The sequence below is a fragment of the Prosopis cineraria genome, unplaced genomic scaffold (genome assembly GCF_029017545.1).
Source record: "Prosopis cineraria cultivar Desert tree isolate PC_DT_omini unplaced genomic scaffold, ASM2901754v1 PC10, whole genome shotgun sequence".
In the NCBI taxonomy this organism is placed as follows: Eukaryota; Viridiplantae; Streptophyta; class Magnoliopsida; order Fabales; family Fabaceae; genus Prosopis; species Prosopis cineraria.
The window spans coordinates 18,590,178-18,662,266 of record NW_026555341.1 but is presented as its reverse complement, the minus strand read 5'-3'; the positions used below and the strand labels follow the sequence as shown (position 1 = coordinate 18,662,266).

At 32.9% G+C, this 72,089-nt stretch overlaps 1 protein-coding gene, 2 long non-coding RNA genes and 1 pseudogene across 5 annotated transcripts; all 4 read right to left on the bottom strand.

The window, feature by feature from the left end:
* The window catches only part of LOC129322679 (phytochrome-associated serine/threonine-protein phosphatase-like), a 3,256-nt pseudogene extending 3,141 nt beyond the window's left edge, over positions 1 to 115 (bottom strand).
* A 9,747-nt stretch (positions 116 to 9,862) lies between these two features.
* On the bottom strand, positions 9,863 to 10,516 carry LOC129284415 (uncharacterized). The gene is made up of 2 exons (XR_008586863.1): positions 10,230 to 10,516; positions 9,863 to 10,072 (listed from the first exon to the last, which is right to left on the bottom strand). It is a non-coding gene; the product is annotated as an uncharacterized LOC129284415 (long non-coding RNA).
* A 19,328-nt stretch (positions 10,517 to 29,844) lies between these two features.
* Positions 29,845 to 31,203, bottom strand: LOC129321440 (uncharacterized). Its single transcript, XR_008596004.1, has 2 exons — positions 31,136 to 31,203; positions 29,845 to 30,312 (listed from the first exon to the last, which is right to left on the bottom strand). It is a non-coding gene; the product is annotated as an uncharacterized LOC129321440 (long non-coding RNA).
* A 9,891-nt stretch (positions 31,204 to 41,094) lies between these two features.
* On the bottom strand, positions 41,095 to 53,466 carry LOC129322172 (phytochrome-associated serine/threonine-protein phosphatase). 3 transcript variants are annotated; one of them, XR_008596207.1, is made up of 11 exons: positions 53,268 to 53,466; positions 52,432 to 52,578; positions 52,286 to 52,353; positions 51,120 to 51,177; positions 45,525 to 45,635; positions 45,348 to 45,398; positions 44,894 to 45,037; positions 44,472 to 44,567; positions 44,266 to 44,337; positions 43,184 to 43,396; positions 41,095 to 41,567 (listed from the first exon to the last, which is right to left on the bottom strand). XR_008596207.1 is itself a non-coding variant. In XM_054968284.1 (10 exons), the coding sequence occupies exons 1-10, from the start codon at positions 53,346 to 53,348 to the stop codon at positions 41,484 to 41,486; spliced, it is 912 nt and encodes a 303-aa protein (XP_054824259.1). In that variant the 5' UTR covers positions 53,349 to 53,466; the 3' UTR covers positions 41,095 to 41,483. The 3 variants fall into 3 exon arrangements, 2 of the variants coding, with proteins under 2 accessions (XP_054824259.1, XP_054824258.1); XM_054968284.1 differs by lacking the exon at positions 43,184 to 43,396; XM_054968283.1 differs by lacking the exon at positions 43,184 to 43,396 and having other exon boundaries at positions 52,286 to 52,578.
* Between the last annotated feature and the right edge of the window lie 18,623 nt (positions 53,467 to 72,089).

The following is a 72,089-nucleotide window of genomic DNA, read 5'->3' as shown; positions in this document are numbered from 1 at the left end:
ACACATAAATGAAAATAAATGAAATGAAATGTTAATGCACTGAATTTTTAACTTCTTGATGGGAGTTTACTGTATCTTTTCACCATGACGCTCTAGATAAGGCAAATAGCATGCAGAAACGTGGCATGATCACACAGGCCTAAAGAACTGCTGCACAAGAGTCAACTGATGTCTAAGCTATTCTCTTTTGAAAACATCTGGATCTTCAGTTTACTCCAACCAAGATAGCGATGGCTGCTAAGACTCACACACAGTAATTGGACTCAAATAATATCAACACTTAATTCTCATTGATTAATATTTAAGAGACAACTCTAATCATCATAACAGTTCAAGGTGTGCGACGGTGGGCACAAAGAGGGCAAAATGAGCCCCATATCAGTATCAGGACCCGATCTGCCTGAGAGTTTACCAAGTTAGAAAAAAAAAATAAAAGGAAAAAGAGGGGGGTTGGGGGGGATAATGAGCTTGTGAGTGCAGTCCAAGCAAGCTATAACATGGGACAAATTCCAGGCTACGTAGAACTGATTGACATCCTTGCAAACCAATCACTCTGAAGACTCAACAATACCACACTAGAACAACAATTCATTTAAGGGATACCTCGTTTTGATTAACATTACCATCAGAATCCCCACTCTTTCTAACCCAAATTTTTTGATCAAACCTCCGCCTCTGATCTTCTCGGGCGCGAATTCTGCCACCATAAGGTCCAAAATCAGAAATGCGATCACCATAAGGTCGAATCCTGAAACTGCGGCCTCCATGATTCCTCTGGGAGCCATGGGAACTATAATATGTCTTAATTCTGCTATTCTGCTTCTCGTTCTCAGATTTCATTGACATAGCCCCCAATTTCTGCTGAACCTCCACCATCAGATTATTACGATTACTACCATTCAATTCAATTTTGGTTTCTGTCTTTTCATCGACCTTCTGAACATCGGGATTCGTCACGTCTTTGTTCCCCACCACTATAGATAACGTCGCATTTTCAGCCAACCTTTTCTTCTCCTTATCTGCCGTTGCATCTTCAGCCAATTTTTTCTTCTCCTCATCTGCCCTAGGTTTCCGTTTCCTAGTCTTCAAATTCATCATCGATTCTTTTTTCTTACCATCATGGCCATTATTTCCATCTCTGATATCGACCTTGGCCTCCAAACTCTCACCTTCAGCCAACCTTTTCTTCTCCTTATTTGCCGTTGCATCTTCAACCAATTTTTTCTTCTCCCCATCTGCCCTAGGTTTCCGTTTCCTAGTCTTCAAATTCATCATCGATTCTTTTTTCTTACCATCGTGGCCATTATTTCCATCTCTGATATCGACCTTGGCCTCCAAACTCTCACCTTCAGCCAACCTTTTCTTCTCCTTATTTGCCGTTGCATCTTCAACCAATTTTTTCTTCTCCCCATCTGCCCTAGGTTTTCGTTTCCCAGTCTTCCGCCTCTTCGATTCTTTTTTCTTACCATACTGGCCATTATTTCCGTCTCCGATATCGACCTTGGCCTCCACACTATCATTCGTTTCACGACTCACCTGGACAGCGATGCGATTGCTTTCTGAAATTTTCGGATTCTTAGGCTCAGATTGCGCCGGTGGGCGTTTCACAGCGGCCCACCCAAACCCGGTCGGACGAGCATGAATCGCTCTCCATGCTTGTTGCTGGGTCTCGGGTCGTCGTCCACGGTAATCTTCACGAGGATTATGTTGGGCAAGCTTTGGGATTTGTTGCTGTTGTTGGCGAGTCTCTTGGAGCTGCTTTTCCTCCTTTTGCTTGAGCGAGCGCTCTTGAAGCTGAGCGAGAGTCACATAGTTGGAAGGAAGAGAGGGATGGGAGGCAAGCTTCGGGATTTGTTGCTGTTGTTGGCGAGTCTCTTGGAGCTGCTTTTCCTTCTCCTTTTGCTTGAGCCAGCGCTCTTGAAGCTGAGCGAGAGTGACATAGTTGGAAGGAAGAGAGGGATGGTTGTCGTTATCTTCCATGGAGAGCGCTCTTAGGAGAAAGATACATCCATGAATGCAAAAATGGTGTGAAGAAGGAAAGGAGGGCAAGGAGACCAACGCGCACGCTGCATTCAAGATAGGACCTATATATGCAATTCGTAACAGAGTTGAGTTAATGTTACGGACGGTGTAACTTTTCAAAAACTTCATTGCAGAAATACTGAAAATTAAATACTAAAATCATAAATTTAGAAATTAAAAAAAAATAGCACGTTACAGCTAAGAAAATGGATTTCTGTTCTATTTTTTATTTTTAAAAATTTTTTTTGCAATATAATTTATAAAATTATTTTTTAAAATAAATAAAAACAAAATTCATTTGATTGGTCAAGGTAAATGGTGGTGATAATCATTAGTATATTTTAAAAATAAAACTAAAAAAGTTTTGATTTGTTTATTTTTTGTTTTTAAAAATAAAAAACAGTTTATAATGGAACAATGGAGAGGAAAAAAAAGGCCCTGTTACACAGGAGCAATATAAAATTTTACACATAAAAAATCAAGCTTCTATCTTCATAAAAGGTCAGATGGAAAAAATTCAGCAGAAAATAACCTATGACGAAAAGCCTATATTATCATAGCAGATTTTATTAATAAGCGATAAAGCTTTTAAAAATTGGAGTGGATGACAATTTTAGATGAATTTTCATTACAATAAAAATTGGGGCCTTTAAAAATTCTTAAAGTTCAGTTACTATATTAAGATAGTATCCAAGTTTTTTTGGCAAATCTTTTAATTCAACTTCCTTTGTCATTTTTAATAATATCCTCACAGGCAACAGCACCATTAGTATTAACTAAACCATCAATATCAAGTTTAACGCAACTAGGTTTAGGAGGGTCTATTTAACTTTGAGTCTATTGTTTTTCTTGTTCAAGTGGTTGATCTTAAATTGAAGCTTAAGATTGTTGATTATTTGTTGAGTGAAAGAAAAACTAATGTTACTTTCAAAAATATTATTTTCAGAGTAGATCTTCTTGTATCAGATAATAATTTAGGACCAATGAAACAATTTTATGAAGGTAGCAGATAATAATTTAGGACCAATGGGACAATTTTATAAAGGCAGCAGATAATAATCTATGACGAAAAGGACTACTTTATAAAGGCCGCCGATGATAATCTACAACCAATCAGCAGATAATAAATAACACAGTATGGTCCTGTCGCAGAGAAAAATATAATAATATTCTGGTCCAATAAAGGAGAAAAATATAATCATATAATATGAAAATTTCAAACTTCCAAAAGCAGCATAAAAAGCATCCCAATGTGCAGAGTCGGATTGCTTCGCAAGGCTACAGGGGATCATTATGCATTCTCATCATCTCAATACTTCTCTACCTCGTTTTGGCTGTGACCATAAGGCATAGGAGTCTCTTCAACACACTTTTGTGAATGCCCTATACAAGGGCTGCCTGGTTTGGTGCTCTCTGTCTTTTTCTTTATTAGCTGGACAAGGTTTCATCCTTATGGCTCAAGAGCATTACAAATGCTTTGATTAAAGATAAGAAGTTTTTCCTTCTTGAAAGTATCTTCACTTTGATTCATCTTATTCAGCATGAAAGAAATTTAGCCATGCATGACAGCATGAGGGAATTAAAATCTCTACCTATCAGGTCATTCAAGAATTCAAGATTTAGATTGCTTTAGTTAAAATGACTTGCAATTTAACCTTTAATCGTTAAGCTTGAAAACCTCCGGCTCTCAATAAATTTAAAAGCTATTTTCTAGGATTGAGAATAGTAGATGAAAAAATTATGAGGCCTCTGATCAGATCTAGCATTCTAACACATTCATGAAAGATAAAATGCCAAAAGATTAAGAAGCATAGAGCAATCTTCATAACAGTACAAATTAAATTGGATGAAGTTTACTTGCATGAGGTAACATTTCAAAAATTTAAACTAAATCATTAAAATAAACTAAAAATTAATTGAGATTAATGTGGGGTTAAATTGTGATGATTTTATTCTAAGACACAGTTTTTTAGAAAAGGAAGGAAATAAATGAAGTTAGGAACAAGTAAATTAAATTATTTAAGATATTGTTGCAACTTAGCTTATTATAAATTTTTTAATATTATGAAATTTTATTTAAACAAAAATATAAAAATTTGGTTCAACTCTTTAAATTAAAAAAAATAAAAAAATAATAAATATATGAATGGAATATAAAATGAAAAAAATAATAAATAATACAATATATATATATATATATATGACATGACTTGCCGGGGGGGCCACGAGTCGCAAAGCCACCGTTGGAAGGGTTTTATATTTTAAAAAAAAAGGATTAAAATATGTAGGATTCACACCCACTTAATTTAAAATGTACTAGAGGCCTAGGCAATTACTTTTGTCACCCCGTTTTGTTTTCTCCAATAGCGTTGTTGCGTGCCCGGCGGAGGAGAAAACCCAGTGGTGATTTTTCTTTAAAGTTAGGCTTCATTATTTAAGGCTAGATAAATTTTTTAAATATTTTTTGGTATATTTTTACTATATTTCAAATTCTCAGCAGTAAAAAAACTTGAGATTTCCTATTAAATTTTAATTTGTGGTTGTTTTAACTATGAGGGTAGTTTTAGCTGTTATAGAAGAATGAATGGAGTTGTTTGAAGCATATTATTGTTGAGAAAATGTGGGTATGATTTATTGATTATTTTATCTGAATTTTGATTGATTTGAGCAAACCCTAGATTGAAAATGAATAATGTCATGATTATGTTAGCAGTTAATGGATTTAGTTAGACTTATTAAAGTATAATGAAACTAATGGAACTATTAGATAGTAAGATTATCTAATAAATTAGAATTTTATTTTTTGAGTAAAAATGGGTAATTAAGAAAATGGTGAAATTAGTATTGTATTAATGTCTTTGAGATGTTTACTTGTAGGTTAAACTCTTTTGGACTTTTAGAGCATTTGTAAGTTTGAAATGGATTGAATCCATGGGTGCCCCTTTTAAGTGACTCAAGGGATGAAGGTAAACGGAAACTTAAATTCCCTCGTAAGCATGTTTTAAGGGTTTTTGTTATTATAACAATTATGAAATGTATATTATATGTTTAGATACAATTTTGATGTTTTTAAAAAATATGTAAAGTGGACATAAATTAATTTGTTAAATAACATTCAGTGAAACAAGTAAGCTATGTTTTGTTGTAAATTATGAGAATCGTTTCTCTTTGAATGTAAATTGTGAAATATGTATATGTGGATGAAAATGAGTTTGTTGATTACAAATTGTGATTTCTTAGCATGTGTAATTACATTATGGTGCATGAATAAAATTGTGATACATTATGTCATGATTGAGAATTGAAATTGGCGGGAGTTCACTATAGTTGAAAGATTATTATATTGTAAGTCCATATGGCATAGACAACACCTAGATAGCTCCCAGTGTTACATAGCTATGGCATTGGCTTTGGTGAGAGTTTGTTGTGGTTCTAACTTAGCCAATGATACTCACTCTACTCCACGAGTAGGTATGTGGTACTAGCAACAATTATGACATCCTTTGGGAATCCAATTAATAGGGAAGTCCATGGTCTAAGTTAGGGAGCAATAATCTTTGGCTAGGTTACCTCTTTAAACATTGAAGAGTTTGGGCTAGTTTAGTCATATGGATTAGTCCTGTTATGAATTGTAACCCATAGACTTAATTAGAAGGAATAAGAAAGATATAAGGAAGAAAATTAATTGATCATGCATACTTAAATGTTTTATTTTAATCTAATATTGTTAGTTAATGCTTTACATGTAACATCATCCCTGACATTACCAAATAGACAAAACAACGTTATGATAACCGAGATTACTTTAATCTTAAGAAAATGGTTATCATAACACAAGGGTTAAAAGAATATTTAAGAAAATGGGATCTTAAGAAAACCTTTTTTAAAAAGTTATTTGAGCTCAAATTATAGTTTAAAACTAAATAAATAAGACAATGGAAGCATGAGAATTTACCATATGAAAATATTAAGCAAAACTGAAGGTCTTTCAACCATAGAGGCACAGTGTATCACAGCGTAGTACACTATTTGCCATGGCAAATTGCACAAAGGGAAACATCCCTCTCGGTGCCTCGTGTCGTGGTAAGATGGACAATGCACCATGGCGCCTATCCCCTGTTATGATAGCAAACTACTGCCATGATAGCTCTTTGGGCCAACTTTTGGAGTGCGTCATTTTGCCATTCGATATCCGATTCAAACGATTCAAGTGTCTATACATAGCTCCTAAAGCTGCCGTGCTATTGGCACTAGTCTCATACCTAAACATTAAGTGAAACAAGATTTGAACACCCGAATCTAAAATGACACATTTTCTTTCAAAAACCACTACTAAGGTGCCTAAACTCGTAAACTAAGTGCCAATTATCGTGGAACTACTTGAACTAACTCAAATGAATCATAAACAACCTATACATACATTCAAATCACAACAACAATAACTCAAACAAGATTTGGCTACCAAAACCCCATATTTGATGTAGATCTCACTGGGAATAAAACGTACCATAGTCTTTCAAATGGCCAAACTAACATATAAAGTACTACAAACTAGTATTTACACTAGTTCTTGACCTCTTACAGTCATTACAACATAGACACAACATCTTAAGCTGAGATACCCACAATCAACGATAATAATCATGCAAGTGCATACAAAATGACATATATTTTTCCTAAGTTGGCATATTCATGTTTCATTCATTACAAACCAAAGGAAACAAAAGGATATACAAACTCTAGCTAGTCCTCTCGATGTTCGGATACACCTTCCTTTCCTTTGCCCCTATCAAAGCCTTCACCTGTAAAATGTAACCACAGGGTAAGTCAAGGACTCAGTAATCAAATAGTCTAATCAAATTACTCATATGTGAAAGCAGTTTGTGCATATGTGAAGTGGCATTCTAAATGTATATCCAATCATATATACACACATATGATTCTAGTATAATATGTATGATCAACACACTACCTTATACCTTCATTATGTCTTTCAACTAAATTTGTGGGCTAACAACTTGATAGGACCAAGTTCATGTGACTGGACTGGCCCAAGCTTACCATTAGTAGAAGGTAGCCTCGGCCAAGAGCATTTTCTCCCACTATAGACCACAAATTTCCCTTGTTCATGAATATTAAGGGTGTCAATGCCAAATCTACCTCACGTAGTACTAAAACTTTTAAATAATATAATACTGAGTATTAGAGCATCCACGATATCAGTGTACTATATAGATTTTCAAATAATGTCCCTAACCACACACTAGAGTGAAATCCTACCCTCTCACAATGATTATGCTAAATATGTTCAATGCTCCAACACATAATCATAACATATGATTTTTACCATAAACATTTATTTCTACTTAAACATAGTTTTGCAAATAATTATACTTAAAAAATAGCATTTTGCCTTCGAAAACCACACTAAACATAAATTCATCATTCCACCTCACATAATTTCAATAATAAACATTTCATATTAATACAACACTAGTTCAAAACAAGCACAATAGTTCCAAAGATATTCATATAGCTATCTAAACACGCAAATAGGAAGATTAGGCAATCCAGTTACCTCAACTCTTTTGTCATTAAAAGAGTTACTATGGTCAATCAATGGCTCCACATGTGTCCACTATCACCACAAGCCTTGATCAATGGCTAATTTACAAGATTAGACTCTTAATTATCAATCCACACACTTATTACCTTACTTATAACATAGTTTTGAGTACCCTTAATATCCAAAATTTTAATTTAGCCCTAATAATTCTTTCAATACACTTCATTAATCCTATTTAACAACCAAACACATAAACAACCCATTACATTACTCACATTATCCTCCATCTTCTAATTTCTATCAAGGATTCGTCCAAACCTTAACTAAAAACTCCAAATCACTATATAATCTATAAATTTAGGTTTAGAGGTTTGATTTAACTCCCTAAGATCTTAACTAAAGCAATTGGTTCAGCCATTACCTAAGAAAAATCGAATCAAAAGCTCCAAATACCCCAAACCTCAGAAAATTTGAATATAGGGAGAGGAAGAGGTATAAGAAGCTTAACCAAAGTTAAACCTTGCTCCAAATGCTTCCAAAGTAACCCCATGGTCGAGCCCTAGCACCCACCAACTGCTATTTGTTTTCTCCTCGCTCTCTATCTTTCTTACTTCTCCTTTTTGGTCTGATTTTGCTACTGATAAATGTAAAAATTTGCATATGCACCGCAGAGCATGGCATAGAGAGCTCTATACACGTTTGAATCTCTCTTCATGCCATGGCCTGCTCGAACTCCAATCTAGCCCTCTTTTAAGATTGTTTAATAACCCATTAGCTTCATTAGTCTCCCAAAAGCACCCTTAAACAATCATTTATTTAATTTGATCATATTACCCTTATAAACAATAGAAATTCCTAGAATAAAAATCTAGGAGTTACATTACATGCCCTTAATTCTTATGCCTATATATATTAGAAGTTAGGATTTATTAGTCACTAAGATGTTTATCTCACCCTGTAATTAATATTTACATGTAACAATTTAGGTACTGGCAAAGGGAAGGACCCAGAGACTTAGAGCCAAATTGCACCTTGCATGCTTCCTTTATCTTTTTGTAATAGGATATATATATATATATATATATTACCAATTTAGGGACATATTATGCATCTATGATTGTAATTGATTTTGTGACTATAATTTATTGTCTACCTAGCTTTTTTATGGAGTAAACTCATGAGTTTGTATTTGAGCTAGTGAAATTATTGTGGATTAATTATTGTGCTATAAATACTGTTGAATGTGGGATGTCTATCTATTTTTGTTAACCCAAGTCTTTGGACTTATAATATAGCTAGCAAAATTGTGATCAATACCTTATGTATGATTTTGATGATGTTCATAATTAAATTGTGGTTTGAAATGTATCCTTTGACTCCTAAGAATTGCTCAGTTAGATTTTTGAGTTGGGAAGTCAACCATTGTGTAAATGCTTAGTTTTGTAAAGGACTGGTTTGTCCTTGTACTGTGGTATAATCCCTACTAATGAGTTGTAACTTGCTTCTGTTTACTGATAACTCTAATATAGTGCATTTTTTTGAGCTCGATGGTTTTTGAAAATTGTTTTTTATTGGGATCCTGTCTTCAAAGAGTTTTCTTTTGTCCTTATATTTGGTAGCTATAGTTAAATATATACTAACATGACAATGGTTAATTAAGGATTAGTCTTAACTCCCATGACACTAAAATTTAATTAGTTGTTAATTATTGTGGGCATCACACATGGCATAATGTTCAAGAAATCTCCTTTTTTGAATTCACAAGGATTTGCCATTGCATGTATTCGTAGCTTGCTTTATTGGATTAACCAATACTGCAAAAGTTGCAATTGTGATTTAGATTAACTTAGAAGAATCCACTCTCTTTAGTTTGAATCTAAGTTAAAGAATGAAGTTGGGAGCCTTTCGTTGGAAGCTTGGACTCATGACAAGCGTATCTTCTCTAACCTTTCAACAAGAAGTTCATCTCCTGGCATAGTTTCACGTGTTCATCAGACTATTTCGCTGCTGCTTTTTTCCCCCTTTAAATATTGTCATTATGTAACTTTTTCTTTTTACTGTACATATTTGCCTTTTTATTAAAAAAAATGTGTAGATTCGGACAGAAGACAAAGAAACTATCAGAATATATATCAAATAAATTTTTTAATGATAAACGATGACAAAGAACATCAACGATTGATGGATATGTACCTTGGACAAGGATTATTGTTATTATTATCTTTTTTTAAAGAACAAGAAGTAGAAGACCAACGACAACAAAAAAAATTAAAGTGAAGTAACTGGAGAGAAATATCAATAGGGATTCAAGGGGAGCACACAAATTGTTTTTTTATTTTTTAAATAAAGAAGAACAATAACAGCAATTGATGGAGATATCAAATCACGGGAGAGGTATCCTGGATAGGAAATTTAGCATTTTTTTTCCCTTTATTTGTCTGTATATATGCAAGCAGAGCACACAGATTGTTTGGTTTTTTCCTTCTGAAGATGACAACAACAACAACAACGATTAATGGGGCTCTAGAGATCAAAGAGACAGGAAGAATGAAAATACAAAGAAGCAGGGCACACGAAGGGTTAAAGAACAAGAATATATATCAAATATGATAGATAAGACAAATAACGGCAAGGAACTCACCGCGTTGAAGTTATCGAATGCGGCCGCGAACTCAGACGCCAGACGAAATCTGTGTAATTGCGTTAGAACAGAAGACGAGATTGAATAGAAACTAAAATGGGATCATATAGAAAACGAGATTGCATAGACTTATCGCCAGTGAAGCTGGAATCGCAGCTACGAAATTGAACCTGCTAAGAATAGAAGCCCAGTACCGACCGACTGGAGAAAAAGTGATTAAATGATTGGGACAAAGTGAGGAAGGATAGGATTGTCGGAAAAATCAAATCCTTGAATAATTTGGACGAGATGATAGTGCTTTTGACGCGGTTAATGTCAAAACCGTACGAAATATGTTTCCCACTAATAAAATACTCCCTTCGTCACCCAAAAAAAATAAATAAATAAATAAATAAAATATTCTCTTTTTTTAAATTGTAAATTACTTTTAAAAAAATTTCACATATCAATAAATCTTGTTAAATATATTTAATAATTTTAATTTTTAAAAAATATAAACTTTTAAAAATATTCTTCATTAATATAATAAAAAAAAATAGAAATATAAATTAAATAGATAGAGAGAAATATTGAAATATTGAAATAAATATGCTATATTTTGAGATGTCATTTTTTTTAAATGTATTATAATATGAAATTGTTAGCTTTTTCAACCCCTAGGTTTTCAAATACAAGAAAATTTTAACCAATTCACATGATTTAAAAAAATTAATTAATTTTAATAATTATGTATGAAATAAAAATGTTTGGATTAAAATATTCTTATAATTATTGTTTACTTTTTTATCTAATTTAATGATACTATCCATTTATGAGGGCAATTTAAAAAAAAATAATTAATGCTTCTTAAAATTTATAATTTTATTTATAATAACAAAATAATAAGACATAAGATAGTTTCTCTTACATGTGATAACAGAGGAAGTATGATTTAAACCATGGCCAATACACGTGCATGCACACTTAACCAAAAAAAAAAAAAAAAGACATCTACATTAGTGGATGATGTAATAAGTTTTAATATCGAAGCGTTGAAAATTGAAACTTAATTACATAAATAATATGCATGCACTTGTTAACTTTATATGCTAGAAAATATTTTCCTATTTATAATTTGTAAGTTTATTTTTTTTCTTATGGGAGGATGGTAGTAAAATCCCAAATAATTAAATTCATAACAATTTGGTCCTTGACAATTTTTTTAAAATAAATTATAGATATTAAATTTTTAATTTATAAGATAGGTCATTAATTTTTTTATCATAATTATCTCCTCTTTCCTTTCATTAAATATTTGCAAAAGAAAAAATTATTATTAAATGATATATATTTAATAAGGATAAAGTTAAAAATTTATTAAATTTTTAGCCAGAATTAATAACTTTTAAGATTTTCCTTAATTCTCGTAAAACATGTTAGAAGTAACTTATAAATAAAATAAAAAAATATTACCTCCTCCAAATCAAAGTATAGGGCATTGGTAACTAATTCACAGTTTATAAAAAATTTTAGTTGAAATATTAATTTATTAAAAAAATTACATCTTTCTTATTTTACTTTCATTAAATAAGGGTATAGGTGAAAAATAATTATAAAAGTTAACCTAATACTTTATATTTTGGACCAACTAAAACTACTATAAAATTCCTATATTGTGGTGCAAAAGGAGTATAAAATTGACCTTTGTAAATGACTCAAAAATGAATTAAGGATAATTATATTCTATTTATTAAGTAGGCAAAAGAAAGTTGGTAAAAAAAAGTAGGGAAAAGAAAGAAAGAGGATAAAATTATAAAACTTAATACAATTTTTAATGATATTTATACATTTATCTTTAATGTATTAAACTTTAATGTGTTGTCATTCTTCTGAGTTCAATTGTCAATGAATTTGAGATTAATTAATTATCTTAAGTGAGACTTGTATGTAATTTTTATAAAAAAATTAGGTGAATCTCAATAACTAAGTTGTTTATTGTGAAACTACCCTTGGTTAAAATTTAGAGGTTTTTATCTGACAAAGTTGCCATTATAATTTATTATATTTTTATAACTTTATTAGAGAAAGCCTATAATGTTATTTCGTTTATCAACCTCCATTAATGTTGGAATTAAGAATCCACCCTTGATGGGAATCATATCATTATATCGGAGTGATTAGTGGATCCAATATTATTGTGGCAATAACAAGTTGACCAAAATTAAGAATTAATGCACGATTAATTTTTGATTGAATTTTAGAATGAGAAATATTCCTTCACAATAATGATGATTATTCCAATCAATTTATTCCCTCCATAATGAAGTAAATTAATACTGAATGGATTTTTATTTTCTACTGTAGCCTCCCCTCACAATAAATAGAGATGGATGGCTAAAGGAAAAACTCACCCATTCTTCCTCTCTCTTTCTCTCTCTTTATCTCTTCGGTGCATCTGCTATGCACTTTAATTTAGATTATAGTAGTTTAAACTTGTGTGGATAGTTGAGTAGATTTTTCTATGCCCGTATTTGGTAAGACTCTAACTTGATTTCTTTGTTCAGTTTATTATTTATTTAATATTCATTCAGTGGTATCAAAGCTGCATCATTTCTATTACTATGGTTATGAGCTTACTAAATGTACATCATGCATAAACTCTCCTACCCCAACCATTTGTTGATCAAAGGGCTTCCTTTCTTTGATTTAGGACTTGGTTGGCTTCTCAATATGCTTTATTTTCTGTTGTGCTAATATTGAACGCATCCATATTGCCCCTGCATATTGTTATATTTTTCTCTAGGTTCCATTATATTTTTGTTTTCTAGAATTTTGTTTCTTTTTGGATGTTTCAAATCTCTCCATGTGATGAGTTTCATCATATATGGACCTTCTCTTCTTCCTCTCCCTATTCTTGTGAGTCGAAAACATTTTTTAGAAGTATCCAACGCCTTCATTGAAGTTGTTCTTGAGAACACGTAAAGGAGAATTTTCTGTCAAAATTTTAGGTCTTTGAAATATGGGTTTTTAGCTTGTAAAATTGGTATGGTTGTATAGAGGGTGGAGAGATAGTTCAAATGAGACTGGAATCGTGCCAAATGGAGGTTGGACAAAGGAGTTATGGACAAAAAATAGTGGTGAGTTTTTGAGTCTACCACTGGGTTCAAAATAAGCTTGGGCAACCCGACGCGAGGTTAAGGACAACCTTGATGATGTGTTTTTTTGACCTTGGTCAAAACAATAGGTAATTTTGGGCCATATAGAGGTGCTGCATTTCCTAAGTGTAAGCAGTGCACTGGGTCGAGTACTTGATAATTCATAAATTTTACACACTTTTATTTCTCTTATCTTAGTTTTTTAATACTTGTTTTGATATAATTTGAAATAAATGGGTAATATTTGAGGTAAAAGGGTAAAGAAATATTTTTTAGAAAATTTTTAGAATTCATTGCATGTTTTTTCAGATTTTATTGAATATTATTTTTAATTTCCTAAAATTTATTTTCTATTAGTTTTACTATTTTCTATACAGGTGGCTACATGGAAAAGAAAAGAAGAAAGAGGATAAATTGAAAAATTTTCCTTCTCTTATTTTTCTTTCTTTGTATTTTTTTTTCTGTATTTATTTTCAATATTTTTCTTATGCCATTCTTCATTCTATTGAACTCCCATTCCACCCCGTCAGAATTAAGCCAATTCTCTACCAAGTTCTCATTCCTACAGTTTCTACTCTCTTTGTCTTTCCACTAGGTATTTTATTTTCCATCCCATTCAATTTGGAATTATCATCATTTTCTTAATTTTTCATATTTGAAAATTAATAAAATTTCTCCCTAAAAGTTAAAGAAACCTCACATGCTCTCACTCCACTAATTCTAGCTTATTCACTCAATTCAATTTGCATTCATATCTAGCTGGCTCTTTTCTTCTTTCACAATTGCATTTGATGTCCACTATCTTTTCTCTCCTATTATAGTTGCTAGAAGTAACGTGCTAACCATAACATATTCTACAATTCATAATTAGTAGGAGACTTCTCGGCTACGCACTGGATCACTTCCTCGATCTCTCCGTTTCTCTAACATTCATCATCATCTCTCTCTCCCCTCATCTTTGATTCATTCCTGAGGTTCTATCAAATTCATTCATCGATTCCAGAATCAAAACCAGAAAAACACTCCTCCATCTATCTGCATTATATCCTCACAAGCTATTCGGTCAAATTCCTCAATTACATCTTGATCAAGTCTCTCTTTCTTCCATCAAATGGCCGAATTTATGTTGCACTTTTGGAGCTGGAATTGATGTTGTGATGAATTGTGGCTAAATGCTCATGATTCCTAAGGGATTGATTGATTGAAGATTGAATTCATAAACTTTAATGATTAAGGATTTCTAGACTCTTGTTCCCCTTATTTTTTTTTCACTTGCAATTTCTCTTTTCATAGTTGAATTAGTAAAGTAGTAATGTTGCACACAAAATGTTTGATTAAATGCCTTTGTCATTTTAATTAGGAATATTTGTTGTTGAGTTCATTGGTTACTAGAATTTTTGCTTAACTTTTGAATTCTATGGTTTAATGCATAGTTGTGTTGAATCATTAGATGTTCTTGGCATCGGCAATTGTATAGTTACATTGTGAAACTTTGACATATTCTAATTAAGGTTATTTTGGAATAATTCTTGGTTAGACATTGTTTTGGGTACTATTCTAAGTCAATCAATTAACCAATAACACGCTAGAAGCTTAATGATGCTAATTTAGTTCACTGCATGACTATTAATGGTTAGGGTTGTGTGTGTGGCTTTGTTAGCTATGTTTAGGGTGGTCTTGAATTACATTTGGCCAATGACAACATTTCCTTAGTAATTTAATTGTTGAATGAGGATTTCTTCACCATCACACTTTTAAGGATCACTTTCATTCGTTGTTGCAAATACACTTCATTCGTTCACCCATTTTCTCTTAAAACCAAAATTGGATAAACATTTGTTAGAATTTTAATTGCATTTTTAGACAATTAATCAAACCAATTTTCTTGTTGTTTACAACACATTTGATAGTAATTCTTAATCAATTTAAAATCTAACTTGCTAGGGAATTTGACCTAGGTTGCTCTCTATACACATTAGGTTATCCACTTAGTTTAATTTGGTACATACGTGACTAGTGCAAATAAAAAATTTAACACCGTTATCGGGAAGCTAGATTAATTAATTTTTAATTGATTCTTTAGTGACGTTAATATGTTTTTCCATTTGATTTTCCTTTGTTTTTTCTCTGTTTTGTCCAAAAAATTTATGAAAAAAAAATTATCGATTTTACTTTATTTGTTGGAATTTTTAGTTGCTACTTCCTAGAAACCTTTCAAACTCTCTAGTTTACGGTTTTTGGACATGCTAAGAAAATTTAATAGCTTTAACTATTAGCTCTAGTATTTTTAGGCCAAATTCCATCCTTTCACCTTGTTTTCAAATTTTTTAGATTTTAGGGTTATTTTGTGTTTGTGTTTCCTTTACTTCTTTTCATTTATTTAGGTGGATTTTTTTGGCCATTTTGCATTGCATTGTGAACGTTTATGACTAGGGCTGGGAAGGAAATCATTGTAGACCTTGGCCCTAAAATTGAATTGACTTTGAGAAAGCTTAGGAAATTACAAGTTTCTACTGGTTCCAAGAAAGTGAATTTGCTTGATAATCACTTGGTAATTGAAAATATGGAACCACCACATAATGGACCAGAGGGTAATAATGGAAAAAACTATTAGAATAATGACCACAATCATGAGCATTTGTATGGGGATCATGAGGTGCATGGAAACCATCTTCCTAAGGAACAAAGAAGTAATAAAGAGCTTACATCCCCTAATTAGAATATGAATCCATATCAAGTTTTTGTGCCTAATAATAATGTTGCTTCTTTCAAGTTAAAGCATTCTTTAAATAATGCCTTGCCTAAATTTCATGGTCTTACAAGTGAGGACCCCTATTGGTTTCTCCATGCCTTCTACTTGGTATGTGAGAACACGAAATCGGTGGGTGCAAATGTGGATGATGTACAAGCTAGGGCTTTCACTTTTACTATAGAAGGAGCAGTTAAAGAATGGTTCTATTGGTTACCAAGCTACTTGAGAATCAATTCATGGGCTGAAATGAAGAGGATTTTCTTAGAAAAATATTTTCCAAATTCAATGACTGGTATGTTGAGAAAAGACATATATGGAGTCTAATACATCTTTAGAGAAAATTTTTATAAATATTGGATGAGGTTTCATAGGCTTCTCTCTAATTGCCCTTACCATCAAATCTTAAGTGAGCTATAACATCTTGAATTTTAATCTAGAAAATTAATTACTAATTAAGGATAAATTAGTAGATTAATTGGGTAATCAGGATTTTAGGTGGTAAATTAGTATTTTAAGTGGTTGAAATGTTAAATGACTAGGATCGAGGGGAAGAACAACAATTTTTAGTGAAGCATGTGAGTTATAGTGAGAAGTTTCTCACTATGCCATGTACCATGGCACCTGGTACATAATTTGAATTTTAAAGATGTGCTAGCTCATGAGATTGAAAGGGAAAAAAAAGAGAAAGTGCAAAAGAGAGGGAGAGGAAGTAGAGTTATGCTAAGGCATGCAATTTCCAAGTACCGAGGGATATTTTTGACTTGTTGCTTACCCGGTAAGTTCCATACAACCCTATGCTCTCATCTGCTCTAATTTCTCTTAGGTTAGGATATAGAGAATGCAAATCAAGGAGCCTTAAAGGGTTAATTTCTAAATAAATAGTTATAGAAAAGCTATTAGGTGTGAAACTAATATTTTGTGACTAGTTTGAGGTTTAATGGTTGAGCCTTAGAGCTATAAGCTTAGTTTGACCTAAATTGGGGAAATTTTAATGGGATGTCGTCACTTGTGTGGAATTTTAAAAGGTGATTTGGCCATTGTGATGGTCTAAGAGTGTGTGATTATGGTGAATGTGTAACATCCTAAGTTTCAAACCTTGAAATTTTTAGTGTTTAAGGGGAAAAATTTATCAAGATAAGAGAATTATGAATTTAATGATGTTTTTGAATGACTAATATGGTTTTTAAATCATTGAATAGCCTTCGAAATGAGCAAAGATGGTGCATGGCTTAATCTAGCTCAAGAGGGTGGCCAAAAAGGCATATGGTGGTTTCTGTGCCATGTTCACAATGCACGTATAACGTACCGTGGTGCACAGCTAATTTCAAAATAAATCAAATTCAAGCTTTGTCTGATTTTAAATGAGGAAAAGAAGGAAATGGAAGAGAGACAAAAGGAGGCTAAGCTTGGGGTAGCTAGGACGAATCCTTAATGTGATTTTGGAAGCATTTGAGGTCTGAATATTATTGGGTAAGCTTCCTTCACACCTCTTTCTTCCTATTTATGAAAAATTTTTTAGTTTTGAGCAAATTGGGATGGATTTTGTGTTCTCCTTAAGTTTAAACCAAATCTATTGCCTTAGTTTAAGTCTCAAAGAGTTAACTCAAGCTTCTAAACTTTGGTTTATGGGTTTTGTAGTGATTTAAAATTTTTGGTTAAGGTTTGAATGAATCCTATATGACAATTAAGAGTTTTTAGAACAATATGGGTAAATGGTTGGTGACATTAGTGTGTTTGGATGTTAAATGAGATTAATAGAGTATGTTGAAATAGTTGAGGTTGATAAGTAAGATTTTTGGGTATAGTGAGTATCCAAAATTTAGTGATTTAAGAGTGTAATTAGAGTGATAATTGACAATTATTGCTTAATCATGTAGATTAAGTATTGCTCAAGTGGTATCATGCATGTTGAATGTATGGAACAAACATTAAACCATAGTAACCCCTTTTTGTGATAAAAGGGTTGAGGTAATGGAATAATTTATTCTATTTAGTTAAGTGTTTAACTATTTATGATTAGATATGTAATTTGCCTACGTATATTTTGAAAGCATTGCCTATTGTGAAAGAAGAATTTTGAACATTTGAAATAATTTTAGAACAATGAAAATGTGAAAGTTTCTTATATGAGTAAATTGTAGTTTTGATATAAGTATGTGATGTGTATGAAAAGTATGAGCATAATCATGATAGGAGGAGTTCACCTGTAGGAAGGAGTAATGAAAGTCCATATAGCATGTATCTCCTTAGTACCTAGTAAGGTATGATGTTGGAAATTGTCTCCTTAATATCTATACAAGGTACGGTGTTAGAGATCGACACTCCTTAGCACCAATTTGATGTGGTATGGAGTAATGACACTCTATTCGTGTGTGATAGGGGGAAACCATAGTCTAAAAGTGAGATAGGATACTTTTGGCTGGGTGATTTTACCACTGAAGGTGAGCTTGGACCACTGTGTGCACTTGGTCTAATAGAGCCTTTGGTTTCAATCGAGTGATATGAAGGTTTGAATGGTAGAATGATCATGTTAGAGTGGAAATGGCTTATGAATATAGAAATACTTTTGTTTGAAAATGCTAATAGAGTGTTTTTACCTATATGAGCTTTACTTGCTTACAGTTGTGCATGTTAATTTCTCATGGTGAATTATTCTGTTACTAAGATGTTCATCTCATCCCGTGATTATATTTTATAGATAAGGGCTTTGGTAGAAGCAAAGGGAAGGACAGGACTAATGAAGAGTGAAGAGCTTTATTTATATGGTTGATCAGAATTTGGAGCAATTAAGGAATGAGTTGCAGGACAATGAGGCCATATTACTCAACATGAGGAATTTAATGTAAGAAATCCATAACTCGGTGTGGAGACAAGGTATACCCAGAAATGAAAGAAGAAGGGGTGATAGTAGAACTTTTAAAAATGAAAAGGATACGTATGAAGAAGAAGAAGAGGCATATAAAGGAAGTACACCCTAGCAATTTAGGGTTATGGGTGGCAGTGGTTTTTGGCCTCCAAGAACTTTTCACCTATGCACAAAAAGTAACAGAGTGAGACAGATATCTAAGTAAGTTAGATAAATCCTAAATACCAATTAGCAAGTAAAATCAAGTGTAACAGATAGAGCAACACTTTTTTTTTTCAATAAAATACATAAATATGTGATGTAAGGGTTAGTCAACCACTTGAATATGCACTCCTAGGTCCTACTAGTGGAGAATACTTAATGCTCAAACTAGGACTTTTTAAACTTATAAGAAATAAGGCCCACTAACCATTGCTTAATATTAGGGTATCACATATGGGTGGTATGCACTCCTATATTGCCACAAGCAGATCAAAATCAATGATCAGACCATCAAGAGTTCTTAGCCTTATATAGAGTAGGACCATAATATAACATCCTAAGTTATAGACTCTAAAATTTTGAGTGTTTAACAAGGATACAATTGTCAAAATTAGTGATATATGAATTCATAATATTTTTGGATTGCTAATAAGGTTTTTAGACCTTTGGACAAATTTGAAAGGGAGCTAATTAGGTGTACGGGTCAATCGGGCTTAAGTGAGTGGCCAAAATGGCATATGGCATTTGCTGTGCCATTTGCAATGGCACATGCACCATGTGCTATGGTGCACAACTAGTTTCTAACTTATATTAGATAAGAGTTACATTTGATTTCAAAATAAGAAAGAGGAGAAAGGGGGAGCTCGTGGGTGTTAGGGCTTCATCTTGAGAGTACTTTAAAGGCAATACAAACTTAGAGGTTTAAAGGTTGTTATCATTGGGTAATCTCCATTTTCCCTCTCCTTCCCCATATTTAAATTTTTAAAGTGATAAGTTAGGTTTAGAGGATGTTTTCGTCTCTCTTTAGGTTTTGACCGAACTCATTGGCTTAGTTAAAATTTTAGGGAGTTAAATCAAGCTTTTAAGCTTAGATTTATGGGTTTTATAGTGATTTTGAGTTTTTGGTTAGGGTTTGGATGAACTCTAAGTAAAAATTAAGAGTTTTGAAATAATGTGGGTAAAGGATATGTGTTATTAGTATGTTTGGGTGTTAAATAAAATTAATGGAGTGTGCTAGAAGTATTGATGGTGTTATAATAGGATTTTGGATATAGTGACTGCCCAAAATTTAGAGATTAAATAGTTTAATTAGAGTGATAATTGATAATTAGCATTCAATCATGTAGATTAAATATTGCTTAGGTGTTGATACCTGAATAGACCTTATAGAGCATATATTAGATCACAGTAACCCTTTTTATGATAAAAAGGTTAAGGTAACTGAATAATTTACTCTATTCAATTAAGTGCTTAATTGTTTGAGTAAATATATAATTTTGCAAACATGTGCTTTGAAAGTATTGCATATTGTGAAATAAGGATATTTTCCATGGAAAATAACTCTTAAAACATTGAATTTATGAAAGTATCATTATATGAGTAGTTTATAGTTTAGGTGCAAGTATGTAATTTATATGAGAAAGTAAACATGATCATGATAGGAGGTAAGAGTTTTCCTATAGGAAGGAGTAGTAGAAGTTCATATGTCATTTATCTCCTTAATACCTAGTAAGATGTGATGTTAGAGATTATCTCCTTAGTGCCCAAGTAGGGTACAGTGTTAGAGATTTGTGCTTCTTAGCATCAGTATGATGCAGTATTGCGACACTCCGAATCATGTGTGATAGGAGAAAACCATAATTTAGAAATAGGATAGGATACATCTGGTTAGGTGATTTTATCACTAAAGGTACGCTCTGGCCAATGTGTCTGTGGGCTAGGCCTAAAAGAGTCTTTGGTTCTAGTCAGGGTGATATAGAGGCTTGGATCGTAGAATGATCATGCTAAAGTGTGAAAATAACTTATGGATACGGAAATGTTTATGTTTAGACTTGTGTAATTGTATTTTTCTATATATAAGCTTTACTTATTTACAGTCGTGTATGTTAATTGATAGTTATAAGTTATTCTGTTATTGATATGTTTATTTCATCCCATTAGAAGGGGTCGAGATATTAGTACAAGTGATATTTTTAGTGTTCATTATGTGTTGAAATGGCCATAATGTATAAATGAGATGTGTTGTACCCCTTGAATTCTTGATGGTCATTTTGTATCTAGAATGTTATTGTTGTGTATGATTGGTTTACTGGGTTGTGTAAGGTCTATTTAAGTTAGTTTAAGTAGTTCCAAGGCTATTGACACTAGGTTTGTGGGTTTGGATGTAACATCCTAAGTTTCTAAATTAAAAATTATCAACATTTCCAAGGGTATTTTGGTCAATTCAAATAAATTATTGATTAATGATGTTTATGAGAGATTAATATAGTTTTTGGATCCTTGGATAACCTTAAAAGAAGGCTAGGTTGATGTTTGAGCAGGCCATGGCATGGAAGGGAGTTTAAATTTTGGTGGGACTCTTTGTTTCATGTGCCGCGGTGGATGTGCCAATGCATCACGACACACATGCAAAATTTGCACTCATCAGTTCACGAAAACAAACCCGAAATCAGAAATAGGATAAAGAAAATCATAGGGAGGTAATGGGAAATGATTGGTGTCTGCTAGGGCACGATCTCTAGACCATTTCAGATGTGTTTGGGGCTTGAATTATTATTGGGTAAGTTTCACATTCTCTCTCCTCCCTCTTCATGCAAAATATATGACTTGAGAGTTATTGTGGGGTTTGTTTTTGGTTATTGTTGGGTAATGGATAAACCCCATTGACTTATTTTAGATCTTGAAAAGTTAAATCAAGTCTCTAATCCTAAGTTTATGAGTTTTATAGTGATTTAGAATTTTGTTGAGGATTTGGATGAGCCGTAAGTATAATTTGAAGGTTTTGAAATAATGTGAGAAATTGGATAATGATTTTGATATATTAGAATGTTTAATAGGAAAGTTAGAGTATTTTGAAATTGTTAATATTGCTAGATGAGGAATTTAAGTGTTATGAGTACTTAGAACCTAAAGAATTTAGAGTTTATCTAGAGTGATAATTGACAATTATCACTTAATTGTATAGATTGAGTTTTGCTCAAGCTTTGTCATGCATACAGAGTGTGTGGAGCTAACATTGAGCCATGGTAACCCTTTTGTTGATAAAGGGTTGAGGTAACAAAATTCTTTACACTATTTGATTATATTGCTCAACTATTTGTGAGTAGATACATTAATTTATACTTGAGATTTGAAAACCTTACATATTGTGAAATGTGATTTTTATTCATGTTAAATGATTTGCAATAATGAAAATGATGAAAGTTTTATATAGACTGGTTGAGAAATTTCAAATGTATATGTGTTATAAATAATGAGTGTGAACGTGATTATGTTAGATGGTAGGAGTTCACCCATTGGAAGGAGTAGTGGAAGTTCATCTGGCATATATCTCCTTAGTGCCAAGTGAGGCATGATACTGGAGAAAGTCTCCTTAATATCCATGTGGGATACACTGTTGGAGAGTGACACTCCTTAACATCAGTGATGCGATGTTAGAGTAACAAAACCCTGATTTATATGTAATAGGGGGAGACCATAGTCTAGAAGTGGATAGGGCACTTTTAACTAGATGATCTTACCACTGAATGTGAGCTCGGGCCATTATGAATGTGCACTTGGTTCAACAGCCTATAGTTTCAGTTGGGGTGATATGGAGGCTCGGATAGTAGAATGATCATGCTAATGAAAATGATTCAGAATTTATGAAAAGGAATTGTTAAATATGCTAGAGTGGAAATGAAAAAGACTATCTTGAACTATGTTAAAAGTATGTCTTGGCGTATAAAAGCCTTACTCCTATATGGTTGTGCATGCTAATTAATAATAGTGAATTATTCTGTTACTAAAATGTTCATCTCACCCGTGGTTATATTTTATAGGTGCGGGCTTCGGTAGGGATAAGGGGAAGGAAGGGACAATTGAAGAGTAAAGAGCATTATTATATAGCTCTTCCCTTTCTTCTTTTTTTAGATTTGTAACGAATATGCTATATTATAATGCCAACTTTGGAGCATTTCATGATTTTAGTATCACTTATATAAGAATATGTGAAGTATGCATATCTTGGCCTAATATTGATGTTATTGTTATTAAATGAGTGTTCTTGGCCAAGATACAATTACAAGTGATATATTTGAAATGATTTATGCATCAAAATGACCGAAATGATATTTGTGTTAAGTTGTATCCACCTCTTTATGTTGTTTTGTATTGAGAGTTTGGTGGTCATTTTGAGTATAAATGCTTATTTGTGTGATATTATTGACTTATCATGTTTTGTATAATCTATTTGAGGTGGTCAAAGTGATTCTGGAGCTAATGGCATTTGGTAGCATGTTTTAGACACCTTTAAAAGTGTTTTGAGGTGAAAATGAATTATTTTAGGTTTGGGTGTCCCTCTTTTTAATAAATAGTTATTTGAATGTGAGACTAGTGCCATTAGCTAAAGAGTTCGAAGAGCTTCATGTAGATATTTAAACCGTTCAAATCAAACATAAGATGGCAAAATGGCGAGCTCTAGAAGTTCAAAGTGCTATCATGATAGCAATCTGCTATCATGACAGTTTGTGCGTGAGCACAAATGCCTTCTGAGGGATTACATCGGACACCATTGTGGTTATTTTGAAAGGAAAATAGATAAATTTATGTTTGGGCATCTAACTTTTAAATGGTTGAATGTTTAGGGATGTGACTAATTCTAATAGCTAGAGGGCTTAATAAGTAATGTGTGGACACTTGAATTGCTCAAATTGAACGTTGAATGGGGAAATGACGTACGTTGGAAGTTAGATGGAGGAGTTGTCATGATAACAAGGATGCACTACAGCCAAGGCAGGTGCGCTGCGGCGCACTATATAGAGAGGGATGTAGTCCCCTGTGCCATTAGCCATAATGGTTGATACTTGCATCGTGGTGGATGAGGTATTTCCTAGAATTTTCCATAATGCCCACTTGATGCATTTAAGAGTTGTATTTGATTTTTACACTTCCGCTATCTTGTTTATCTTGTTTTAAATCATGTTTTAAGCTTAAACTTCTTTTCAAAAAAGGTTTTTTTTTGGATTCCAATATTTAAACTATTTATTTTTTTCTAAGCCCTTATGTTGTGATAACCTTATGTAAGGAATTTAATTAATTGTAGTTATCATAATGGTAAAACTCTTCTTGATTTCTCATTGGCGTATGATTTTAAGATTGCCAACACTTGTTTCAAGAAGAGAGATGAGCATCTCATCACCTACAAAAGTGGAACCTCAAGGTCGCAGATTGATTTTCTTTTGGTTAGGAACACAGATAGAAAACTTTGTAAAAATTGTAAGGTGATCCCTGGAGATGCTGTAACGACACAACATAGGGTCCTAGTCCTTGATGTGTGTATTATGAGTAAAATCCAAAAACGTCGACAAGTAGTAACACCAAGGATTAGGTGGTGGCAATTAAAAGGTGAGAAGCAAGATATTTTCAAGCGAAATCTTTTGGATAAAGGAATTTGGGATTCTCAGGGAAGTGCTAACATCATATGGGAGGATATGGCTAAAAAGATACGGGAGGTTGCAAAAGTAGTTTTGGGAGAATCGAAAGGTCCTGGTCCGAGAGATAAGGAGTCTTGGTGGTGGAATAATAGTGTACAGGACAAAATCAAGTATAAGAAGAACTGTTTTAAAGCCATACATTTGTGTAACAATGAGGAAAATTGGGAGAGGTACCGTATGGCTAAGAAGGAAACTAAGAGAGCTGTGGGTGAAGCTCGTTCTAAAGCTTTTGAAGAATTTTATAAGAACCTTGAGACGAAGGAAGGAGAGCAAAATATTTATAAGATTGCCAAGAGTAGGGAAAGAAAATCAAGAGATCTAGAACAGGTAAGGTGTATTAAGGATGAAGAGGGAAGAATTTTAGTTACAGATGATGAAATTAAAAATAGATGGGAGACTTATTTTTCTAAACTTTTCAATGATGGAGAGGATTCATCTAGTAACTTGGAGGATTTAGTAACTGGTGAAGGAGAACAAAATTTGTCATTCTATCGAAAAATACGTGATAAGGAGGTAAAGGAAGCTCTTAAGAAAATGGCAAATGGTAGAGCTAACGGACCTGATTGTATATCTATCGAAGCGTGGAAATGTTTAGGTGAAGAAGGGGTGAGATGGTTAACTAAGTTATTTAATGTGATTTTACGGTCCAAGAAAATGCCTGATGAGTGGAGGAGAAGTACATTAATTCCTATTTATAAAAATAAAGGAGATATTCAGAATTGTACTAACTATAGAGGGATTAAACTCATGAGCCACACAATGAAATTGTGGGAGAAAGTAATTGAGCACAGGTTGAGATTGGAGACAAGTATTTCAGAGAATCAATTTGGTTTTATGCCAGGTAGATCAACTACAGAGGCGATTTATCTACTAAGGGGATTAATGGAAAAGTATCGTTGTAAAGATAAAGATCTACACATGGTTTTTATTGATTTGGAAAAAGCTTATGACCGTATACCAAGAGAAGTGCTTTGGAAAGCGTTGGAAAAAAAGGGAGTACGGATTGCTTATATTAAAGCCATACAAGATATGTATGAGGGGGTAAAAACTAGTATAAGAACGCCTAGTGGTCAAACAAAGGATTTTCCTATAAAGATTGGGCTACATCAGGGATCATCTCTGAGTCCTTATTTGTTCAACTTGATTTTAAATGTTTTGACGGAACATATTCAGGAGGAAATCCCGAAATGTATGCTCTTCGCGGATGATATAGTTCTTATAGCAGAGACAAGAGAAGAGGTTAATTGCAAACTTGAGTTATGGAGGAGGACATTGGAGTCGAAAGGTTTTCGTCTGAGTAGAAGTAAGACGGAATATTTATATTGTAAATTTGATAAAGGACTATTCGAAAATAATTTGGAAGTGAAATTGGGAGATCAAATTATACCTCAAGTGGAAAAGTTTAGATATTTGGGAGCCATTATCCAAAATGATGGCGAAATCAGTGGAGATATTTCACATAGAATTCAAGCTGGGTGGTTTAATTGGAGAAAAGCTAAAGGAGTTATTTGTGACCGTAAGGTGCCTAATAAACTTAAAGGAAAGTTTTATCGTACTGCTATCAGACCGGCAATGTTATATAGTAGTGAATGCTGGGCTCTAACGGGACAGCAAGAGCATAAAGTTGGAGTAGCAGAGATGAGAATGTTACGATGGATGTGCGGACATACACGTAAAGATAAAATTCGAAATGAGCACATACGTGAAAAAGTGAGGGTGGCACCTATTGAGGAAAAAATGGTAGAAAATCGGTTGAGATGGTTTGGGCATGTACAAAGAAGACCAAGGGAGGCACCAGTGAGAAGAGTGGAACATATAACTTTGAGTCCGATTAAGAGAGGTAGAGGAAGGCCTAAGAGAACACTCTTGGAAGTTGTTGAACGTGATCTCTTAATTAATAATATTTCTAAAAGCTTAATAAATGATAGAGCACAATGGCGTCTTGCAATCCATGTAGCCGACCCCACCTAGTGGGATAAAGGCTTGTTGTTGTTGTTGTTGTTGTTGTAGTTATCATAATGGTGTTGTTAGGATGCTATATCGGTAATGTCAAGGTGAACATTAATATGACCCGTTGCTCTAGTTTAGGGTACACTCGTGAATGTATTCTTGAGCCCCACTAGCAAATAAAATCAACAGTCTGGACCATTAGAACTTTATAGCCTTATATAGAGTAAGGCCACGACCCTCTACCCTAGTTTAGGGTATACTCATGGATGAATATGCACATGCGCCATACACGTTGCATAGCTTTTCATAAAAAATGCTGTTATATCATTTTATAAAATGTGGCACATATAATTTATATAAAGGACTTGTAAATCATTTTACATGCTAATAAATAAAAAGGTTATTCCAATTATCTCACACCCTTATCACTAAGGGTTACTATTTCACGAAATCTTTCAAAATATGTAGACTTTCTTGAGCAATCCTTGAATGCTCAATCTACACAATCATATGACAATGGATTGCCACTTGCAGCTAAATTAATTGACACGCAATAGTATAAGTTAGACATACTTAGTTACGGAGAGGTTGGACTCACCACTCTCTTTTTAATATTATAGGAGCTAGCTCATTAGGACAAGATCGAGGGAAATAGTTTAAGGCTTAGCGTTTCTATCATAAAATTGTAGGCCTCATTTATTTTGAGTATTATATATATAATTCATTTTGATATTGCCAACTAGGATAATATATGTTTACTTACTTGTATTATGTGATTGTTAAGATAAGTTGTGTATTTTAGACTCTAGGTTATGTATGTATTAAATTGTGAAATCTAAAAAGGGCTAAAATACTAGTGCAAGTAAAAACTTAGTAAAAATTTAATTGATGTTGAATGATATAATGATTTATGAATTTGAGGCTCCCCCTTTTATGTTTGCAATTAAGGGGTTAAGCATTGAAAATGTGTTGGATATGTTATTTGTATGATGTGGTGTATTATACAAGTCTATTATAGTCTACTGAGTTTGGTCCAGGGTGTAATTTAGGCTTTTGGTGCTTGGATTGAAATTAGGTCACCTAAGTTGTGTTTGAATTGTGAAAAGGAGTGAGTTAAGAAATGGGTGTCTAATTTTTGTTTAAGAAATAATTTGATTGTGAAACCAATGCTATTAGCTAAACTTCAGAGAAATCTCTTGTAGATACCTAGGTCACCTTAATCGAATATTGGACGAAGAAAGAAGGTGTGTTAAAAGTCCACCCCTATTACTGTCAAATGATAGGAAAAATGCTATCAAAATTATGCAATGCATTGTAGTACATGGTGCCTATACCACGGTGCATGACATAAAGTCAAACGTGCCATAACACACCTTTATTTTTGTCATACTACCTTGTTGTTTCCAACTTGCAATTCTTTGACTAATTTGAAATCCCATACTTCCATATATACTTTCTGCTTTGATTTTTGAATTAATAAAAGCACATGGGAGTATTTTGATAGTTTAGAAAAAAAAACTTATGATCATATTTTGTAAGTTTTCCAAACTTAGTAATTCTTTTAGGTTAATGCCCTAATTACCTTGGGTTTTGGAGATAATTTTAGATTAGTAAGAGAGACCTTATACTTTGCTTCATCTTTTAGTTGGGAAAAAAAAATTTAAAAATTTTTAAGATTACCCAATTCACCCCCTCTTGCATTCCAACCTAATTCTACATCCTAGAGCAGCAAGAAATAGACATATGTGTCTTGTCCTCTATGGAATCAGAGTACGTAGTGTAACGTCATCCCTGACATTACCAAATACATAGAATACCAAACATAGAACACTGTTATGATATTAGGATTAATCAAATCCCAAAGCGAATGGTTATCATAACATAATGGTTAGAAAATGTTAAGAGAATAGGATCTCAAGAAAACCCTTTTTAAAAGATTGTTTAAGTTCAAACTATAGTTTAAAACAAATTAAATAAGCCAACAAAAGCATAAGAAATTCATCAGTCTATAATATATAAAATAAAATATTTTAGCCATAAAAGCACAATGCATTACCATGTAGTGCATCACCCGCCGCAGCAAACTGCATAGAGGGGAGCACCCCCCTCTGTGCCTCACATCATGGCACAATGGACAATACACCACAGCGTGTATGCCTTATCAACTGCTGTCATGATAGCTCTTTGGACCAACTTCTAGAGCGTGCCATTTCGCCATCTAATGTCTGATTCAAATGATTCATGTAACACTTGCCTTGAGTGTTATCCAAAAATCACATAATTCAAACAAACTAAGTGTGGTTAAGGAGTTGATCCTCTAACCAACTTAAGAAATAAATAATTTAAAACCTTAAAAATAATTATAGGTTCTACCTATAGCGCACGGAAGCAAGTTAGACGAAAATGGAATAAAAAGATGCTGTCATGACAGTAATTTATTGCTGTCATGACAGCCCTCCTGGGCCAACTTCCAGGAGGCGGTGTTCCGTCATTCGACCTCCGATTGAAGTGATTTTAAAGCTCACACGTCACATTCAAAGGGTACTATAAGTGTACCAAATTTCAAAAAGATCCAACGGTCGGATTAAAAATTAGACATATTAAAAGATTGACTATTTTTGCTGTCATGACAGCTAAAAAAGCTGTCATGACAGCACTTCCGGATCAACTTCCGGAGTGCACCATTTCATCATCTGACTTCCGATCGAAGTGATTCCAAAGCCCACATGTCACTTTCAAAGAATATTATTAGCATACTAAATTTTGAAAAGATCCAACGGACGGATTGAATTTTGTGCAGGTTACAAAATCAACACTGTAGCTGTCATGACAGCAATTTAATGCTGTCATGACAGCACCTCCAGACCAAATTCCGAAGTGCGTCGTTTCTCCGTCCGATATCCGATCGATGTGATTCTAAAGCCCACACGAAGCTTATAAAAGGTTTTACTTGTGACCCAAATTTTAGAGAAATCCAACGGTCGGATTAAGATTTGGACACCCAGATGCAAAAGTGCAGCTTTTTGGTAAAAACCATTTTCAAAATTTCCAAATCTCATCCTAATGGTCACAAACCTGTGGGAACACTTTGGACACGTCAAATATGATTAAAAACACCTGATAGAACATTCAAATGATGGAAAAACCCCATACATCAAAATTTGACCACCCGGGTGCCATTTCCCAAAATGGACCCTAAACCCCCAAAATGCACAAATCATACAAGAGTGGTCACAAATCAATCCAAATATCATGTATTTATATAAATATATATGCTAAACATTTTCACTTGGCTCAGAGCTCCTTGTGGGGCCCACGCACCCACTCTCTCTATCCAAGCTGTATGTTTTCCCATAGCACACCATTTGCAATGCAACCACTTTGCATTTGCTTATAAAATCACATATATATCAAAATAAAGATCTGCTTGTAATAGAAACTTGGTGTACTAAGTAAATCCATCAAAACCACACACCATAACCAAGTTTCCTAGCCACAAGTCTGCAAACAGACAAAAATTCATACACAAGCACACAATCCACACATATTCACACACACACACACAATCATATCCTACTGGCACCCTAATCTTAAATACATTACAATATATTTGCTCAAAAGAAAGGGGTTGCAGTTCTTTACAAATCACAAGCAAACCCCTAGCTTTGCTCTTTTCCCCGTCCACCACTGGATCCTTCGCCTGGACCTAGAATATTGAAAAGAACGGGGTGAGACAACCACAGTCTCAGTAACAGTGAAATCTATATTGATTATTACAAAGTAAGCCATAATTAAATAAATGAATAATAAATTCAACATAGTATATAATTTAGCCATTTAAAATGCATGAATGCATGACCTAGGCCGGTATGGCCTTTCATGACCAACAGAATGCCCCTTGGCACTCTTTAACTCGCAGGTAAACCTTATACCTACTTGTACCTCCACAGGCACAAAACATAATCTAAGGCATGATCTAATCCACCGAACCGCCTATGCCCCTTCGACGTGAATCCTGAGCAGTCAAAGCTAACTCCCTCCCAGAGCCAGCCCGACTTACTCTCCATGTGAGGGCTACCTTGGCCTAGGCACTCAACCTCACACTTCATATGTCGGATTCCCTCCCCCACTGAGAGGTGTCGAACACTCAATACACTAACCACTTTAGTGCACTGAGCCCACAATACGTAAGACAACACTGAGTACTGACAGTGTGCCATAGAATATCAAAAATCCACACCTTCTCATTGGTGAACTCCCACCGAGATCATGCCTTTTACTCTTGTCTACCTTTCCTGAGTATTGACCATTCAACACTCTAAAGTAGTATAATATTTATAAATCTCATTTCCATAAAAACATTGTTATTAAACAATTAGAAAACATATTTGCACTATAATCAAAGTAGTACCCCATAACCCCTTATAAAGCACATTTAATCTTTTAAAACATGTAATGCATGATAACTAGTAATATTTATTCAAAAATAGCTAAAACAAAGTAATAAGAAATATAAATTCCCCTGTTACCTCAACCCTTTGGTACTAAAAGGGTTCCCCTTGTACAAAATAGGGCTCGGCTTGTTCCTTACTTCTCAATAAGTTCCACCAACAATTTTCTACAACATATAAGTGATCCACATCACTTATTATGAAAAATAGCATTAATGAAGACTATAACTCATACCACACAACTTGGTCTATGAGTCATAATCCAACCTAATGGTCCATATATTAAACCAACCATTCACATAGTATCACTTAACCACCAAAACCATTTATTAGCCATCACTAGGCTAATTTTCAATTTATATAATTTTTTATCAATTAAAAACCTTCACTTAGTGTCACCAACTTTCACCATTAGCCCTTATAATGAAAACCAAACCTTAATTTAAATCTTATTGGGCTCAAATAGCAAAATTATAACTAAATCAATAAGCTTAAACCATTGAAGAGCAAAAACCCAATTTCTCAAGGTTTATTTTGTGCCCAAAACACCTCTTTTCATCCAATTATCCACTCAAAATATTAGATCACTATCTAGAAACTCAAAACATGCTCCCTAGGATCCAAAGAAATAAAAGCTTACAAGAATAAAGCCTTTGGGATCAAAATCCAAAAATTTCCTCTTCCAAAAATTGAAGAAAATCAAGAGAAAGAGAAGAGGATTGAAGTAGGGAGTTTACCTATCGTGTAGCCAAGCTCGCAACGGTCGCAAAGACTCCTAGATCCAAGCCTAACTCCCTCCCTTTCTCTTCTCTTCTTCCTCTCTCCCTCTCATACGTTTCCTTTCCTTTCCTTTCCAACTCAATTTCTGCGTTTCTGCATCAATTTGGGTCTTTAAATTGCTGGTCAAAAAGTTTGGGGAAAATTACAAGAAAGGGCCCAACATTTTTTATTATTGCACAAAAGCCCGGGTCAACTTTGGTAATTTTTTCCATAGTTAAAAATAAATAAAACCAAACTTTTGCTTAGTAAAATTCAAACTCTGGGCCTCTATTAAATTATTCTAAATTTTAATTTAATTATAGATATTTTATTTTATTTTTATTTATTTTTTTTAAATAAATTTGAGTCTTAAAATTTTTAGGATGTTACAATTCAAGCTTACATATGTAACTCTTAAAGCCACCTAGCTATTAGTACCAGTCCTACACCCAAACACTAAGTTAAATGAGATTTGGACACATAAATCCAAAATGGCTCATTTTTCTTTAAAAACGCTTCCAAGGTGCCAAACTCTCAAAACTAATGCTAATAGCTGTGGAACCACTTGACCCAACTTAAATAGATCACAAACAACCTGCTCAAGCATTTAAATCATAACCATAATAGTTCAGACAAGAATTGGCCACCAAAATCCTGATTTTAACATAAATTTCACTAAGGAAACAATTTCTCACAAATAATCCAACGGCATATAATATTCGTTACAAACCTAACACTTACACTAGTATCTCAACCTCTCATAGCCATTACAACATAGATACACTAAACCCAGGTCGAGCTACCCACAGTCACAACAGAAATGATGCAAGTGTGTCACAAAATTATATATATATATATATATGTCCTAAGTTAGCATATGTATATAATATTCGTTACAAACCCAAAAATAAATGAAAAGACTATACAACTAAGAGCTAGTCCTCTTGATGCTCGGTTTCACCTTCCTTTTTCTTGCCCCTATCAAAGCCTTCCCTTATAAAATATAACCACAAGGGGAGTTGAGGATTTAGTAACTAAATAGTCGAATCAATTACTCATGCATAAGAACAGTTCGTGCGTATGTGAATTGGCATAGTAAATTATATAACACGTCTCATAAATTCACACATATGGTTATAATGATATGCATGATCAACACACCACCTTGTATCCTTCTATTATCTTCCAACTAAATCTATGGGCTGATAATTCAATAGGATTAAGTCCATGTGACTAGACTAGCTCAAGCTTACCATTAGTAGAAGGCAGCCCCGACCAAGAGTGCTTTCGCTTACTATGGATCATAAATTCCCCCTGTCTACTATTACTAGAGGTGTTGAAGCCTAATCTACCACTTGTAGTACTGGGACTTCCAAACAATATAATACTGAGCACTGGGGCCTTTATAGTGCCAATGTACCATATGAATTTTCAAACAATGTCCCGATAACACACTAGGGTAAACTCCCACTCTCTTCCAATTATTACACCAAACATGCTTAATACACCCAACACATATCCATAACATATTATTTATTACAATTTCTCATTTCCACTTAAATGATAGAATATTGCTAGTAATTTTACATAAAGGTAGCATTTAGCTTTCCAAATACAAAAATATTAGAACAAGTTTTCATTCCACTTGACATAATTTCAAAGTCATAATTTCATATTAATAATAGGCTAGTATTAAACCAAAACATAACTTTTAAATTGAACACACTACCATCCAAATACATAAAAAAGGATATTAGACAATCCAGTTGCCTTAATTCTATTGTCACTAAAAGAGTTACCATGGTCAACCAACAGCTCCACACATGTCCACTGGCACCACAATGCCCAATCAAGGTTAATCTATGTAACTAAACTCTTAATTGTCAAATTCTCTCACTAATCACCCCAATTTCCAAAACACTATATTAACTCTATTTAATGTCTCAACAGATAAACAACACCATTACATTACCCACATTACTCTTAATCATCAAATTTCTACATAAGGTTCGTCCAAACCTTAATCAACACCTCTAAATCTTTATGAAATCTATAAATATAGGTTTAGAGGCTTAATTTAACTTTCTAAGACCTTAACTAAGGTAATGAGTTTGTCCATTACTCAACCACAACTAAAAACAAGCCCCTAAATGCCCTAAAGTTAGAATTTTAGCATAAAATAGAGAGGGGAAGGAAAGGAAAGCTTACCCAAAGATGATTCAAGCTCCAAATACTTCTAATGTGGTCCGAAGGTCATGCCCTAACAGACCATAAGCTCCCTTCCTCACTTCCTTTGATTTGTCTCCTCCTCTTTTCTAATTTTAGGTTTGTTTTTGTGACTGATAAAATATAGATTTTGTATGTGCGCTACAGCATATTGGCTCATCCACACAGCGCATGGCACAAAGATCCCAGGCTTGATTTGAATCTCTTTCTGTGCCATGACTTTCTCGTACTTTGATCTATCTCTCTTTTAAGGTTGTCCAATGATCCATTGGCTACATTAGTCTCCTTAAAACATTAATAATTAAAAAATCACTTAATTTGACTATAATACCCTTATAAATAGTGGAAATTTCCAAAGTTAAAATTCAGGATGTTACATGTAGCATGCTCTACCACGATACAAGGAGTTCTATGGCCCAAGAGGTTCCTAAAATGATTGGGAATGAACCATAGAGAAAAAGGGTCCAATCTTGATACATTGTGATAGTCAAGTAGTCATAGCTTATGCTAAGGATCCCAAGTATCACAATAGGACTAAGCACATAAATATTAAGTATCATTTTATTAGAGAAACGATTGTTAAGAAGCAAGTCAATGTTCAGTACTTGTCTACTCATAAAATGTTAGCTAATCCCCTTACTAAACCTAAGCCAAAGATCCATTTATGAAACATGTAATAGCTTTGGGATTGCATAGGTTGTAATTATTGAACTTACCTCATGAATAAAATTATGCATTTCTTAATAAACATAAGTACAATGGTATGCAATATTCAAGTGTGTTATACATGTTTGAAAGGTTAGTTCTCTCATAAACAGTAGCCTTTAATGCTTATAAGGAGCAAAGGAAATGATATATAATGTGATCACTACCCGCTTAGAGAGAATAATGGAATGGTTGAGAAGAATCACATAATAAATGTTGCCTTAAATAGTGATATCAAGATGAGATATGGAACTTAAAATTTGAATTGAGTCATGGATACCCACGATCGATGATACCTGTAGACAAACAAAGAATTCCTAAATAAGGACATCATGAGTGATTTATGGAATTCTAGTTTAGGTGCTGTGAGTACCTAAGAGTCAAGCTTGAATGTTGTTGATGAATAAAAAATCAACATACAATCTTAAGAAAGAAACACCACAACATGCAACTCATATTACATGTGCTTATATGATCGCACTAGTGGAAATAGATGGATAGATCCCTATTCCATAACTGTGTGAGTCCTAGAAAAGAGAAAAATACTTTCATAGTACCCTTAGGACTTGGAAAATGTCATAAGAGGCTGATTTAGTGATAGCTACTTTAGCTCATACCCTATGATCATGAGTGATTCAATCTAATAGGTACTGGAAAAGTGACTAAGTCAAACTTGATTGACATATAGTTTGAAGGAAGATTATCCTTAAAATACACAATGGTGCTAGTGCCTAAGACATATCCCTTATAAGTTAAGAACTTGCAAGTATTGGTACTAAGCATATGAGAAGGAAATATGATTTAAATAATTAACTTGAGAGAGATTAGATATGACATGAGTAATGTGTATGGGTAAATTTGGGGTGCTCGAGGCAATTTATAACTGCAATGTAGGTATATAACAAGATGCCTTTATATGTTGATCTTGTCATAGGATTTCTAGTACACAGACATCATAATCGAGGACGTTGTGCCCATACAATCATAGTAGAGCACCAAGTATAAAGTAAGAGAGATAAGGTTCACACAATAGGAGTCCCATCAAGTGCAAGTGGATGTTAGAATTATGGATTCACCCTTCATGGAAATCGGATCATTATATTGGAGTAGTCAGTGGATCTGATATTATTATGGTAATAATGAGTTGACAAAAATCAAGAATTAATGTGAGATTAATTTCTAATTGAATTCCATAATGAGAAATATTTCTCTACAATAATGATGATTATTTTAATTAATTTATTTTCTCCACAATGAGGTGAATTAATATTAATTGGATTTTTCTTTTCTATGGTAGCCTTCCCTCCCTATAAATAAAGACGGGTGGTTGAAGTAATAACTCACCCCCAAAACAAACAAATCTCTCTTATTGTTCATTCTTCCTCTCTCTCTCTCTCCCCCCTCCCTCTCCAGTGCATCTGTTATGCAATTTAGTTTAGACTCTAATAGTCTAAACTCATATGAGTAGTTGAGTAGATTCTGCTGTGTGCAAGTCTAGTAAGACTTTAACTTGACTCCCTTATTAGGTTTATTATTTATTTAGTATTCCTTCAATTAGTGTGCAAAAGACCACTTAAAAATAATGATATCATATAAAATGAATAAATAACTTCAATGTCCTATACCACAAATGAAATGCAGATCCTTATGTATATCAACAACAACAACAACAACAAGCCTTTATCCCACTAGGTGGGGTCAGCTACATGGATTGCAAGACGCCATTGTGCTCTATCATTTATTAAGCTTTTAGAAATATTATTAATTAAGAGATCACATTCAACAACTTCCAAGAGTGTTCTCTTAGGCCTTCCTCTACCTCTCTTAATCGGACTCAAAGTTATATGTTCCACTCTTCTCACTGGTGCCTCCCTTGGTCTTCTTTGTACATGCCCAAACCATCTCAACCGATTTTCTACCATTTTTTCCTCAATAGGTGCCACCCTCACTTTTTCACGTATGTGCTCATTTCGAATTTTATCTTTACGTGTATGTCCGCACATCCATCGTAACATTCTCATCTCTGCTACTCCAACTTTATGCTCTTGCTGTCCCGTTAGAGCCCAGCATTCACTACTATATAACATTGCCGGTCTGATAGCAGTACGATAAAACTTTCCTTTAAGTTTATTAGGCACCTTACGGTCACAAATAACTCCTTTAGCTTTTCTCCAATTAAACCACCCAGCTTGAATTCTATGTGAAATATCTCCACTGATTTCGCCATCATTTTGAATAATGGCTCCCAAATATTTAAACTTTTCCACTTGAGGTATAATTTGATCTCTCAATTTCACTTCCAAATTATTTTCGAATAGTCCTTTATCAAATTTACAATATAAATATTCCGTCTTACTTCTACTCAGACGAAAACCTTTCGACTCTAATGTCCTCCTCCATAACTCAAGTTTGCAATTAACCTCTTCTCTTGTCTCTGCTATAAGAACTATATCATCCGTGAAGAGCATACATTTCGGGATTTCCTCTTGAATATGTTCCGTCAAAACATTTAAAATCAAGTTGAACAAATAAGGACTCAGAGATGATCTCTGATGTAGTCCAATCTTTATAGGAAAATTCTTTGTTTGACCACTAGGCGTTCTTATACTAGTTTTTACCCCCTCATACATATCTTGTATGGCTTTAATATAAGCAATCCGTACTCCCTTTTTTTCCAACGCTTTCCAAAGCACTTCTCTTGGTATACGGTCATAAGCTTTTTCCAAATCAATAAAAACCATGTGTAGATCTTTATCTTTACAACGATACTTTTCCATTAATCCCCTTAGTAGATAAATCGCCTCTGTAGTTGATCTACCTGGCATAAAACCAAATTGATTCTCAGAAATACTTGTCTCCAATCTCAACTTGTGCTCAATTACTTTCTCCCACAATTTCATTGTGTGGCTCATGAGTTTAATCCCTCTATAGTTAGTACAATTCTGAATATCTCCTTTATTTTTATAAATAGGAATTAATGTACTTCTCCTCCACTCATCAGGCATTTTCTTGGACCGTAAAATCACATTAAATAACTTAGTTAACCATCTCACCCCTTCTTCACCTAAACATTTCCACGCTTCGATAGATATACAATCAGGTCCGTTAGCTCTACCATTTGCCATTTTCTTAAGAGCTTCCTTACCTCCTTATCACGTATTTTTTGATAGAATGACAAATTTTGTTCTCCTTCACCAGTTACTAAATCCTCCAAGTTACTAGATGAATCCTCTCCATCATTGAAAAGTTTAGAAAAATAAGTCTCCCATCTATTTTTAATTTCATCATCTGTAACTAAAATTCTTCCCTCTTCATCCTTAATACACCTTACCTGTTCTAGATCTCTTGATTTTCTTTCCCTACTCTTGGCAATCTTATAAATATTTTGCTCTCCTTCCTTCGTCTCAAGGTTCTTATAAAATTCTTCAAAAGCTTTAGAACGAGCTTCACCCACAGCTCTCTTAGTTTCCTTCTTAGCCATACGGTACCTCTCCCAATTTTCCTCATTGTTACACAAATGTATGGCTTTAAAACAGTTCTTCTTATACTTGATTTTGTCCTGTACACTATTATTCCACCACCAAGACTCCTTATCTCTTGGACCAGAACCTTTCGATTCTCCCAAAACTACTTTTGCAACCTCCCGTATCTTTTTAGCCATATCCTCCCATATGATGTTAGCACTTCCCTGAGAATCCCAAATTCCTTTATCCAAAAGATTTCGCTTGAAAATATCTTGCTTCTCACCTTTTAATTGCCACCACCTAATCCTTGGTATTACTACTTGTCGACGTTTTTGGATTTTACTCATAATACACACATCAAGAACTAGGACCCTATGTTGTGTCGTTACCGCATCTCCAGGGATCACCTTACAATTTTTACAAAGTTTTCTATCTGTGTTCCTAACCAAAAGAAAATCAATCTGCGACCTTGAGGCTCCACTTTTGTAGGTGATGAGATGCTCATCTCTCTTCTTGAAACTTGTTGGCAATCTTAAAATCATACGCCAATGAGAAATCAAGAAGAGTTTGCCCTTCATTGTTTAGCTCTCCAAAACCAAAACCACCATGCACCCTCGCATACTGACCAGTTTCCCTCCCGACATGCCCATTAAAGTCTCCTCCAATAAAAATCTTTTCACTCTGTGGTATGTGTCGAATCAACCCCTCCAGATCCTTCCAAAATAATTCCTTAAGACTGGCTTCTGTCCCGACTTGCGGCGCATAAGCGCTAACAATATTAACAGTCTCACGTCCAATTATCATTTTTAAAGAAATAATTCTGTCTCCAATTCTGCTAACTTCTACAACGTTCTTCTTCCACTCCTTATCTATAATGATGCCTACTCCATTGCGTGCACTTACTTTTCCTGTATACTAAAGTTTGAAACCTTGAATATCCTTAGCTTCTTCTCCACGCCATTTTGTTTCTTGCAAGCAAAGGATATTGATTTTCCTTTGAATCATAACCCCTACAACCTCTACAGATTTACAATTTAATGTCCCAACATTCCTTATGTATATCCTTTCTCATAAAATATCATATAATGCCTTTCATTTAGGCATCTTATCTAATAATGCTCAAGCAAAATGTTCATACATCATGCTCTCTGTGTGTGTGTGTGTGTTTGTGTGTGTGTGTGTGTGTGTGAAGATTAAAAGCTAATTTTTAGAATTGACAAATACAAAATCGCTGATTCAAAAACACACACGAATCCTCAGCTTGTAAGCAGTTCAACCACTTAGTTGAATCTACACGGAATTTCTACTTTTAATTTGGTTACTGTGTGGTAGTGTTAGTGTGATATAGTGTTAGTGCATGCCCTACATGATAATCATGATATGATTAATAATTAAGAATTCATGTAAAAAAAATATTGCATTTCAATTATTATATTTTACATAATTTCTAGAGAGTTTGATTGAATGTAGTAATTATCATAAAGATACTAATTATTTTTAAAACATCCCTACGTATTATTGTCAATTGGCATAGAAATAAAACAATGAGACTAACACGTGTACAAGAGTATGGATATGAGATAATTCCTTCATTTCAGAACAAAGATTTTTTAAATGTATATATAAACACAGATTAAGAAATCTAGTTAATACGACAAAATTCTTCTTATATTATGGAATTTCCCCTACAGTCATTTCATAAAGGGATAATGAAACTTTTAGTCCCTTCAATTTGTCTTAGTTATCCATTTGACCCTTCAAGTGTAATTTTTATTGGTTTAGTTCCTTACACTTTCTAAAATTATTATCTTGGACCTTTAAATTTTAAAATACAAATTAACTCTCAAATTAATCTAATGTATAAAAGTATAATGATGATCTGTCATGTTCATGTACCTAATGAAAAAAAAAATTAGCTCTCAAATCAATTTAATTTCATCAATCCAATTTACATTACTAGTTTTTTTAATCTATTTTTTCCTACCAAAATAATTACACTTATTTGCATTAATCTACATGAATACCGTCTATTACCTTATTCATGTCAGTAGATTTCAACAGTATTACCTCATGTTTAAACAATAAGAACAAAAAAAAAAACACTAAAGCAAACTTAATATCTCAAATTGAAAAAAAAATAAACTTTAAACTTAAAAGACAAAACGAATAACTAAGACCAACTTGAAAAACTAAAAGTTTCATTATTCTATTTTTATAATTAATAAAATGAAAATAAAAAATAAGTTTTCCCATAAGTGTTACATTGTGATTAAAAATAAGTACATAATAAAAAATATCAATAAATGTTGCATTAAACTAATGAAAGGACATAAAAATGAAACATTAATTGTTTAAAAAAAGACTTATATTGCTATTGAGAAGGAATACAATATATGAGTGCTTGTTAAAGAATGAGGCACCAAAATGTGCTCGATCATGTAAAGGCGTTCAAGGATATCGCTTGCTTACCAAAACCAAACCATTCTATTTGTACACAATGACATTTGACCTTTTTTATTAAAATCAATTGCGTTCAAGCTTTACGCGGTTTGGTTAAATCTAATTCATTTATGGTTTAAGTTTTAATAAATTTATAAATATCCAAAGTTATATATTATGATTAAGTTTTTTTTTTTTTTTTGTCTCTTCCTTTCCTTCCTATTCCAACTTCAATCACATCATCATCATTCATGAATGGTAGTAAGCATTCTTATACCCGAAATAAAAAACGTTAGCATTCTTACACCCGAAATAAAAAACGTTCACATTTTTCTCACTATCCTTTTACTAATGAAATTTACTTGGTCCATATTTATTGGCTTGTATTAGAATTAAAAATATGAAGACTTAAAAACTTCACAAACTACTTATACAATACACTCAAATTTTACGAAATTTCATTGATACAAAGAGTTCTAAGATTCGGTGTGGAAGTGCCAGACTTGCTAGCATTGTATTTCGCAACATGAGAAAATAAAGAATGATCCAACAACTAACCGTCCAAATCAAGCCTGAAGGATACCAATCTTCCCCCGTCAAAGGTAATCCTTGTGGGTAAAAATGAGCACTGCTATTTAAGCGTTTTAGTACATTGAAAGAATTTTAGAGAAAAAATAGGAAGGGAAAAAGAAAAATGGGAATCAAGTGGCAAATAATTAGATCCACCTTTTAAGTGTTGCAATCCAAAAACCCACATTACACAACAATCAATGTCCAAATACAATAATAAAGCCATTTTACTATTACAAATTTTACGATAAACCAAAATTCAGTTACAAGAAATATGGAACGCCTGTCCTAGGCCCCCTCATCTGGTTGTTCTCCTCCGTTTCAGTGAAAAATTTAACCTCTCTCTCCTGTTGCAAGTAAAAATGTAAGCACGTACAACAAAGTGCTCCAACAGGCACAGAATAAAGGGGAAGATGATCACATAACAACTTCACCCACATTTACTGGTTTCATAACATGCTAAGACATAACTAAGTACAGCATGTACGATGCACATAATTTTACACTAAGCACTCTCAAAACATATCATACTTGGATGAGCATTTCATCTTAATAACTAACTGTGATAGGTATCTAAGTAGGATGGAAAACCATATCCCAAAACTATTTGGGTACCCATCATATTGGTACTAGAGTGTAGTTATCAGCAATTCTGAAAAGAACTACCCACGGAGGATTCCAACTAGCATCATGAAAGGCCAACTAATAGAGACTTAGTAGTATGAGATACCAAGTCCCATATTGAATAGTATGGGATGCTCAATGAGACATTTATGTTGGTTCTCACCTCAATAACTAGCTTTTAGGGCAAGATTCCCCATCCTACTTAAGTACCCATCAAGCTAGCTATTATTTTCAGGAGGCAGAAATGATATCTGTAATTTATAAAGTCACCCTTTTCATTCTATTCCATCGTACATACCGAATGATAAACTAGTTGAGGAGATTGAAGGGCAGTTAGATTGAAGATCGAGAAGTCTACATAAAGTAGCGAATTTGGTGGGGCGTTGTTTGCAAGGAGGGTGGAGAGAGCCCAGTAAAGGATTCTGAGAGAATTCTGGCTTCCCCAGTGCCAGAGCAGGTTTATTTTCTGATTCCTTTGTTTCAATATAATTTTCTCTATGTTATGAATGGTGATTGTTGAATGTATTTCAGGGGATATTTCTTGTCGAGTGAAAGGACAAAATTGAGTATTGATTTCCATCGTATTCCTCCTATTGTGTCTGTTTTTTAATTCGTTCGAATAGCATAAAGTTCCATCAGATTCTATAAATCTATTTCAGCATGAGAACTAACGTCTTTCACCCAAAATAACCAACTGGAAAAGGCAGCCAAAAGCAACAAGATCCAAAATGCAGTAGTAGGCATGGTGTGAGTGGGGACAGCTGCCTTAGTAACATTACAATCTAAGCAAAAAGGGGAATGGAAATTTACCTTAACCAGCATGAAAATAAAACAAATGAAAGGAAATGGTGGAATTCTCTAAATTGATTTGCATTATTTAGAGAGAAAAGGAACTGCAACTCTGATTCCAAGAAATGGGAAAAATGAATGCATACCCGAGCATAAGAGAAATCCCAAACAGGAAACACAACCTCTAGTATGCAAAAGATTAGAGACTGTCCCAGTACATTACTAGATAGCCTTAAAACCTCTTCTCCAAACTGAATATCCGTCATATACTACCAGACAACAATTAGGTATGTGGTTCTTCCCTGGTTCCCTCTCACCGTTCTCCTAATCATCTTACTTTTGTTACTAGGTATTACGTGGGAATTAGCAGTCAGTTGGGAAATGGTTAAGAAAGTCCGGTAGTTAATGACTCATTAGTATGAAGCGTGGGGATATGTAAATTTAACAAGACTCGTTAGTACGAAGGGGGGGGATATGTTCTAAAAATTCAATAATACTCTTCTATAAGCTCACCACATAACAATGGCATTCAAAATGGCTTTCCAAATACCTGGAACCATCACCAGAAGTACAATCCAAGCAGTGACGGGGATAGCATTGAAGTAGGAAACAAGGAAAGTATATCAGAAGAAGTTTGAAGAACTTTCGGTGAAGAGAGCTAGCCTATCAAGCCAGTAGTTTGTTATGTGCCAATGTAGTTTTGAGAAGCCTTTGCCTTTCTGGTGAGTGCTTGTGTCGGGAGATACTTGAATAAATCTTTTAGCTGAGGAGAAATTCACTTAGGACATATAGTACGATGGAGCCATCTTTTTGGGAAATGGAGGAGGATAGAAGCTTCCATGAAAAGTGATTTTTATACTACCATGGTGCAGAGTAGGGAGGAAAAAAATCATGTTTTTTCTCTTTTGCAAGGGAAGTTTGGCATAAAACAATCAAAAAAGAAATAGAGTAATCAAAGTGACCAGATTAAACTATAGAAGATGTACATAAATGCCCCAGAATTTCAAGTTGACAATTCACGAAAAATAAATGAAAACAATTTGAAACTCACTAAAGGGAAAATCACGGATTCCTCAGTAATAAATGCATAAATATATTTTTCTAAAATTTGAAAAGCCATGTCATTTTTTGGTATGATGGCGAACCAAATCTTGTTTTCCGTATTATCATACTTATCTTCAACATATTATTTCATATATGAATGTATGCTTGAAAAGTTAATTTTTATGATATTGATGGAGCCCAAGGTCATAATGGCAGCTTAGTCCCAAATTGTGTAGTACAAAATGCTGTATGGGGTACTTAAGTGGGCTGATTTGCCCAACTCAGAAAGCTGAAAAATAATCAATATGTCACCTTAAAGTCTAAAAATGGTGCAGCGAAACAAGTCCAATTCCACTAACACTTGTTAAGATTCAAAAGCAAATGAGAAACATGGGGTGTCATGTACAAATGAACTCAATTCAATTCACGTAGAAAAGTGCAGCTCTTGTTTTGTTAAAAAATTATATTTACAGAAAATGAGAAACATACATAAAGAATGGCTTAATACATATCACAACACCAATTTAACTGTTACAAAGATCATCATAAGTGTATATTTAAACACAACGCAAGCGATAGATGACTGACCATATTTTCATTGAAGCTCAAAATAGAAGCAACGTTTCCACATCGGTAACAATAATTAGGTGCAGACCATACCTGTAAAAATTCAAAAGCAATGACTTGTTGGTTTATTCATTTTCATAGAAGACTGAAATATATTTAATAAAATAAGTAAACAAATAAAATTAATTGAATATAGTTTAATTCAATTTTGAAAATGTGATACTTACAGTTACAAGGCCTTTATCTTGAAACATATACTTGAGGCCTTCTTGCACAAGTTGATGGGCACGACAAACAAGATCAAGATTATTTATGTGATTGAACTGCATCAGAAATGAAGCATTCATAAGACAACAATAAATTTCAATTCTATAACTAAAGTCTGTTCCACAATATCTAAATTGGGAGAGAATAATTTCCATGTTTTCCTAATGAGTTTCAGCAAATGGTTTTTTAAGGGGTGGTGTTCCTTGGGGATTCACATGGATTGAAAATCTCGAGACCTTGTGAGTTTGCAATTTCTTATATTCACGTTCTGGGAAGCTTTCTTGTCGTTTGTTTTCTTATTGTTTTTCTCATCAATAAATTCTTGTCTTTATTAAAAAAAAAAATCAATTCTTTGAATAATTCAAAACTAAAATTACAGTACCTCAGAAGTGACCCTGGATCCAAAAAGCCAGCCTGCCCCACGGGGACTCACAGCCCATGTCTCAATATCTTCAGGATCACTCCACATCAGATCACAAAAGGGTCCCTCATGTGGAATTTCACAATTTCGATCAATAACCCTTATCTGCCATGGAAAAAAGATTTATTATTAAATGATGGTAAAAAAAAAGGGTCACCATTTTATATTGCTTGTAATAATGTGAAAAAAAGGGGATAAAAAAAGCAACCAATTGCGTGCAAAATATTAATTTTGTAGACTAACAAACAAAATCAAATCCACCACACAAATTAGCTCTAACATGGGGAGAGCACAAAGATGATTGGTGTAATAGGTAAAACACAAAACACAGACCTGAAGACAATCATAAGTTTGCCTAGTCTAAATATATATAGAGTGTAACCAACAAATCAGAACGGCACTGAAAAATGACAACCTGATCAATTGTTCGAATGTCAGGAGAAAGACCGCCATGAACACAGAGCACCTGGATAACACAGAACATGTAAATAAAATTTCTTTTTAAGACAGAAGATAAAGTCCAAATTCCAACACACCAACATGCACACATGGTGGGACAGAGGGAGGGAGGAGAAAAGTAGAAGATATTTACAGTTCCATCTATTATTGCTGAAAGTGTTAGGTAGTCAAAAACATCTGTACAATACCGCCATGCATTAGCATTTCCATACTTCCTCTGGCATTCATCATAAAATCCATAGACCTGAAAAAGGTAAATTGCAAAATAAGAATAAATCAGCAAGTTAAATGTTGATATTTAAAATTCATAATTTTAAATATATATCACTTTATTGCTCAGTAGGTAGACAAGCAAGACTGTAGTCACAACTCATAAATCTCTTCACATCAAAAACAATTAAATAATTGATGCTATCAATTTTATCACAACCTATGTGCAACTTAATCAGTAAAAAAATATAGATGTAGGTCAAGCAGAAACTACAGCAAGAGTTTCTAAATTGGGAGCAGCAAGACTACGTCACCATGTTGTGGCCCTTATCATCAATGACCGGGGGATTAGCATGCCCAAAAGGCGGGAGTATCATCATTCATACCAAGTGCATCAAAATTTTTAAGTTTTCTTCACGTCATAGAAGAGAAAGGGAAGCAATTCCAGAATCAATTGAAGGACCTCATGAAAGATGATTTGAGAATCTACAACTTTCTTTTGAAGGTAAAACAGTTTGTGGATGCATGGGGTGCTATCAGAGAACATGTGTCAATTGAGGCACACATTGGAGCAATCTTTGAAGGTTCGCCTCAAGATTATGACCCACTCAAAATAACCACAACATCAAGAAATGACTTGCATGCTGTAGCAGAAATGAAAGTTGTATTGATGGCACAAGAAGAACAAACTGAAAAGAACAAGTGGCTGTACCACTTGCAACCATCAATCACCAACCATATCTTACTCAAAGCAATGGCAAAGCGAGCAAATAGAATCGAAAACCACCATACAAAGATCAACTGAACCAAAGAGGGGTCATGGTGGAACTATTACTCGAGGGCAAGCTAGGTCATGGACTTGTAATCAGTTACCAAGGCTATAGCACACGCTCATAGAGTCAAGTAAGTGGGAAATATGGACACACCGCATGGGAATGTCAACACAAGTTTGCTCAATTGTTCATCAATCTAGAAAGCACTCAACAACACTAAATTGAATCAACTAGAGCGTTGGCAATCAGGCACACTACCCAAATTCAAGGACCACAAATCATATCACAACAAAGGGAGACATCTATCAATGAAAGATGACTATAATGGGACATGATAGCTTCATATAGCAGACAGTAGAAGTTAAAATATCAATAATGAGGTATAATAACACTCATTTTCCCTATACCTTACAACCACTCTTAACCATGTCCTTCATGTTCCACATGCTAATAAAGTGTACCTTCAATTACATTCTCTTCTCTTCAAAGTCTTTGAACGCGCTCACAATGAGGAGGGGAATAAACTAAATCCACAATCCGTCAAATGCATTTTTGGGGAACTCTACTGTCAAAAAGAGTTCCAAGTGCCACTGTCAAACGACAAAAAAGATTGTACATTCCCTCAAATATCACTTTCTTTAAGAATTAAGAACAAACCTTTTATTCCAAATCACCCATTTAAGGGGAGAACGTGGATGTTCAAAAGGAGGTGTCTCAAGAAACGTTGCTGCCAGAACTAGAACTCAAAACAAATCCAGAAACAATGTACACCTTGAACCTATCTCAACCAAATCCTGAACAACCCCAAGAACACAGACAACAAAAACCTAAGCCAAACAGTCCCAAAATGAGACCTCTAGTCCAAGTGCCAAGCAACAGCAAAAAGAATAGGCAAAAAGGCAAGGATCGAGGTGAAGAAGATGTGACCCAAGACACATTCTCTAAGCAAGGTCAGTCTCATCATCCTCTTTATCTAAATTCTAATGAGAAGATTGGTTAAAAGGTGGAATGTGAAGATTTATATCTCCATATTGCTGAGGAGAGGGGTGAAAAGTGGCACTAAACATTCTATCATTAATTTTGTTACGTATGATAAGTTGGAACCTACAATGCAGGCATTTATGCAAGTGTCCCTATAAAAAATCCCAAGCTCAGTTCATGAAGCATAAGGCCCAATGGAGAGAAAAATTGCAAGAAGAGTTGGATGCACTCCAAAAGAACAGGACATGGTCTCTTGATTATCAAGAAGCATTTTCTCCAGTTTCCAAACTCAACACAATCAAATTCCACATCTCAATAGTAGCATACTTAAACAGGCCACTTCATCAATTAGATGTCAAAAATGCCCCCTTGAATGGAGATCTTAAGGAGGAAGTGCAAACGAAATTTTCCCAAAGTTTGGAAAATGAAGTAAAGGGAAACAAAATGTGCAAACTAAACAAATCACTCTATTGCCTCAAACAATCATCTAGGACATGGTTTGATTAGCTCACCAAACTCCAAAGTAATCAAGAGCCTTGGATTTCTCTAGCATGAAACTAACCACAGTACCACATGTTGCTTATCCAAGCATGGATCAAATGATAGGATGGCTATCTTGATAGTCTATGTTAACGACATAGTCATTACAACAGAGTTTAGTGAAGAGATAAACAACTTAATGAAAAAACTTGTAATAGAGTTTTAAGTTAAGAGTTGGTCAGATGAGATAGTCCCTAGGTATGGAAGTAAACCGGAAGAGAGAAGGAATTTCAATGTCACAAAGAAAGTATAATTTGGCCTTGAAGAAACTAGAATGCCAGGGTGCAAGCCAGTCACAAGCTAAGGCTTCAAAATTAGAGCCCACATGAACAAGGACTATTGTTTAGAAGAGGAGCACGTAAGGATTTAAGTGTCTGGACACTGCAGCCCCTGAGGTCCTAACTTTTTCATTAATTGTGATTGTGAAAATACATAAATATTCTGATTTTCAGAGTTAGGACTCCAGGGATTGCAGTATTAAATCAGAATTCATTGGTCCTCAACAGTGAATATGTTTCTCTAGGAATCCTTGGTTGTGATTTTCCCTATAATGAAAAAGGCACTCACACACAAGAAAAGTTTGATGAAGTCAACTCCAAGTTGGGGATGATTTACATCTACTCCCCAACTTGAGGGGAAGCGTTGAAGATTGCTGATTATTTTATTTATTTATTTTACTATCAATTTCTTTTTTGTTTCTTTTTATTATGAGGTTAAATACTTAACATTTATATATGGTTTGCTGGAATTTATTCCCTTAGATATCATTACTAGTGAGATTACTAGAAAACCCGAGGATCTGTACATAACTTATTATTAATAAAAAGGGAGGCACAGAGGCCATCATCAGTTTTTGAGACCTTTGCTTGAAAACTCTCCCTTGTTCCGCAATTTTCATACTAATGTTGGTACAGCTAATGCTATAGATTAGGCAACTCTTCTACCAATGAAGCTGGTTCTACTTCAGCCAGTATTAGTGAGGCATCTCATACATGTGGTTCCCACTGCTCAAGTCTGAAAATTAGGTACAAAAATCCTAACGGCACTATAAACAAGTTTATGGCAAAATTAATTGCTAAGGCTTTTATCAAAAGCCTACTTATGATTATGCTGAGACATTCAACCTTTGGTAAGGCTTGTAACAATTTAAGTGGTGCTTACCTATGCTATACCATATGGCTGGCATATACATCAACTAAATGTCAGCAATTCCTTCTTGAATGATGATCTTCAAGAAGAGGTATGCATGAGCCGACCTCAAGGATTTGAATCTAGTGACAAAACACTTGTATGCAAACTTCACAAAGCCCTCTATGGACTTAAACAAGCTCCTAGACATTGGTTTATGAAGCTAACCACTACACTCCATCCTCTCCGAGTTCAATCAACTAGATGTGATTCCTCTTTGTTCATTTAACCTAAATAAGGATTTTGCATTAAAGGATTTGGGTCAATTGAATTATTTTCTCAAAAGTTGGATCAAGAAAACTGATGATGACAACTTGCCTATCTCAATCCAGAAACGCTTAGGACTTGCCCAAAAGGCAAAGATGGAAGAGGCAAAGTATACAAAGACTCAAATGCCTCCTGATACAAAATTATCAACTCATGCGATAAGTGTAATAATGGATGATCCTCAATTGTATTATTCCACTCTTGTTGTATTACAATACATCACCATAAACTGCCCATGGCTTTTTTCAATAAATAAAGCCTAACAATTTATTCATAGATCGTTAAATAGCCACTAGGCAACAGTCAAAAGGTCTGCTGACATATTTTACAGGGAATATTAACTATGGAATCTGTCAGAAGAAATCATCCACATTGAGTTTAGTCCTAAGTGATGCTGATAGCGTTGTGATGTTGATGATAGGCAGTCCACATTAGGGGGCTATATTTGTCCAGGTGCAAATCTAGTGGCACAGTAATCTAGAAGCAATCCTCGAATCCTCTCATAAGATCATGCATAGAAGTTGAACATAAGAGTCTAGCTAATGATGTGGATTCAACTCATGTCAGAACTTCCAGTCCTACTAAGTATTGCTTGTGGTTCATCGTGACAACCCAAGTGTAGTGGCTTTGACTACCAATCTGATTCTTCATGCACGTATAAAGCACGTCAAATTAGATAACCACTTTGTACATTTGAAGATCCTACAAAAGCAACTTGTGGTGGCTCAAGACTCATCCAAGGATCAGTTCGCAGTTGTATCAACAAAACCTATTGCTTCTGATCAGTTTGTTTATCTTCGATCCAAACTTAATGCTGTCTCTAACCCACACTAAGTTTGAGGGGGCATGAGAGGTTCAATAACTCAGTAAGATACTGTCATAGTTAGTTATTGTTGTAACAAAATACTATACAAAAGCACTCTTCTATAAATACATCTAGCCTAACACGAGCGATTCAATATAAGATTATGGGTCGTAAACTACAGCCTAAAGAACCAATTCACTTCCTCATATCTTGAACAAAAACAAAAAGGTCCTAGAAAGTAGATTCTAACATATTACGTATTTTGTGCAAATAAATTTCAAATTGAAAATTCCCAAAGCTCTTTCTTAACCCTTGCCACCAATTGGCCTTCAAACATATTTGAACTCAAAAGCAAGAACTAGAGAAATCTAGAAAATCACCATCTAGTAAGTAAGTAGTGGACCAAATGAAGAGGTCTTTAGGGGCCAAAGTCACAGCCCAGTGGCTTAGGGTTTAAAGCTATTGCTGGTTTTTTATTATTTAATTATTCACTGCTTGATTATCTTCAGTTTTTATCTCATTAGAATTCAGCAAGTTAGGATATTTTTTTAGAAAAAGATTATGTAGATAATACCTAGATTTAACCATGGTTGAAAACGCCTCCTTGCATGTCCTATATATGTTAATATGTACCATATTGCAGTCAAATAAAACTTAAGGCTGAGACCCTAATGACTCAGCCGATTCTATCAAGAAGCATACAATGAAGTCTTGCATATAGCCGCATCACAATCAACAATTCTACATTAAACAATAGCACCAGTTTTAAGATTGGAATTGACATGTTAGAATGAGATGGTGCAAACATCAATAATGGACAACATCCCAAATCTCCTGCATAGACTATTTACTAAAGATAAAAATGCTAGTCTAAAATGATGTGTCATGCTGCCTATCACTAACTGACAAACATAATTGTCATGGCAGAGACAGTAGAGAAGTGCATGATGATTTAAGAACATACCTGGGTTAGTTGCCTACTTTCATGGTTTCCTCGTAAAAGGGTAATATTAGCTGGGTATCTATAAAATTACACAAAAATTAATGGCGCACCAATACAAATTAATTAATAATTAATTAAGTAAATTAAGTACATAAATAACACAGAATAACAATACCTACCGAAAAAAAAAGCTGAAATAATAAAGAAATCTAAAGCAACAGCAGACTCAGTCAGTTTGATAGTCAGTGGAAAGGAAATCCATTAGAGTTGCGCAGAAAACAAAAAACCTTCAGTTATGCAATCATCGTTGCCTACTATTATCACTCAACTTTATCTATCTCACATAATAATTTTTTTTAGAAAGGGTACACAGATCATTTTCCATTCACCTCTTCATTTCTTTTCCATTCACATCATCATTTTCCATTCATCTTAATATTTAATTGTCAAGCAATTTTCAATAATTAAAATCCAATGCATTTTGCAATCCAAACATAATGAAGCATTGAAACATTACAACCAATAGAAAAGCTAAGCAGCCTTAAAATCAAAGATGATTTATGTGATCAGTCTTTTAATCAAAATTGTAGCGTATTTATTCAGATTGGATTGCTAATAATTCTTGCTAAGAAGTTTTTTCCTCCATATCTTCTTTTGGGGGGGGGGATTACTATCACAGTCTCCTCATGGCTTTCAATGAATGGTGTTTTAAGGGGATGTCCCTAGTGGATTTACAGAGATTGGAGAGTTGTTCTGAATTAGAGTTTATAAAGAAATTCCCATCTCACACATCCTGTAAGGTTCATAACATTACAAGAAAGAAAATGGCAGAGTTGTCAGCATGAAACAGAATTTTCACATTCAAATTGTTCAATGGTAAGGATGCTTATAAAATAATATTAAGGATGGATTGAATGATCTATTGACATCATGACAACTGATGAATCAATCATACTCATCCGCCAATGTCAGACTGGCACCCTAAAAAAGTAAACTTCCCTATTGGTTAGACAAAAGCTTAGAGAAAATTAAAATCTTCCACCTCAACCCACAAGTTTACAAGGATAAAAGATTAAAAATTATGCTATTATGACATATGACGCAAGTAGATTTTGTGTATATATCCCAAGTTCATATGAACACTGAAATAGTAAAGACGGATGCAAACATGCAAGAAATTTACATACCTAGCTTTAAGAAGTAATAGGATGGTGAAAACTTCTAGACTATTGTACCCTCTATCAACAAAGTCTCCCTGCAACACATATAGGATCAGATAAAGGAAAAACTTACATTCATCAATAAAGTTTCTTGACAGAAGTGTAGCGCCTACCATAAAGATATAATTTGTCTCAGGTACATGACCCCCTGTCTGGAAAAGTTTCATCAGATCATGAAATTGGCCATGAATATCACCACAAACAGTTACCGGGCTATTCACTGGCTGCACATTGGACTCCTCAATGAGGATCTCTTTTACCTGAAATGTCATGAAAGAATAGCTGGAGCAGCAGTCGTGGCTCATCGAATATTTAATTGTTCGAAAGTTAAAATATAAAAGGAAGTACTTCTCCAGTCTAGACAGAAAAATCTCAAGGCGCACAGACAACAAACCTGACACCAGAACTACAGAAATATTGCAATGATAGTCTTATAGAGAAAACACAAAAAAATGCCCCCGCAAGAGATATCAAGTCAGAAGGGTCACGAGATCGTTATTTTCCTTCTAACCCACGAACGGATTGAATCTTATTCCAAATAGACCCTTGATGCAAGAAAAAGGACTTGTCGCTTACCAAAATAACCAACCTTTTACCCCCACCAAAGTTACTTATGGCTAACTTCACACAACAGAAACCCAAAGAGAGAACAACTACCTCAGTGCTTGAGCTATATAAGGCAATGATGGACCAAATGATTTACAAATCCTTTCAACTCTTCATGAAATACAGACTCAAAGCTAATGATATTAGGAAAGAAAGAATGATAATTCTGAGATAGTAGAAAATAACTGAACTGAGGGCAAACATATTTTGAGGCCCAAAAGTGAACGAGACAACAGTAGACCCTGCTGCCTGTGACACACTATCCCCTTGGAGGAAATCAATTGAATGCATGAGTAAACCGAATAAACCCTATTTAGAGAGAGTGGAAGAGCGAAATGCTTACATATTCGCAAAGAAGCTGAAGCTCGTCTTCCAGAAGATGCTGCCCTTCCTTCACCTTCGCGATCCACTGGTCCAAATCCATCTCTTACCTTTCCTTTAACACTACACCTCTCGCTGCGAGGGAATGGAAATTGGTTTGAGCAACAAAACCAATGGAGAAAGCCGAGAGATCCAAAGAGGCCGAGAAATTTCAATCACACAGATCCACGTTGCAGCTTACAGTTTTAGGGATTTTATTTTAATATCTGGAATTTCTTGAATTTGATTTTTTTTTTTTTTTGTTTGCCAATTCTTAAATGTTGAATTGACTTTTATCGTTTAAGTTTCCGTGGCTTAATTATTAATCAAATGTGGAGAATATTAACTAATTATTAATTATTTATATTTATTTTTCAAATATATAAATTATATTTATTTTATTTTATGAAATGGTTTTAAAAATTAAGATGTACTTCCTTTATTAAAAATGTAAGGCATTTTTTTAAAAGTTAAATGTTGAAAAATGTAAAGTATTTTTAATCTTTCGAAGTATAATTATTTCTTTTTTTCCAAAATATTTCTATTAATAATGACTTTATATTTATTGTAGAGTGTTTAATAGGGGTAAATATGAAAAGATAAGGGGTTTAAAAGTAAGTAACTACTTTATTGGAGATAAGATTCGGTTAAAAATGCTGTACATTTTTAAACGGAGGGAATAATATTTTGCTAATAATGACAATTCTTAATATATATATATATATATGAATTTCACTTTTAATAAAGTAATTATCTACTTTCAAACTAATTCCATTTTTCATACTTACTCTTATTAAACACCTTATAATAAATATAAAATCATTATCAATAAGATATTTTTAAAAAAATAATAATTACACCTCGAAAGACTAAAATGCTTTATTATTTTTAACATCTAACACCTCAAAAAATACATTATATTTTTTAAGAGAAAGAGTATATATGTCAATATTAAATATAAATAACAATCAATATTAATAAGGGAAAATTGAAAAAAAAACTCCAAGAAATAGTTAAATAACAATTGAGTATTGTAAAATATGGTAAATTTTTTTAGTCATTTGGACTTGTTTGGCATATTTTATTTTTTATAAAATAACATACTTGTCCCTGTAAAAAAAATTATTTATTATAATAATTAGTGATTAGTTTGTTTTAAAAAATGACAACTTTTTAAGAAAATAACTAAAATGATATAATAAATTACAAGTTATTATATGCAAATATTTTTATTAATAAAGTTCAACAAGCTAAAAAAAAAAAGGAAGTGACCATTTTGTTTTAGAAAATGACTATTTTTCTTAAAAAAATGACATAATTACAAATTACAAGTTGCTCAAAGTAAAATTTTTAATGATTGAAGTCCAATAATTAAAAATCAGTTATTATTTTCTTTGTAAAGTGGCTACTTTTCTTGGGCAAACAACTAGAATGAAATAAATTTTTTTTTATTAGTAAAATCCAACAACTAAAAACTCGTATCTACAACTTAGAAGATTTGTCTAATACATAACATTCTATTCTCATGGATAATTTGGCTTTTTTTTTCTATATCTAACTATATGGCTATTCTTTTTCCTCAATCTTTCTCACCCATTTTTGAAAATCTTTACTTTTTCCCTGTGAGAATTCTCTTGTTAGGAAATCTAGCAAAGAATTCTCTTTTCTTTTTATAAATTGTATTTGAAATCAAAATAAGATAAAATAGCTATCTAGTAAATTCTTAACATCTTTTTGTAAAACATCTTTTATTTCTTTACAATTTACTTTAATTAAAAACTTTTAATTTATTAAGTCGTCTTGAATTTTGTAACACAGAAGACAATAGATAATTTTTTTTTTATGGTGGAATATTGCTATTGAGCTTTTGACCATACTCTTGAATGGAATCTTATTATTTTCTCTTTTTCTTCTTTTAACTGTTTTAGGATACCTCTATATTCTATTTCTAATGCATCTGTCTCAACTATTTTAAAAGCTATTGGCTTAGCTATCCCTAAACAAGGTAAGCTTTTGACTTGAGACTTAACTTCTTTTACTATTCTTGTCATCTTATCTGATCATTCTAGTTGATTTTTTTGTAGCCTTTTGAAAAGTAAAGCTACCTTTATTCTTAATTTTGGAAGAAAGTTAGCAACATAATTGAAACATCTTAAAAATCTTTGTAGTTGATTTTTATCTTTGATCTTATCAAGAAATTTGTCAGCAAACTCAATTGCTCGACTAGTTGGCTTAATATTTCCTTGATATATTTTCATTCTTAAGAATCTGACTTTAACCTAAAAAAAGTTTCATTTTTCTAGCTAAAACTACAAGACCATTGGCTTTAATAATTTCATAAAATTGATTTAAATGTTTCAAGTGCTTTTCAATGGAATTGGAAAACACTAAAATATCATCAATATAAACTATAATGAATTTACTATATGGATTGAATATATTATTCATTATTTGCTGAAATTCATGGTGAATTCTTAAGTCTAAAAGACATTACATTCCATTCGTAACGTCCAAAAGGGAATATGAATGTTGTCTTATATCTATCTTTTTCTGCAATCTGAATCTAATAGTATCCAAATTTCATGTCAAATTTTGAATTCCTATGAAATGTTTTTTTGTTAGGAGTAGGATGTCCAATCCACCTTGAAACTTTATTTAATAGCTTATAATTTATAATTCATTTTGGAGCTCCTCTTTTTATTTTTGCAAAATTCTGCACATAAAAAGCCAAACAACTCCAAGGAGACTCATTGGGTTCAATTAATTTCTTTTCAAGTAATTGTTGAATGTTTGTTTTAAAGTATTCAAGCAATTCTTAATTCATTTGTATAGGTCTTGCTTTACTGGCTATTTGTTTCTCAATAAAATTTTCTTTGTAAGGGAGTTCCATTATATGTTTCTTTCCATTCCAAAAAGCATTTGAATGTTTAGAACAAATATCTTTTTCAAATTTTTCTTTTAAAATATTTATTCTTTTTTTAGCCTGAGAATTTTTTACTTGTTTTTCTATTCTTTTATAATGAATTTCTTTTCTAAGAAAATTTATTTGTTTCCTTTTTCTATTTATAGAATTAACTCAAAATAATGAATCTTGTTTTAACATTTTTATTTCTTTAATTATATGAGATTTTACCTATTCAAAAATTATTTTCTTTCCAGCTATCTTGGTAATTATACCTTCATAATTGGCTTTAAAAGGTAATATCTGTTCAAAAAAAGGTATGCCTAAAATGGCAAGTTCAGTCAAAGTTTTACTAGCATCAATTTGTTTTTAAAACATATTCCTTGGTTACAAATATGAGCATTTTTCAATTTATATTATATATCTAGTTTTGAATTATTTGATGTTCCTATTTTTTCATGTCTTTTCGTAATACTTAGTTGAAATTAATCCTTCTTGTGCACAATTCATATCTGCACTCGAGTCTACTAAAACTACTATAGTTTTAGAAAACTCTTGATTTATAACTAAAATAACTTGATAGTACCATTTTTTGTAAGCTAATTGTGAGACAACATTAACATACCCATTTTGATATATTTTTGTTGGTATTTCACTAATATGTTTGTTGTCCTCTACTTCTTTATCTTTGTTTTTATTTTTTTTTCTAATAGGGCTCTAATTTGCAATATTTCTATATCTCTATGGGTTTCATTATCTTTTAATTCTTTAATTTCTTGTTTTATTTGTTTTATTTTTTATTGAAGTTCTATTTATTCAGGTTCAAATCTTTTTATTATGTCTTTAATACTAATTGGTTCTGTTGAAACCTGAAGTTTATCTTTTTTATCTAAAATATCTTTAATTTTTAATAAATAATGTCTTTTAATTTCTTCATCCTCAATCTTATCTATAATTTCTACAATGAATTTTAGATTTTCTCTATCCAAGGTATTTATTCTAGGTTTTTCTGTACAACTACAAATTTCTTTTCCTATACAATCTTCTTCAGAATTATCAGAAGATGATGACTCACTAGTACTTTTTATATCTTTAATATTTAATATTTTCTCTATTTCTTGCTCTTCTTCTTCTGAAGAATATGATTCTTCAGTTTTATAGTTGCTTTCTAATGTTTTTCTGAGCAAATTTTGTTTATTTTCTTTGCTTATTTGTAATTCTCTAATTTTCTTTTCTACCTTATATTTAGAAGCATAATGCCCAAATCTACCACACTTGTAATAAACTATATCTTTTTTATCTTTTTTATCTTTGTGAAAATATTTTTTTTCTTAAAAGATTTTTTATACTTAGGACAATATCATTTTTTCTTTTTATCTTTCTTATACAATGCTGGGTTATAACTAATTTTCTCTTTTCTTCTAGAAGGAGCTTGGATTTTCTCAAATCCATATTGCTCACAAAAATTTCTTAATTCTAATCTTCCTTGTTTCGTATCTCTATATATTTTCTTCTGCATATTTATTTCATTACACAGTTTTAATCCTATAATATTAATTACTTGGACTAATTATCCATAAGTTAAAAGAACTATAATTTATAGTTCCTATTCTCTATCTCTATTTAATTTCTTCCTTAACTCTTTCATTGAAAAATTTGGGTAATCCAGATATAAATTTTTCTTTCCAAAAATTAGAATTAGCCTCTTGTCTTTGAAAAATTTTTGGAATAAAATTATCTTATGCCATCTAAAATCTGCAAGTATAGGACATCATAGTTTCATTAATTTCGTTAAATATCTTTCTTGTATTCCTGTAGGTTCTCCTACAAAGTGTTTTATTATAGCATATAGCAACTGTCCTATATTGTCTAGGTAGCTAGTTTCTATGCCACCTTCTTCTTTCTTTATAGAATGCCAAGTTTTTACTTGAAGCTTTTCAGATTCAGTGAGAACATTTTCCTACCAACCTTTAAGGCTTACGGTAAATCCTTGGGTTATCAAACATGCTATTGTCCTATAACCTATTTATTCTGTATGCGACAACTGCCATAGTCATTTTTTGTGTTAGGTTCATTATTTTGTATTCACTAAATCCATCTATATTCCACTCATAGATAGAGGTTCTATTATAATGAGAGGCTGTAGTTGTATATCTTTCTTAGAACTGAAGATCCAAGAATGTAGGTCTCATATAATAATTTTTTTTATTTTCCCTTATTCCAATCTCTAGTTTTTATCTTATTAATGGTTAACTCTTCTACATTTTTATTTATAACATTAATCTTATCTTTTTTATCCTTTATACTCAATGTTTCTAATTTTTTATTTATATCTAAAAGTAAGTTTACAATTGTATTATTTTTATCTCTAATATCCCATTTTCCTAAAGATATATTTTTTGGCTTGTTCTATAGGTATGGCTTTGTAACATCTTGAATTTCTTAATTTTGTGATTAGTGGTTAATCTAGGGTAAAGTGGTAATTAGTGTAGGATTAGAGATTTAGATGATTACTTGATAATTTGACTCATTGGGATGTTGTATGAATAGGTATGGGTGGAAGGAATGCATTTCGGGTCAAAGCAAGTGTGCATGGCGAGAATAAATCTCACTATGCCATGCATTATGGCTCGTGCTGCATGCATCGCGGTGCATAGACCAAAAAATCACTTTCTAAGTCATGAAATCTAGTGATTTTTAGAAGTGAAATTTTGGAAAAACATGAGAGGAAGAGAAGAGAAAGGCTGAGGAGCTAGGGCAAGCTATTTTAGGCTACTGGAAAGTGATTCTGATCGATAACCTATCAAGTAAGCTATGTATAACTCTTACCTTCCATTCTACACAAATTTCTCTAAGAATGAGTTATAAAAAAATTGAATCTGTGGAATTTGAGGGGTTTAATTCTTACCTAATAGTAATAAAAAGTTATTGGGAGTTAAATTAGAGTTTTGAGACTAGTTTAAAGTTGAACGGTAGAGCTTTGAACCTGTTGGCTTAATTTTAGCCGTTAGAGAGAGAAAATTAAGGTAAAAATCATGTTTGAGTGAAATAAGACCGGTTGAAGTGAAGTGAAGTAGTAATTGAATAGTAACGGACCTAGAATAGATAAATGGAAAAGAATTTATGGATAAATATAGCCCTAGGTAGTAAATAAGAGCTTTTGGTCAACATAGACCAAATGACTAAAATGTGCCAAATGTATTCAGATTGGCATGTTAGACGTGTGACTAGAGAAAGAAAGCTTATGATAAGCTGTTGTGGTAATTGAAATCCATGGGTAACCTTTCTAGTGATAGAAGGGTTGACGAAATCGAATAACTTTCTTTGTTTGATTGTTTATTGTAACTGTATGTTAGTATGCTATGTAGTGCATAAACTTGTTTTGGATTAAACATGATTTATAACATTGTGTGAATGTGCATGAAATAGTTTTTGATTAAATAAAAGCATTTAAATAGGTGTTTTCAAATGGTATGTAAATATAAATATGCTATGTTTGACAAAATGAGTAAAATAGTAAATAGGAACCTTAAATGGTTTGAAAAACATAATCATAAGGGTGGGAGTTCACCCAAGTGGAGGAGATGATAAAGACCATATAGCAAGATTTCCTTAATACGCAACAGGGTACGATATTGGAAACAATTTTTCTTAGTGCCTTGTAAGATACAGTGTTAGAGAAGATCTCCTTAGTGCCTATTGAGGTGCGGTGTTGGAGATGTGAGTCTCTTTAGTGTCTTCGTGATACAACATTGGAGTTAACGACGCCCTATTGCGTGTATTGGGGGAACCATAATCTGTATGTGTGTTAGAACATCTTTGGTCAGATGATTCTACTACTGCAGATGAGCTCAAAGCTAATGAAATTGTACATTAGTCTATGGCAAGCTTATAATTTCGTGTCAAGGTAATTTGAAAGTTCGGTTGATAGTGATCATACTATATCATGTGATATGATGTTATGAGATGCTATGAGATATTATTGAATGTTGTACGTGAAATATTGAATATTGATGTGATTTAAGCGAATATGTGATATATAATATGTTAATGAGATTTCAAAAGGTATAATATGCTTTACTTCCATATTGTTGCATGTAATAGTCAATAGGAGTAAATTATTATGTTATTAAGATTTTTATCTCACCCCTATGGTTACATATTTATATGACCGAGCAATGATTAAGGTAAGGGAAAAGAGTCTAGACCGGCTTGAGTTTGTGAAACCATGTATACTCGAAGTTGTGTAAGGAACTGAACCATAAATTTGTGTATATATATGTAAATGAGTTGTCATAGGGTTACATGTATGACCAAAGTAGTTATTTTGTGAAATCTTAGCCTAATTATATGTATTTGCTATGAAATGAATTAGGGGCTATGATTGTGATAAATGTGTTGAGATTGTGTGTATATGTTAGTGAATCTTAAGCTCAAGTGAGAAGTTATGATGAAATAAGTAATTTGGAGCTAAGATTAAGTATTACATGTGTTATGAATATGAGTGTCTATGAATATATTGAGAAAAGGCCCAATAGGCTATGTTATGCCAAGTGTTGGAAATTTGTGCAAGTTTGTGAAAATGTGAAAATTGGCCATAGAAGGGTCAAATATTAATATATGTGCATGAACGTGATGTAATATGATCAATCAGGTGTATTAGGTCATTTTGGATTGGATTTAAGACCTTGTGCAGTCTAATGAGAGAAATGGATTGATTTGAGCGCTTAAGTGCACAAAATTTTTAGAAAAATTATTTTTTTGCACTTAAGTATCTAAATTTTGATCGAACTATTAAATCGTATCTAAACCTATCTCATTAGCTAGCTTATGAACTAATCTTCGTGTGGGCGCTCGAATCATTCCGATCGAATGTCGTATGTGAAAACGGCACACGTTAGAAGTTTGTCATTTTTACTGTCAAAATGATAGCAGAAATTCGGACAGGCACATCGCAACACATGGTGACACATACCGCAACACATAACACAGAACAGGCTGAGTGTATGGCTATATGCCACATGTCACGGCATACATACTGTATGCCGCGGCGTATAGACCAATTCCTAACTTGATTTTGTGATGAAAATGCATGTAATTGACATGAGAATGCTCATGGTTTGTGTCTACTATGTAATAGATAAATATATAATTTTCTTCTATTGTGTATTGCTCTTATATTATGGTTTGATGATTTTGTGAATCAAGTCTTTAGCTGAAGCTTTTCAAACGTTTTATTTGATTGCTATTTGGTGTATGTGATTGTGGTGATCTTAGTAATATTCTCCTGTATATGGAGGATATACTGGGAGGTTACATGCTTCATACTTAAATACTGATCTTTGTGGATTTATAGCTATGGGTTCTGACTTTATTTGTTCATGTTTTAGGCTATCTTCTAAAATATTAAGTTTTTGGTACTACTATCGAGGTTTTAGAGGAGTCTCTTATTTCTAGCAACATAGTTTCTCCTTTAGGACTTTCTTTTTTAGCCTTAAAGTTCTGACGTGTTTTCTCTATTTTGAATATGATTCTATACTGTACAATGATATAGGTTGTTCCCTTCTTCTAGGTTCCGTTACTTCCTATTTCCATAACAAGGCTTCTCTATAATTATTATCTTAAGTCTGGTAACATAGTTTAGGAAACAATCAAAATAGATTGGTCGTTCAAACAAGTTTGACTGAATAATGCCAACTATTGATTTTTGAAAATCCTTTCAAATCTTCTATCTCTTAAACAAATGAATATAGGTTTGTCCAAACCTAATCTAAAATTAGATTTAACTATAACCTGTATCTTGCCTATATGTATCTAATTATACTTATCTTTAAATTTTATAACTGTTTCTTCTGGCATCAAATATATATATATATATATACTATCTTTCTTTGTTTATTCCGATCTCTTTTTCAGTTTAGGTGACATAAGAGAAATCAAAACTAGTTGTTTTGTAAATCTCTTTTTCTTTAAAGGTAGGCATTGACTACTTTTCTTATGAAAATTACTAAAATCTACTAACAAATTACAAGTTACTCTATGCAATTTTTTTATCAATTAAGTTCAACAACTAAAAATTAGTTATTACTTTCTATTAGATAATGACTAATTTTATAGGAAAAATAACTAACAAAATAATAAATTATAAGTTGATCTGTACAAATTTTTTTATCAGTGAAATCTAACAACTAAAAATCAGTTACTACTTTATTTTGAAAAATCACTACTTTTCCTGAAAAAATGAATAGAACTAAATTGAAAATAACAACTACTTTTTTATGAGTATAGTTTAATATTGCAAATATGACTACATTAGTAGAAATGATTGACTACTTTAATAAATCAAATAACAACTTTTATTAATTGAAATGATAATAAAATTTTAAAAAGTGATAGCTAGCGAAAATTTTTTTTATGCCAAGTACATAATAGTATAAGACTACATCACCATTTTTTTGATTGACCCTAAGGATAAACCTTATAAGTTTAACAATTCATCACTAGCATCAATGTCAACTATGCTCATTTTCTCTTTTTTTCTTTCTCTTTAGGGAAAATGACAATTAAGGACCCCTTACGGATATTAATCTCAATTGATGACTATAAAATATGAATATCTCAATTAAAAACTATTGGGATTTAAAAAATTGTAGATGATCTTAAATGCCCCTGAGAAAAAAATAGCAAAATACCTGTGCGCACAGCTCTATTTCTTCATCCGTTTCAGCGTCTCTTTCTTTCTCCTTTGTTCTTGTTCTTTGTCGTTCCTCGACATGTCCATATTTGCTTTAGTGTTGTGAACATATCATGCTAGATTTGGGATTGCTGTAGTTCATCTCTGTTAGAGCTTTATACTCTTTCCTCCAGCTTAGCTTCACCCTTCTCAAATGGTAGTGACATTGCCACTGTCGGTAAGAAGATTGATCGACAAAGCTGAAGAAATTGTTGATGATGGGCATGCCATCAAGAGAATTAATATACTACGAAGAGATTATTTAGAGCAAAAACTTGCAACCTAGGAATAGGGAATGTAGGATTGATTATTCCAACAAATGAGGAAGAGAAACTCTCTGTAAAATATAAAAATGATGTCTACATGTAATGAAATCAGTGTAATATAATGCTAACATCTATTTTAGGTTTAAATATATGCACGTGTAAATGATGTCAACACATAAGACTATTGAAGTCACTAATATCGCATGGAAATATTGCTACTGTAACTAATGAAAATATAGAATCTCACTTGGGAATAGATTTTTCCCTAGTTTTTTATATTGTGAAGTGTAAATGCTATCATAACATAAAACTCACTTTTAAGATATTCTAAGGCCGCTTGTGAAATACAAACATCATTTAAGAAGTCACTAACTTCAGTGAAGAATATAAATACTAACGTAACTTGTTAAATTCCACTAACTCGACTGAATTGGAATCCACTAATATCACTTGGGAATTTACTAATCCAACTTGAAAAAATGACTAACGTATATTGTGAAAATATGAAACCCCACTTAGGAATAGATTGTTGAAGAAAAAATGACTTATCCAAATTGGGATCCAGTAATATCACTTGGAAATCCACTAATACAACTTGAGAAAATGCCTAACATATATTGTGAAAACATGAAACCATACTTAGGAATATATTGTTTAAGAAAAAGTGACAAAGTATTGTTAGTAGACACATGAAAATTTAAGTTTTTCAGACTCTGATCCAATTAGTAAGGAACAGAGTATAGTTAAACTCAAGATTAAGTAAATTAAAATACAACTCCATGTTAAACAATCTATTCCCAAGTGGGATTTCATATTTCACAATATACATTAGGCTTTTCCCAAGTTTGGTTAGTGGATTTCCAAGTGACATTATTAGATCCCAATTTAGACAAGTCACTTTTTTTTTAAACAATATATTTTGAAGTGGGGTTTCATGTTTTCACATATATGTTAGGCATTTTTCCAAGTTGGATTAGTATATTCCTAAGTGATATTACTGGATCTTAATTTGGATGAGTCACTTTTTTTTAACAATACCTTCCCAAGTGGGGTTTCATGTTTTCACAAAATACGTTAGCTATTTTCCTGAGTTGGATTAGTGAATTCTTAAGTGATGCTAGTGGATCCCAATTCAGTTGGGTTAGTGAAATTTAACAATTCATGTTAGTATTCATATTCTTCATTGAATTTAATGACTTCTTAAGTGATATTTGTATTTCCATAAGCAGCCTTAGAACATTTCACGAGTGAGTTTTATATTATGACAACATTTAAACTTCAAAGTTTGAAATATTGTGGAAAAATCTATTCCTAAGTGTGGTTCTATGTTTTTACTAGTTACAGTAGCAATATTCCTGTGCTATATTACTGACTTTAGCAGTCTTATGTGATGACAGCATTTACACATGTACATATTTAAACTTAAAATAAATGTCAGTATTATATTACACAATTTCAATATATGTAGATGTAACACTTGCCCCAAGTGTTATCCAAAAATCACACAATTCAAATGAACTAAATGTGGTTAAGGAATTAATCCTAAAACTAACTTAGGAAACAAACCATTTAAATCACTAAGCAAATACACAATTGCAAATTAAATATTTAAAGCCTTTAAAAAATTTATAGGTTCTACCTATAGCACACGGGAGCAAGTTAGACAAAAGAAGGGTAAAAATATGCTGTCATGACAGCATTAAATTGCTGTCATGACAGCCCTCCCGAGTCAACTTCAGGGAGGCACCGTTTTGTCTTTTGATCTCCGATCGAAGAAATTTTAAAGCTCACACGTTACATTCAAAGAATAATATAAGTGTACCAAATTTCAAAAAGATCCAATGGTCGGATTAAAAATTAGACATGTTATAAATTTGGTCACTTTTGCTGTCATGACAGCCATGACAGCTAAAAGTCATGACAGCACTTCCGGACTAACTTCCGGAGTACACCATTTCATCATCCGACCTCCAATCGGAGTGATTCCAAAACCTACATGTCACTTTTAAAGAATAATATTAGCATACAAATTTTGAAAAGATCTAATGGATGGATTGAATTTTATGCAGGTTACAATATCACTACTGTAGCTGTCATGACAGCAATGAAATGCTGTCATGACAGCACCTCCAGACCAAATTCCGGAGTACGCTGTTTCTCCATCCGATATCCGATCGACATGATTCTAAATCTCACACGAAGCTTATAAAAGGTATTACTTGTGACCCAAAGTTTAGAGAAATCCAACGGTCGGATTAAGATTTGGACACCCAGATGCAAAAGTGCAGCTTTTTGGTAAAAACCATTTTTAAAATTGTCCAAATCTCTTCTTAATGGTCACAAACCTGTGGGAACACTTTGGACACGTCAAATAAGACTAAAAACACCTGATAGAACATTCAAATGATGGAAAACCCCCATACATCAAATTTGACCACCCGAGTACCATTTCTCAAAATGGACCCTAAACCCCCAAAATGCACAAATCATACAAGAATGGTCACAAATCAATCCAAATACCATGTATTTATATAAATACATATGCTAAACATTTTCATTTGGCTCAAAGCTCCTTGTGGGCCCACGCACCCACTCTCTCTATACAAGGTGTATGCTTGCCCATAGCACACCATTTGCAATGCAACCACTTTGCAATTACTTATAGAATCACACACACACACACACACACATATATATATATCAAAATAAATATCTGCTTGTAATAGAAACTTGATCTACTAAGTAAATCCATCAAAATCACACACCATAACCAAGTTTCCTAACCACAAATCTACAAACAGACAAAAATTCATACACAAGCACACAATCTACACATATTCACACACACACACATAATCATATCCTACTAGCACCCTAATCCTAAATACATTACAATATATTTGCTTAAAAGAAAGGGGTTGCAGTTCTTTACAAATCACAAGCAAACCTTAGCTTTGCTCCTTTCCCCGTCCACCACTGGATCCTTCGCCTGGACCTAGAATATTGAAAACAAAGGGGTGAGACAACCACAGTTTCAGTAACAGAGAAATCTACATTGATTATTACAAAGTAAGGCATAATCAAATAAACGAATAATAAATTCAACATAGTATATAATTTAGCCATTTAAAATGCATGAATGCATGACCTAGGCCAGTATGGCCTTTCATGACCAACAAAATGCCCCTTCGCACTCTTTAACTCGCAGGTAAACCTTATACCTACTTGTACCTCTACAGGCACAAAACATAATCTAAGACATGATCTAATCCACCGAACCGCCTATGCCCCTTCGACGTGAATCTTGAGCAGTCAAAGCTAACTCCCTCTCAGAGCCAGCTCGACTTACTCTCTATGTAAGGGTTACCTTGGCCTAGGCACTCAACCTCACACTTCATATGTCAGATTTCCTCCCCCACTGAGAGGTGTCGAACACTCAATACACTAACCACTTTAGCGCACTGAGCCCACAATACGTAAGACAACACTGAGTACTGACAGTGTGCCATAGAATATCAAAAATCCACACCTTCTCATTGGTGAACTCCCACCGAGATCATGCCTTTTACTCTTGTCTACCTTTCCTGAGTATTGACCATTTAACACTCTAAAGTAGTATAACATTTATAAATCTCGTTTCCATAAAAACATTGTTATTAAACAATTAAAAAACATATTTGCACTATAATCAAAGTAGTACCCCATAGCCCCTTATAAAGCACATTTAATTTTTTAAAACATGTAATGCATGATAGCTAGTAATATTTATTCAAAAATAGCTAAAACAAAGTAATAAAAAATATAAATTTCCCTGTTACCTTAACCCTTTGGTACCAAAAGGGTTCCTCTTGTACAAAATAGGGCTCGGCTTGTTCCTTACTTCTCAATAAGTTCTACCAACAATTTCCTACAACATATAAGTGATCCACATCACTTATCATGACAAATAGCATTAATGAAGACTATAACTCATACCACACCACTTGGGTCAATGAGTCATAATCCACTCTAATGGTCCATATATTAAACCAACCATTCACATAGTATCACTTAACCACTAAAACCATTTATTAGCTATCATTAGGCTAATTTCCAATTTATATAATTTTTTATCAATTAAAAACCTTTACTTAGTGCCACCAACTTTCATCATTAGCCCTTATAATGAAAACCAAACCTTAATTTAAATCTTATTAGGCTCAAATAGCAAAATTATAACTAAATCAATAAGCTTAAACCATTGAAGAGCAAAAACCCAATTTCTCAGGGTTTATTTTGTGCCCAGAACACCTCTTTTCATCCAATTATCCACTCAAAACATTAGATCACTATATAGAAACTCAAAACATGCTCCCTAGGATCCAAAGAAACAAAAGTTTACAAGAATAAAGCTTTTAGGATTAAAATCCAAAATTCTCCTCTTCCAAAAATTGAAGAAAATCAAGAGAAAGAGAAGAGGATTAAAGTAGGGAGTTTACCTATCATGTAGCCGAGCTCGCAACGGTCGCAAAGACTCCTAGATCTGAGCCTAACTCCCTCTCTTTCTCCTTCTTCTTCCTCTCCCCTCTCTCTCTCACGCGTTCGGTTCCTTATTTTTCTTTGTTTTACGTTTTTTTGCGTGCTTTCACTCTTAAAAACTGATGCTAAAACATTTTGGGGCAAATTACAAGAAAGGGCCCAACATTTTTTATTTTTGCACAAAAGCCCGGGTCAACTTTGATAATTTTTCCCATAGTTAAAAATCAAATAAAACCAAACTTTTGCTTAGTAAAATTCAAACTCTGGACCTCTATCAAATTATTTTAAATTTTAATTTAATTATAGATATTTTATTTTATTTTTAAAATAAATTTGAGTCTTAAAATTTTGGGATGTTATAGTAGACGTCATTTTATGTTTTACAAAGAGTTTCTCTTCCTCATTTATTGGATTAACCAATTCTACATTCCCCGTTCCTAGCTTGTAAGTTTATGTTTTAAACTGTCTTTTCATCACAGCATATTCTTTCTCTCGATGACGTGTTCATCATCAACAATTTCTTCAACTTTGTTAATCAATCTACTCTCCGACAGTGGCAATGTCATCACCATTTGAGAAGGGTGAAGCTAAGCGAGAGGAAAGAGTACAAAGCTTTGGTAGAGATGAACCAAAGAAAATCCTAAATCTAGCATGATATGTTCACAATACTGGAGTTAATATGGACATGTTGAGGAATGATAAAGAATGAGAATGAAATAAGAAAGAAGGAGAAGCTGAAACAGAGTAAGAAATAGAGCTACATGCACAGGTATTTTGCTATTTTTTTCTCAAGGGCATTTAAGATCATCCATAATTTTTTAAATCCCAGTGGTCCTTAACTGGGATTTTCATATTTTATGGTCATGAATTAGTATTAATGTCTTCAGGGGGTCCTTAATTGTCATTTTCCCTTCTCTTCATAGGAAAACAATCTTTTCATGCCTAGATTTATCAAAAATCTTAACAACGAAGTTTCATCTTTTAATATAATGAAACACCAAAAAGTGTCTAACTTCAAGCCCATACTTAAGACTACTTTATCATACCAATCAAGTCAATGCATTTTAGTTCAAACAAAAATTAATTTTCTCAACCATTTTAGTTATTTTTTTAGGCCAAACCATTTTAGTTATTTTCATAACCCATTATAGGGTTCTCATAATTTTCTCAACAATTTTCACATATCACAATAGTCATTTCCTCAACCATTTTAGTCATTTTCTATATTATAATAGTCAAAGAAAAATCATACAATATTCAACAATTTCATTAAACAAAAATAATACTAGGAAAAAGCAATGATGATACCATGTCTTAGTATTAGAGTTCTTAATTAAAGCCGGCCCTTGAAGGGCTAGAGCCTAAATGGGCTGGCCTTATTAAGTTTGATTATACCTTAAGGCTCTATTTTGATCAACCCAATCCTAACCCTTAAGACTAAAGGGTCAGCCTTATATTTTTTTCATTTTTCAATTTAAAATTTTTTAAAAGAGCATATTTAAAATTTCAAAAAAGTTATTATACATAACATTAAATCTAAAAAACAAATTTAAGTCAATACCTACAACAATAAATTTAAATCAAACAAAAAACAACATCACAAAATTAATACTGATAACAATTAAACTTTGCTAACACTATCATTTAAATCTTGATGATTTTTATTGTCATCAATATCAATATAATTTAATCATTTTCCTTGTGGAGTCTCATTGGTGGCAAAATAATTAAGTTTTTCATGTATTTTTTCTTCACCTTCGTGAAATGAGGCTATGGTTTTAGAATTAGTATAGTATTTAATTTTTAATATTAAAATTAAAAAAAATTATAAAAGGGCTTAAAAGGGTAGGCCTTTTTATTTTAGGACTTAAAAGGGTCATTTTACACTCAAAAGTACTAGCCTAGTCTTGAATTTTTTCAAGCTTAAAAGGGTTGGTTCAATAGGCTCAGCTCTAATTGATGGCTCTAACTAGTATCTTAGTTGCAAAAGGCAAAATCTCCCCATACTTCATAATTCAATGACTCTAATGCTACTAAATAGCACATCAGACCTTTTAGAAATAGAACTTGTGTTGAAAAATCTATTAAATAATATAGTTCGAGTCATGCCCAAAGACAATATATTCAATAGTTATTCTATCACACAAAGTGAACATGATAACTTTTCATGATTAAATGAATCCTTCTTAAAAAAGTAGGATGGCAAAATAATAAAAATATACATATAGGAAATAAGAACTTAGCATGTAATATCCCAATTTCTATTTTCAGGATTTAAAAGCAACATTATGATGAAATCATTCAATGGTAATTGGAAATTATCAATTCAAGTAATTATTTGAATAAAAAGAATTTACATAAGAATAGGTTAAATTTTGAGGACTTAATTCTAAGTCATAGTCCTTAGAAAAAAAAAGAAAATAAATAAGGTCAAGAGAAATTAAACTAAATTATTTAAGATATTTTTCTAACTTAACATAATATAAGTATCTTAATGTTATGAAAAATTTTTTTGAATAAAATATATAAACTTAGCTCAATCCTTTCAATTTTTAGATTGTTTGGGGAAATATAATAAATATATATATATATATATTTATAGAATTTAAAAGAAAGGAGAGGAAGAAAAAGAAATTAAATTTATTTTATGCTAATGCAGTGAGATGAGATTAATGATAATATTTGATGTTGAATTGAATTTATTTTGAGAAATGAGACTTTAAGGAAAATAAATTTGTTAGTGATAATATATAGGATAAGGTTTGAAATAAAAACATTGGACAAAATATTTATGAGGAAAATAAGTTTACTGTCAAAGTATTCTATTTGGATTATTAATGTTTCAAGCAAATATGATGTATTAGACTAGATGTTTTTATTGAATGAAATAGATTGCACTAGTAATAATTGTGTAAGCATGATCGCCGACTATGTTCAAATTGTGGCAGGAGAGTTTTGTACAGATTTGTATGTGATATCACATAGTATTACACCACCTTGCACTGGTGGTGGATATGTAAGGGCTCGACTTAATTACCTTTCGCTGGGGAACTAGCATCATGGCAAATGACTATGAAAGTCAAGGGTAATATGTAAAGTCCATTTGACTTTATCCACACATAATCAAGAGATTCCAAGAAAAACCTCTGAATTAGATTGTTTAAGCTCGAACTAAAAGTTATTTTGAGGTAAAAGGAGCATAGAAGGATAACAAATATAAGCAAGTACAGAAGCAAACAAGGTCAAAAAAACATCTCAATCTAAACTAACCAACATGCGGGGTATATGTGTAACCTCTCTTAATATCTATATGACATTAGAATAGGTTATCACATTCACCACTACTAGATATAGAGTTATAAGAAAAAATAATTATTTTAAAGGTTTGGGATCCCAGGACTCTTTTTTAAACTATTCAAAATTATTCACACACAAAGCAATGCACAATGAAAGCTAATATGCTACATTCTTAACCCTCAATGTATTAATTAAAGTCAAACAAACAATTTCACAAGAGGGGCCGTGTGCCGCAACATGTGGTATAGAGCTATGGGCTCACTCTCTATACCATATATCGCGACGCATATGACAGACTTTTATTGTCATATAATAGTTCACAGATGTGAACTTCTAACATATGCCATTTTCATATATGATGTTCAATCAAAGTGATTCAAGCACTCACATAGAGCTTATTTGATAAACTATCTAATGAGATAAGTTTGGACATGATCTAATAATCCAATCTTAATTTAGACACATAGATGTAAAAAGTCACTTTTTTCAAAAATTCGACACCTAAGGTGTTTAAATCTCACACTTTAACTCATTAGACCACTTTGGGTTTAGAAACAAGTTCAAAAAGACCAAATATACTTGATTAACCAATAATATTGCCACAAATACACCTACAATCACATTTGGCCATTAAATTATCCTTTTAACACAAAATAAGGCCTATATTTCACAATTTCACATATACACTTTCTCGGCCAAATTCTCCATATAATCACTACTTATACACATATAAATATATTCACATATGATACAATATTAACCCCAAATCACATTTCACCACTTGACACATAGGCAGGGCTAAGGTTTACAAATCATCACATATCACAACCAAAACGTGCATATACATCCTGTGGCAACTTAAATCACTTATAGATTTACAACCAAAACAAATTCATTACACACTCTTATATTAACATAGTTGTAGCACTATTACGCTAGTCCAAAGTCTTTTTCTTTTCTCAGCTTACAATCTGAACCTGTAAAAATATGACTACAAGGTGAGATAATAATTTCATTAATAGAATAACTCAACACTACTAATTATCACACATAGCTGTAAATAAGTAATGCTTTATTTATAAATATGTA

Coding starts and splice junctions, on each gene's coding strand:
- LOC129322172 (XM_054968283.1), bottom strand. CDS start 53,348: ATGGATTTGGACCAGTGGATCGCGAAGGTGAAGGAAGGGCAGCATCTT. Junction 45,038..45,347: donor ACATTCGAACAATTGATCAG/GTTGTCATTTTT, acceptor TTTCCATGGCAG/ATAAGGGTTATTGATCGAAA. Junction 44,568..44,893: donor GATCCAGGGTCACTTCTGAG/GTACTGTAATTT, acceptor TTTCTGATGCAG/TTCAATCACATAAATAATCT.